The 72,089-nt window shown below is 39.5% G+C and overlaps 2 protein-coding genes across 3 annotated transcripts; both read left to right on the top strand.

Moving 5' to 3' along the window:
* Positions 1 to 36,596: 36,596 nt before the first annotated feature.
* LOC308681014 (H-2 class II histocompatibility antigen, A-D alpha chain-like) lies at positions 36,597 to 40,459 on the top strand (the record flags this gene model as incomplete). The annotated part of the gene is made up of 4 exons (XM_081349536.1): positions 36,597 to 36,654; positions 39,249 to 39,494; positions 39,905 to 40,189; positions 40,338 to 40,459. The coding sequence occupies 4 exons, from the start codon at positions 36,597 to 36,599 to the stop codon at positions 40,457 to 40,459; spliced, it is 711 nt and encodes a 236-aa protein (XP_081205662.1).
* Positions 40,460 to 46,204: 5,745 nt separating this feature from the next.
* On the top strand, positions 46,205 to 50,336 carry LOC308680199 (H-2 class II histocompatibility antigen, E-S beta chain-like). 2 transcript variants are annotated; one of them, XM_081348210.1, is made up of 5 exons: positions 46,205 to 46,329; positions 46,613 to 46,885; positions 47,648 to 47,929; positions 48,011 to 48,124; positions 48,225 to 50,336. In XM_081348210.1, the coding sequence occupies exons 1-5, from the start codon at positions 46,260 to 46,262 to the stop codon at positions 48,245 to 48,247; spliced, it is 762 nt and encodes a 253-aa protein (XP_081204336.1). In that variant the 5' UTR covers positions 46,205 to 46,259; the 3' UTR covers positions 48,248 to 50,336. The 2 variants fall into 2 exon arrangements, with proteins under 2 accessions (XP_081204336.1, XP_081204337.1); XM_081348211.1 differs by having other exon boundaries at positions 46,218 to 46,329; positions 47,750 to 47,929.
* Positions 50,337 to 72,089: the final 21,753 nt, after the last annotated feature.

Here is a 72,089-nt window from a genome sequence, read left to right as displayed (position 1 = left end):
CATAATTCTAGTTTCTCTTTATAAATGAATATATCGTTCTTTTTCAAATAGTCCTAATCTGTGCATTTTACACGCGCGCACACACACTTTTACTTTATTTTTTTCTTGTAACAATGAAGAGGCAAAGCCAAATTATTTCTAATTAATTATTATTATTATTATTTTTGTTTAAGTTTTGTCTCCCTGTTTCCTCTCCTGCCCCTCCTATTTGTCCATCATTGCAACATTCTCAGTTGTTACTGACTGCTCTTTTTTGACAACTGACTGCACTTCTGTCTTTTTCATGAATTTCTACCAACATATGACTGGTATGGTCGGTGTTGTTCCTCAAAACTACCACTCCCACCAGTTTTTCCAGTGTCCAATTATCTGGTCTGATTTCCCCTCCCTGTCCGATTTTAACAATTGTGTCATTTTCCCATTTTTCTGGCCTTGAGCTCACTACCATATACATGTTCCTCAAAATCATGGCTCCTCCAAAACCCCAAGGCCAAGTGTACCACGCATTTCTTTTCAGGTATGGGATGTACAATGGATTTAGCTTTATTTCTAATTTTGTCAGCAATGAATCCAAAAGGGTAGTTATGGGAAGGTCAAATCTGTTCAAGTGTGGTCTCTGAGCTTCAAGAGTTATCTGTTTTTATCACATCACGTCAATCCCCTAAGAGCCACTCTCGTTCAACCTGGTTCAAGTTTGTTATTCTTGTCAAATTTTTCAAAAGCTCATCCTTCCCTTGGTCTGTTAACTCCTATCTCTGAGTTTATCTATTCTAACCAGAAGTGATTCTTAATACCTTTGGTTAGTTTTAATGCCTCTTGAAAATCATTCTTCTTTCCGCAATCTAGCCTCGTAATTATCTCTCACTTTAGACCACATGTGTACTTTTCTTCAGGTGTCATAAGGTGAAAAAACTCTTGTCACTTTTCTCTCTCCTTATTTCTTTATCTCAATACAAATGCTTTCAGTCTGCTATAATGTAGGCCTACACATACAGTCGCGCACAGAGCCACTCACACACACGCAGTGCCACTCTGACACACATACACTCATACACCCGGGATTTCATACACACTGTCACACAGCCGTGCATAGAGTCACTCACACCCACGCAGAGTCGCTCTGAAGCACACACACTCAGTCACACACACACACAGAGCTGCTCTCACACGCAAAACCGCTCTCTCACTCACTCAAAGCCACACACACACACACAAAGTCTCTCTCTCTCACTCACGCAGCGCCGCTCTCACACACTTATTATTTCCCTATTTTTCTTGTAACAAATGAAAAGACGAAGTCAATCAATCAAACTTTTGACAATATGGGCTGTGATTCCCTATCCGGATCACATCGATTATAGTTCGGAGAATGGCCAAACAGCCGACAAAGCCAATTTCGGTGAATATTCTTTGTTCCTTGATACCTTGTTTTTGTTTAGTTTTTTTCCTCTCATCAATTTTTGTTTTATTACCCATTAAACTTTTAATAACACTGATTCAATAATTATTTCTTGTAAGAGTTTTATTTTATGTGCCTTTGTCTGTCTCAGCTTTCTCACTCCCTTTTCTCTCACTGAGCGGTGCCAAGGTTTTGTACTTTGTAACAATTTCGGGACAGTGGCTCAAATGTAATTCCATGCAGAGCACAGAGCTCAGTTAAAAACACTTTGTCTATGCGTCTCCGTCCTTTCTATGAATTCTGCTCAAACACGGCTATATCATTTCTAACTTTTAATTTCTATCACTTTGGGTTTTTAGAAAAAAACATTATAAGTAAAAGGTTTTATTATTATTGTCACTTTTGCTAATTTTCTCCGAAATGACCTTCCTCCTTATTTTTTAAGATGAAAAATCACTTAGACATACAAACACAAACACTTTTCTCCTCACATAAAACAGATCACGTGCGCACACAATAAAACAGATAAGACTAACAATGAAGTGCTTCTCTCATTACAACGCACCTCCTGCGTTGTGGACAATACAACATATAATTTTGCAAACGCACTTTTCGCATAAAATACTGTGACGCACACATGTACAATGCACCCTCATGCGAATGGAATACGCACCTGCGTATAGACAGACAAACAGATAAATTTGCAAACGCACTTTTCGCATAAAATACTGTGACGCACACATGTACAATGCACCTTCATGCGAATGGAATACGCATCTCCTGCGTATATAACGTGCTTCTCACGTTCTTCAACGCGTCTTCTGCGTTGGGGACGCGCTTCTCGCGTCGGTACGCACCTTCTCGCGTACTCAATTAACGTGCTTCTCACGTCAAAACGCACCTTCTGCGTTTAGGGACAATACAACATATAATTTTGCAAACGCACTTTTCGCATAAAATACTGTGACGCACACATGTACAATGCACCTTCATGCGAATGGAATACGCATCTCCTGCGTATGGACAGACAAACAGATAAATTTGCAAACGCACTTTTCGCATAAAATACTGTGACGCACACATGTACAATGCACCTTCATGCGAATGGAATACGCATCTCCTGCGTATGGACAGACAAACAGATACTGCATGCACTTTTTCTCAAAACCTGGAACCTACCCTCCTGTTTCCTCCCTTCTTTTATCACTTTTAGGTTCTTTTTGGTGGGGTCTTTTGTTTAAGGCCGTCACCAACCGGGCGCTAGCTTACCAGGGGCAGCACAAAACAAATATAAGCAAAATTTGCTTACCTTATTTTTATGGCGCCTTTGTTTTGTGAGGCCTCTGACAGCACGCCCACCGTGGTCACTCCTCGACCCCTTGTCCCTCCTGGCTCGGCTCGACAATTATGTTGTGGCGAATTCATAGTTCTTTTTGGTTCAGGTCTCAAAGTAGTTTCTCAGAGTCGAGGTTCCAGGTCAGAAGAATTAACTTTATTGACAAGCAACAAAGTGAGAAGCCGGCCGGCCGTCCGGACATCTGAAGTTACAATGGCCAGTGTTCATGTCTTATATTTTTTCTTATCGCTAGGTGCCCAATGGGCACCCTCAAATCTATCTCTTCCCCTCTGTCACGCCTGGTGACCTTGGCACAGCTAGACATGTCTTCTCTATTGGTCAAACCTCACACAATGGTGCTCTGTTTCATACTGTATTTTGACACTTTGCATTTGCTGATGCATACTGGTTATTTTCCATTCTCTCATCCTTTCTCAGACCCATTTTGTCATGCTTGTCATTTTCATTACATCATACTTAGACATGAATCAAGGAAAATTCTCCAACAGTATCTAGATATCATAATGGCACAGAAAAGAATTTTGGATTTCTTTGGTACACCAGCATCTAAAAAGAGCACGACGGAAGTCCACAGAATACAGGAAAAGCATCCCGACACTGACCAGCTCTTCGCCAGAGCCTAGTAGGCCTGCTAGTTTTGCCTCAGAGACCGCCAAGACCTGCGGTAACAACCCTCACGAGCCCACCGCTCCTCCATGCAATGCTGCTAGCACTGGTGGTGGATTTAGCATGCTAGCTGCATTTGAGGAGCCTTTCCAGCCATCTAACTTTGTTTTTCCTAGTAGACATTTTGGAACAGAAACTTTCAATCGTGCATTCACACCAGCTGTGAAGTGGAAGTGGCTGCATTACGTGACTGAGACCAATCGAGTTTTGTGTTTTGCTTGTCTGAAAATAGCAATAGAAAAAAAACTTGCAGACAGTTTTAGGGTAGACAACCCATTCGTGTCAGGCGGCTTTGGAAACTGGTGTAAAGCTGCAAAATTCAAGGAACATGAACGATCAAAGTTACACATGGATTCAGTTCAAGACACGCTGCTTTGGGTAATGTGCCTATCAATGCCATCCTGTCTGATGCTCTTGCTGAACAGCAGGGGACCGCTCGACATGTTTTGGAACTACTGTTTAGATCCATCAGATTCCTGGGCAGCAAGGGGATGCCGTTCAGGGGTGACACCACACGTGATGGAATCCTTTACGAACTGATGTTGGAACGCACCTATGATCTCCCTAAAAAACAAGAGTGGGTGATGAGAAGAGACAACTGGATGTCCAACACCATACAAAGTGAAATTATCCAACTGTTTGCCCATGCTATTCAGAGGGATATTGTCGCCCGTTCATCAGAATCCAGATTTTATGGATTAACAGCTGATGGGACTACTGACGTGAGCACAACAGAGCAGTTCTCGTGTAATTTGCAATTTGTTGACGGCAGCCTGGAGTCTCACTGTTTATTTTTGGGATTTTATAATGCACAGGACAACACTGGACAAACTCTTTTCTCCTGCATAAAGGATGTGTTTTTGAGACTGAACATTCCAATCGAACACCTTGTAGCATACTGCTTTGATGCCAGTAAAATGTCCGGGTGCTTTTCAGGAGTGCAGGCTCGCCTCAAAGAATTGTGCCCTCAAGTCAATGTATGTACATTGTAACAACCACGCGCTGGACTTGGTGCTCCATGAAGTTGCTTGTGAAGTTAGCCTTGTGGCCAACACTTTGAACTTTGTACGGGGTGTTGCTACTGTAATTGGAGAATCGCCAAAGCGCAAACAGCTTTTTGAGTCACTTTTCGGTTGCGATGAGGTTGCGGTTAACATCCTAGGCCTTTGCCCGACGAGATGGTGCGTCTGTGCCACAGCCATCAAACGCGTCAGTTTCTCTTACAGTACTCTTCTGGCTACACTCAATTTGCTGAAAGATGACAAGGAGATTCTCAGAGGGGACAGCAGATCAAAGATTGGGGAACTGTGGAACCAAGCCTGAAAAGGGTGAACATTTTTCAGTCTTCTCTGTTGCCAAGCACTGTTTGAACTCTGCGAGGCAGTGGCCCGGGGCCTGCAGAGCTCCAAAGCAAGTGCCCTTGGTGCAATTGAATGCGCACATGTGCTCAAAGATCGCATAGCAGCACTTTGTGATGATGACATTGTGGAGGAGATGGTCAACAAGGTTGAAGCATGTGCCTCAGAGATGGACCTGAAAATGCCAGACACCACCGCAAGAGTGGGCAGAACCCCGGGCCGCTTTCGCCAAACTATGGAACCAGAGGCAGTGGCGCACAACGCAGCAACAGTGATTTGGCGACATAAGTTTTACCAGGCCGTTGACTTGGTGTCAGCGGAGCTGAGGAAACGGTTTGATCAAGAGAGTATGACACTAGCAGCGAGCCGTGAGAGGGCCGTAATAGTGGCAGCAGGAGGAGGAACTGTTGATTTGGAGCCCCTTCAGCTTCCCAAGGAGCTGGACACAGACCGCCTTAATCTCCAGCTCAAAATGCTTTGCGATGTCACCAGAGAATCTCAATGTAGCACAGTGAGAGATGTAGCATCATGCCCATCTAAGCTCCATCCTCAAACGAGAGCTCTGTTTACTGAGGCTGAAAAACTCATACAGTTGTGTCTGTGTTTACCTATATCAGTGGCCTCATCCGAGCGATCATTCTCCAACTTGCGCCGATTAAAAACATGGTTACGGTCCACCATGACACAGAAGAGACTCACACACTTGTCCCTGATGAATGTCCACACAGATATTTTGAATGCTTTGGACATCCATTCCCTCATGAGAGACTTTATCTACTCAGCTCCTGAGCGCCAAGCCACATTTGGAGTAATTTAACAGGAGCACCCTGCTCAAGGTAAAACGTTTGGCTTTTTATGAGCTGCCGATGAGCAGTTTAACATAACATAACATACGCATTAATTTCACACTGATAATTTTGCTGCAAAAATGTATTTGGTTATATTATTGTGTGCTGTGCAAATTGGGCTTTTGAAACGGTGAAAATGTGCCTATATTTGGATATGTTCGTGTCCGCTGTGCGCTGTCAGCCTGTGGACCGTTTTAATTTTTCGTAGGCTATTTTTATGTTCTTATTAGCTGTGTCCTGTGAGTGTGTGTCTGCGCCCTGACAGAGCCAGAAGTTTAAATAACGTAGGCTAATGTATATGTGCTGTTAAAAATATTTGCTTTTGTGGATATGTTCTTGTCCGCTGTGCGCGACAACCTTTTGGACCTGTTTAACTATGTCTTGGCTATACGTGTCTGCTGTGTGCAATGGAGTCTGGTTACAAGATTGGTATAAATATGTTTGATTCTTATTAGTGTGTGTTTACTTTGTTATTAGACTTAGACATTATTAAGAGGTGTCCACCTGACACGCAAAAAATGCACCTCCCACTACAGCACCCCCAACTTAAAAACTCTTCCCACGGCCCTGCACCCAGAGCTGTGGGCAGCTGTTTTTGCTGCGGCGCCCAGAGAGCTATTGGGGACCATTTGTTCATGTTGTCTGAATGTTTTATAATGGCAAATGTTGGTACAATTTAAATGTGTTTTGTTTAATATTGTTTAAAGGAATTATAAAAATTAAATTTTTCGTTTTAAGGACTTATCAGCCCACTCCACCCCACCCCAGATTGACCAAGGATCCAGATGAGTACTGGCAATTTGGTGGAGAATTATTCTTTATCTACTACACTGCACTGTCACTTCTGGTATGATTCATTAACCTTTAGTTATGTGTGAAGTGTTTTGAATTTACTTAATTTAATACAATTTACAGAATTAGATTTTGCATAATTTACTTAGAGTAGTTCACTTTAAAATGAAAATTACCCCATGATTTACTCACCCTCAAGCCATCTTAAGTGTTTATGACTTTCTTCTTTCAGACGAATACAATCAGAGTTATATTAATAAACACCCTGACGCTTCCGAGCTTCGTAATGGCAGTGAATGGCAACCATCAGTTTGAAGCTCAAAAAAGTGCATCCATCCATCATAAACAAACTCCACATGGCTCTTGGGGGGTTAATAAAGGCCTTCTGAAGCAAAGCCATGAGTTTGTGTAAGAAAAATATCACTGGTTCATCAATTCAAATGTACCGCACAAACGGTTAAACTCTGACTGAATCTATCAAGGGCCTAAAGTCACTTTTTATAACTTTGTGATGATGCTGATTGTTGTAATGTCTTTATATTTAGGTCAGTGGTCTGTTTACACTTGAGATTTAATTTCCTTTTAAACAGTCTCTGTTCCCTTTTTTTTCATTTTTTTTTCATCCATTTAATTTATTGATGTTTGTTATGCTTTAATTTCAGCAGTCTGACAGACAAATCTGGCATAAATTATTTCATAGATTGTGTAATTGATATGGTAAAAATCTTCACTGTTTATATATATCATTGATGTTTTGACACTATTAGACACACTTACTATCTTTTTCCATGAATGCCCTTTCAAAGAGTCTTGTCTTTAAAAAAGGCTTCCTGTCTTCACCAAGTTAAATCTACCGAGACACTGATGACATCTAAATTCCATCCTCTCATTGGTAGATCATTGGCAGAGGAAACTTCTTAAAAATAGGCTGCGTTCAGCCCCAAGAAAAAGTTGCTCAACTTTTTTTAAACGGTAACGGTGGTGCGTTGAACACCCTGTTCTGATGATGCAAGAGTTGCAACTATGGCGGCTGAGAAGGCCATTCTTTGTGCTCTTTTTGAAGAATTTTCAAAGCCTGATGAAATCGGTATAAATACATGTTTAATACTGCAAAATACGCTCGATGTTACAGTCACTGCCCATGCTGTCCAGAATAAAATAGAAGTTATTAATAGTTATAAATAGGTTATTAATTGGAAAAAAATACGGGGCCCACTTTGATAAACCATATGTGTCAGACATGGGCAAACACAATCCGTATCATATAGGCTGCCTACATGGGCCCAAAGTAGTAACTACATAGGTAATCTTGTTCGTTTAAAACTCAAACACATGAAAACCTTAGTGAAAAAAATACTAAAATGTATTTGAAACATTTATTTTATGCTAAGTTTACTACAAATACATTTACATATGTATGTACTAAATACAAATACCCTGCAATTGTACTTTGGTATCCTAAATTATATACTTAAAGTAAATAAGAAGAACAAATTTTGTACTTAATGCACTTTAGTTTTCTGGAATTAGTGGTGAGGTTAAGTGTATTTGTGCTAAAATGAAACTATTGTAAGTATACTTTAGGTACACTTTATTAATAGTGATATTATAATTTTTTTATTATTATATATTTTTTTAAATATTAAAATATGTGCATTGTGATTGTATAATAAAGAAATGCTCCAAATGAAGTTTAATTATAAATTAAAAATAAGTCTTTGGTGATGTGACAGTAAATATGTTAATGGCTTTGAAGTATAATTAGTATGAAATAAATGTGTTCTCTTACGAGAGGTTCTCTCGTACTGCGTAAGAACTTAAGCTCGGGGGAAAGTCTCCGTGAGATATTGAAGCCAAAAATTATCCTTAATTTTTATATAATGCAAAACGCGTTGCAGCAGCATACAGACATAGGCGAGGCAGCTTGCGCGCCTATCGAGAGAGGCCCTCTTGACGCCTTGACCAATGGGGGTGCTTCGCGCCCATTGCATAGCGTCCCGCCGAAATAGGCGTGGCCTAGGGCTATAAATATAGCGTCGAGAGGCTGGTTCACTGATTTTCATCTCTTCAAGCGGAGCTCACTCATCGCTGGATCCTGAGAGAAGCCGCGCCGTCTGAAGAAGCCTTTCAGCGGGACGAGTCTGCATCGAAGCCGCTGGCCGCGCCGCCTTCTGCTGACATTCCTGCTGCGCTATCCGGTGCACTATATCCTTTACTGCTAGTGTGTTTTCGCCCCGCGAATCACACCCCTTTCTCTCTAAAAGAGCTGAGCGTCTTTTTCAAGATGTCTCGCACTCTAAGATCACGCAGCTCTCGCGCTCGCTGACGGCGGATGCCCTCATTACGAGCTGTTGCCTATGACGACTCTAAGGACTCGCATGGCACATTTTCAGAGGCTGCACCCCAGCCTGCTGCGCTGCCGCGCTGTAAAGCGCCGCGCTCAGCGAGGCTCTGAACCTCCTCCTACTGAGACGAGCTCGCCGGTTCGCCCGCCAGCTTCGCCGCCTGCTTCACGAGTCTATCACCCCCGGACAACGGCCGCTGTCTGCCGCCGTTTCCGTCGCGGATGAGTCTGATGATGTGGCATTTGCAGAGGAGGACAGCTGCTCTACCCTAGCGTCAGGCAGTGAGGATTGGTCGAGCTCTGTTGATCTCGCACCCCCTGCTCGTGAGTCGTCTGGGAAACGGGCTAATATTGAGTCAGAGCTGACGCGTCTGCTCTCTCAGGCCGTTGAGAGCCTCGGCCTCGAGTGCTCGGCGCCCGTAGAGCCAGCACACTGGATGGCTGTTTCCTTAAAGGGGCCGTGTTGCTAACACCGTCTAGACCCGCGCTGTTTCTTCCTGAAGCTTCACGAAGAACTCGCGAAATCCTGGTCTGCACCCTTTTCAGCCAGAGTGAAAACTTCTGTTTCTGCAGCATTCTCCGTTGTCGATGATGCTAAAAACAGAGGATACCACTCTCTTCCTGCAGTAAGAGGAAGCTGTAGCTGCTTATCTTTGCCCGCCCTCCACTGGACGGCGCGCTAAGACTGCGCTCCCCTCTAAAGCCTGCCGCACCACTTCAGTTTCTGCACAGCCGCGCTTACACCGCCGCTGGACAGGCTGCAGCTGCGTTGCACACAATGGCCACGCTACAGGTTTTCCAAGCCAACCTTCTCTGCAAACTCGATGAGGAAGGACTGGAAGCTGTAAGCATTTCAGATTTGAAAAGCGCTACAGACCTCGCTCTTCGCGCTACTAAATCTGCTGCACAGGCCATAGGGCGGATTATGGCCTCTCTCACCGTTGCTGAGAGACACCTGTGGTTAGCATTTCCTGCCAAAGCGCGCTAGCTCCGCGACAGGTCTCTCTAAACAGCCGTCTGCTCGAAGCTCACAGCCGCAGCCACCGCCCGCCGCCGCCTCACAGCGGCAACGGGCCTCAAAGTCGTCCTAGCCCTTCTAGGAAAACGACGGTGTTCAAGTCTCGCTGCGGCCAGACTTCCACAAAAACTACCAGCTCGCTCAGTTCCAGAAAATGTGACTGTTCCAGCTTATTTAGCAGTAAACAAGTCGGTAACACTGCCCGCTTGCCTGCTTACAAACGCTGTTTCCACGGCAACCCAGATGTATCCCTCAAAGAGTGTATTTCCTGGTATTCCGGCCACGGCCGATGGTGTTATGAGTGTAGGAAAAAATGCCCACTACCTCGTGCTCATTCCTACACACAAACACAGCTCATCACACAGAGCTTGCGCTCGTAAAATCGACTCAGGTCGATTGCGCATTAAAAGTAGTGAATGTGCCCACAACTCAGTGCTCATATACACTGCATGTCTTCCGGTTTCTGTAAAAACGAAACCAAAACACATACGGTCACAGACCAAAGGTGTGTTCAGTGCTTCTCATGTGCCCGCTGTGTCGCGCTCACATGCACTCACAGTCCGGCCACGGCCGATGGTGTTACGAGTGTAGAAAAAATGCCCACTATAACGTGCTCATTTCTACACACAAACACAGCTCTTCACACAGAGCTCGCGCTCATAAAATCGACTCAGGTCGATTGCGCATTAAATGTAGTGAATGTGCCCACAGCTCAGTGCCCACATACACTGCACACTGCATGTCTCCCGGTTTCTGTAAAACGAAACCAAAACACACACGGTCACAGACCCAGGTTGTGTTCAGTGCTTCCCATGTGCCCGCTATAGCGCGCCCACATGCACTCACAGACATGTCAAACCCCGAAGGGTCTCGCCCGCTCGCCTTCTCTCAGCCACTCGCTGTACCAGAGTTGAGCGCGGGCAGGCTGCCTGCTGTCATCAGCGCGCCCCCCGCCTCGTCTGCCGCAAACACGGCACCTATGTTTCAGCACATAGAAGCTCTTCAGCCGCCACACTGTCACGGCCAGAGCGCAAACTTCATTCAACCCCTAGCTATTCATGCGAATGCATGGGCACAGCTCCCGGGGTGTCAGAATGGGTGCTGAACATTATAAAAAGATGCTATTCGCTACAGTTTGCTCGACGCCCTCGCCGCTGCGAGGCGCGAGTCGAAACTACGGTAAAAACGGAAGTAGCTCATCTACTTCGAGCCGAAATAGCGAAACTACTGAGCAAAGGGGCCATAGAACCCCTATGAAAATTCGGGAATGCGAGTTTTGAACTACTTGGACGATTGGCTAGTTCTGGCTCAGTCTCGTACAGAGCTCATAGAACACACGACCATTTTGCTCGAGCACCTCGAGAAATTAGGTCTCACAGTCAATTGGGCGAAGAGCTCGCTGTCTCCCAGTCAGGAAATATCCTTTCTGGGCACAGACCGGAACTCGCTGTCAATGACAGCTCAGTTATCGCCACAACGCACACTGGCCGTTCAGCGCATGACGGAAAGCTTCCGCCGCGGCGCTATGGTCCCGCTCAAACAATTTCAAAGGATGCTGGGCCTCATGGCCGCAGCATCGCCAGTACTTCAGCTGGGCCTCCTTCGGATGTGCCCACTTCAGTTCTGGCTGCAAGCGCGTGTGCCGCGCCGAGTGTGGACTTCCGGTCTGTTTCGCCTCAAGGTCGATCAGAAATGCATTTCAGCTCTGAAACCTTGGACGGCGACCGACTGGTACCGGTCAGGAGTAAGCCTGGGGACTTCCTCGAGTGTGAAGGTGGCATCCACGGACGCCTCCACCTCGGGATGGGGAGCGCTGCTCGAGGGCAGACCGTTCTTTGGCCTATGGTCAGAACGAGAAAAGCTTCTACACATCAACTGCTTGGAAATGATGGCAGTCGACAAAGCGCTCAGGCGCTTCTATCCCCAGATAGCAGGACACCACGTTCTAGTCCATTCGGACAACATGGCGGTGGTGGCCTTTATAAATCACCAGGGAGGCCTCAGATCCCGAACCCTTCACAGGCTGACGGAACACCTCCTGGTTTGGGCCCAGCATGATTTGCGCTCACTGAGAGCAGCTCATGTGCCCGGCCACTTGAATTTGGGACCAGACAGACTGTCCAGGAACAACGTTCCGGCAGGAGAATGGTCCCTACACCCACAGACAGTCCAATTGCTGTGGAAGAAGTTCGGCAAAGCGGAAGTAGACCTGTTTGCGTCTCAAGAAAACGCTCACTGCCCGATATACTTCTCCAAGAGCAGGAACGCGCTGGCTCACGTATGGCCCCGCTGCCCGCTCTATGCCTTTCCCCCATTACGCTCATACCTCAGGTAATAGAGCGGATCAGGGAAAGTGGATGCTCGGTGCTACTAGTAGCTCCGTTCTGGAAAAACCAGGTCTGGTGCCCAGTTCTGATGCAACTAGTGAGCTCTGCCCCATGGCCGATACCTCTGAGGAGAGACCTCCTCACCCAGGCCAAGGGCTCGATTTGGCATCCTCGCCCGGAGCTTTGGGCCCTACACGTATGGGCCATCAATGGGTACCCGCTCACCTCCCCTCGGGAGTGCTAAACACGATCACGCAGGCTAGAGCTCCCTCTCCGAGACGGCTCTATTCCTCAAAATGGTCTGTGTTTTCTAGCCGGTGCACAGCCCGTGGCGTGTCGCCCCAGGACTGTGGGGTGACGGACGTTCTTTCCTTCCTACAAGAGCTTCTGGAAAAGGGCAGAACCCCTTCCACGCTCAAGGTTTATGTGGCGGCTATAGCGGCGTTTGTCAAACCAACGCTAAGCCAGTCACTTGGAAGGAACGATCTGGTCATTCGCTTCCTAAGAGGAGCAAAGAGGTTAAACCCTCCCAGACCCCCTTCAGTTCCCATATGGGACCTTTCCACGGTCTTGGAGGCCATGAAAGGTGCCCCATTTGAGCCAATCCAATCTGTGGATATCAAACACTTGTCCTTCAAGACAGCGTTTCTTTTGGCTCTCGCTTCAGTATAGCGTGTAGGGGACTTACAAGCGCTTTCAGTAAGCGCGACATGTATAGAGTTTGGGCCAAATGACTCCATCGTCAGGCTCAAACCGAGACGCGGGTATGTTCCTAAATCCCTCAACACACCGTTCAGGTCCCAGGTCATTTCCCTGTCGGCCTTACCGGTCCCTGAGGAGGAGAAGGATGCCGCTTTGCTCTGCCCGGTAACAGGGCATTAAGAGCTTATGTGTCTCGCTCGTCTGCCTTCAGACAGACCGAGCAGCTATTCGTTTCGTTCTACGGACGCTCTAAGGGGCTAGCTGTGACGAAACAGACCCTATCCAGGTGGATAGTAGATGCCATAGCGCTGGCATACATCTCTAAGGGCCTGCAGTGCCCATTAGGTGTCAGAGCGCACTCCACAAGAGGCATGGCCTCTTCGTGGGCTTGGTCCAGTGGGATTTCTTTACATGATATCTGTATGGCGGCAGGCTGGGCCTCCCCGTCTACATTTATCAGGTTTTATAACCTGGAAGTTCCCGCTTTGCAAGCTAAGCTGTTGTCGGTCTAATAAGCCAGTACTATCTGCCCCGAGGTCGGCTCAGATACTGGAAACCGTTCGAGCAATGCTCACGGATCGATCATACAGCCCTGAGGGCAACTGTAAGACCCATAATTTTCATCAGATCAGGCCAAAACTTTGCCCTGACTGTGTGGAACACTATTATTTTAATGCTCCCTGATGGGATGCTACCTATTCAGGAATGATGCTTTAGCCTCTCTTCCTGGGCTCTCTGTGAGTCCCTGATGATCATGTACCATATGGGCCCCGGGCACATGCCCTTGGGACTTTGGTATTGGATCTCAGCACGCACGGCGTTTTACATTGTGTTCCCCAAGCGTAAGTTCTTACGCAGTACGAGAGAACCTCTCGTAAGAGAACGTACTCGGTTACTAACGTAACCTCGGATCTCTCTAGAGAGGGAACGAGTACTGCGTATACTTGCCGTGCCTGCAGTTCGCTCTGGTTCGCTCCGGCGATGAAAACCAGTGAACCAGCCTCTCGACGCTATATTTATAGCCCTAGGCCACGCCTATTTCGGCGGGACGCTATGCAATGGGCGCGAAGCACCCCCATTGGTCAAGGCGTCAAGAGGGCCTCTCTCGATAGGCTGCTGCAGTTGCCGCAGAGCAGCCAATAGGCGCGCAAGCTGCCTCGCATATGTCTGTATGCTGCTGCAACGCGTTTTGCATTATATAAAAATTAAGGATAATTTTTGGCTTCAATATCTCACGGAAAGAGACTTTCTAGAGAGAACCGAGGTTACGTTAGTAACCGAGTTGCTTTGGTATAGGTTTTTTATTTATTTTATTTGTTTACTAGGGAAGGAGCATCCGAATGAGTAAAGTGACTGATAAAACAGTAATTTACACTCTGAAACACTGAAATCTACAGAAGAGTTGAGAAATATTATTGGTCTAAATCTCTTATGTTTTTGTAGATGCCCGTTTCTGAGTATTCTTACATCACCTCTTCAAAAACTGGTAACTGCTATTGATAAGAGATTTGTTTACTTTATATATATATATATATATATATATATATATATATATATATATATATATATATATATATACTTCATATATATATATATATATATAAGAGTTCATATGCAAAAGCCTCTAAGTGCCATCTGAAATTTTCTTCTAGAATGATCTTTTTTATCAAGCTTGTATATTTAAATTCAGTAATTTCACTTAAATGGCAATGAAAATTACCTATTAATTGTCATTTAAGTGAAATTACTGAACTTAAATATACAAGCTTGATAAAAATGATCATTCTATAAGAAGATTTCAGATGGCACTTAGAGGCTTTTGCATCTGAACTCTTCATATGTATATATATATATATATATATATATACATATATATCAAGCACTGGAAGAAGATTTTTTGGGGAGAACAGGCACCCAACAGAGAGACAAATCCACCACGATTATCAACTTCAGTAAGATGTTAGTCAATTTTAACCATTGCTTCTAAACCTTACAAAGGGATTCATATATTATGTAGTTAAAATTATTATACTCATCATCAAAACAGTAATTTCCTCTACCAGTAACAAATATGAGTAACTTTTTATCCTTTTTTCTTTCTTCCTATAAATTTACAAAGAAAGGAGAAATGTCACCATCATCAGTCCTTTATTTAGTTCACTGAAGAACATCAAGGGAAAGACCCTCAGACGTGTCATAACAGGATAAATGCGGCTACAGGTCAAACTATTAGATGGTTTGTTTGGTTTTGGTGTACCGATTTGCTTTTTTTTAAAGCTACAATTGTGTGATGTGATGTGATGTGATGTGATGTGACGTGACATACTCGGAATTTGTGCTCATCATTTCACCCATTCAAGTGTGCACACACACACACACACAGCAGTGAGTATTGAACACACACACACACACACACACACACACACACACACACACACACACTGTGAACACACACCCAGAGCAGTGGGCAGCCGTTTTTGGGTTGTTCTTTATCTACTACACTGCACTGTCACTTCTGGTATGGATTCATTAACCTTTAGTTATGTGTGAAGTGTTTTGAATTTACTTCATTTAATACAATTTACATAATTAGATTTTGCATAATTTACTTAGAGTAGTTCACTTTAAAATGAAAATTACCCCATGATTTACTCACCCTCAAGCCATCTTAAGTGTTTATGACTTTCTTCTTTCAGACGAATACTATCAGAGTTATATTAATAAACACCCTGACGCTTCCGAGCTTCGTAATGGCAGTGAATGGCAACCATCAGTTTGAAGCTCAAAAAAGTGCATCCATCCATCATAAACAAACTCCACATGGCTCTTGGGGGGTTAATAAAGGCCTTCTGAAGCAAAGCCATGAGTTTGTGTAAGAAAAATATCAATGAAAGCTTTAGCATAAAGTTCTGCCAGGAAGACTTAATTGGTGCGTCACTTGACCTTTTATCTATCCAATCACATTCCAACACTTGTGGTATAAAAGATCGGTACTTACTCATGTTTGAGTTCGCAGATGCTGACGCTCCAATTCGCCACCATCCTCCCCACCACCTCCAAGTCAAATCCTTCCCTCCATCCTCCCCACCACCACCAGGATGGTCCCTTCCATACCTCACAGGGGGTCGGCTGCGCCCCTGCCTTGGTCTTCAGGCAGGATATGCAGAGTCCGGACCCTCAGATTGCGAGCTACGGACGGGGCCTACGCCAAAGAATCTTATTGCTTGCTTGGTCGTTAATAAATGGATAATTGTCACAGTATTTATTCCCTGAGTCTTTCTGGTAGAACTGGTTCATCAGTTCAAATGTACCGCACAAACGGTTAAACTCTGACTGAATCTATCAAGGGCCTAAAGTCACTTTTTCCTAACTTTGTGATGATGCTGATTGTTGTAATGTCTTTATATTTAGGTCAGTGGTCTGTTTACACTTGAGATTTAATTTCCTTTTAAACAGTCTCTGTTCCCTTTTTTTTTTCATTTGTTTTTTTTTTCATCCATTTAATTTATTGATGTTTGTTATGCTTTAATTTCAGCAGTCTGACAGACAAATCTGGCATAAATTATTTCATAGATTGTGTAATTGATATGGTAAAAATCTTCGCTGTTTATATATATCATTGATGTTTTGACACTATTAGACACCCTTACTATCTTTTTCCATGAAGGCCCTTTCAAAGAGTCTTGTCTTTAAAAAAGGCTTCCTGTCTTCACCAAGTTAAATATAAAATAAACTTCCCGGTCACACTAGCAGTGACTTCTAGGCTGTCGCCGGTCAATGTGATTGCCGTGATTGGTTAAGCGTTTCAGACACTGGTTCACACGGTTCAAATGTGCCGCACAAACAGTTAAACTCTGACTGAATCTATCAAGGGCCTAACGCCACTTTTTCCACTTTGTGATGATGCTGATTGTTGTAATGTCTTTATATTTAGGTCAGTGGTCTGTTTACACTTGAGATTTAATTTCCTTTTAAACAGTGAACACACACCCAGAGCAGTGGGCAGCCGTTTTTGGATTGTTCTTTATCTACTACATTGGCAGTGGATTGCAACCAACAGATTGAAGCTCAAAAAAGTGTTTTCAATATTTGAAACTTTATTAAGTAAAATAACTAGCTTCCGGCCAAACGAACATACGGATTGCACTTAAGTGTAAAGCGCAACTTATGCGAGTAATGCGACATACTGCTGATATTTACGCTACGCCATGACGCACTACGCTACTTCCGATGTGCAAGTTGCTCTTTAGGCGTAAGTAGACTGCGAATGGCCATTTGGCCGGAAGCTAGTCATCCCCAATGTCATGTGGAGTTTGTTTATGATGGATGGATGCACTTTTTTGAGCTTCAAACTGATGGTTGCCATTCACTGCCATTACGAAGCTCGGAAGCGTCAGGGTGTTTATTAATATAACTCTGATAGTATTCGTCTGAAAGAAGAAAGTCATAAACACTTAAGATGGCTTGAGGGTGAGTAAATCATGGGGTAATTTTCATTTTAAAGTGAACTACTTTAAGTAAATTATGTAAAATCTAATTTTGTAAATTGTATTAAATGAAGTAAAATCAAACCACCTCACACATAACTAAAGGTTAATGAATCCATACCAGAAGTGACAATAATTTCACCATAAATTTGCCTCGAACAGTGCTCCTCGCAAGATTTCTGATAGAGGAGTGAAAAGAATAATCAGAAGAGTTGTCCAAGAGCCAAAACCAAGTTGTATGGTGTTTTTAGGGTAATGTGCATTGCCATTTCTCCTCCAAATATGGTGTGTATTATGGCATCCAAACAGTTAAATTTTGCTCTCATGTGACCACACTATATTCTCCCAGTGTTTCGCTGGCTTTTCCAAATGTTGTGCAGCAAACTTTAAATGAGCTTCAACATGCTTTTTTTCCAGTAATGGAGTCTTGCGTGGTGAGCGTGCATACAGGCCATGGCGGTGGAGTACATTACTTACTGTTTTCTTTGAGACAACAGTACCTGCTATCTGCAGGTCTTTTTGAAGCTCTCCACAAGTGATCCTTGGCTCTTGGACAACTCTTCTGATTATTATTTTCACTCCTCTATCAGAAATCTTGCAAGGAGCACCTGGTCGAGGCAAATTTATGGTGAAATTAATGTCTTTCCACTTCCGTATTATGGCCCCAAAAGTGCTCACTGGACCATTCAGAAGCTTAGAATGGCGCCTATAACAAATGCCATCATTATGTTTTGCAACAATTAGGTTGCGAAGGTCTTGAGACAGCTCTTCGCTTTTACCCACCATGAGATGTGTCTTGTGTGACACCTTGGCAATGAGACCTTTTTGTAGGCCATCATTTGGGACTGAACCAGCTGTTATTAATTTCCACTGACAGGGGGCTGGATTGCTTTTTAATTACTGTAAGTTTTCAGCAGTTGTCTTGGCTTTCCATTCCTTTTTGCGCCTCCCTTTCTTCATGTGTTCAATACTTTTTCCCTGTGTCATTTCACAATATTACACATAACTTAATTTCTGAACTTATTTTTGTTTGTTTCTTTGTATGTATTGCTTACTTGGGTTGTTATCAACATCTGGTGAAAATTTCATGTCAATAGCACCTTTGGAAATATATTTACTGAGAAAAATGATGACGTGTTCAATACTTATTTTCCCCGCTGTAAAGCTCGGAAGCGTCAGGGTATTTATTAATATAACTCAGATTGTATTCGTCTGAAAGAAGGAAGTCACATACAACTAGGATGGCTTGAGGGTGAGTAAATCATGAGATCATTTTTATTTTAAAGTAAACTACTCCTTTAACACTATGGGCCCTATTTTAACGATCTGAAACGCAAGTGTCAAGCGCGAAACGCAAGTAACTGTAACACTTCATAATAACTGCACGCTATTAATCATTAGTTAAGCATTAGTAAACAGTTAATTCATCATTTATAAAGCATTAATAGACATTAATAAACAGTTCATAAATACAGCTATAAATGCTTTATTCTTGATTTATAAGCATGTCTATAATGTGTTTAATTATTGTATTTTCATACTTTATTAATGATCAGTTTATCATTTCTAAATGAAGTATAGCATTATTTACAAAGGTGTTGTCATTGATTAATAAGATCACTTAGAAAGTGTAAGTAAATGTAATAGATTCAGGGAGTTATAAAGCATTTAGTAGTGGTCAGTTAACTATGTTTGTGAGCTCATCTAAAGTGAGGACTAGTTATGCCTTGTAAAGCATTTATAAATGAGATTTATAGACTCAGTTTTCTTCTAAACAGAAAAAGGAAACAAACACACATAGCGATAGAGAACATAGAAATATTAAACTGAGACTTTAAATCTCCTTTATAAACACTTTACAAGGCATAACTAGTCCTCACTTTAGATGAGCTCACAAAAATAGTTAATTGACCACTACTAAATGCTTTATAACTACCTGAATTAACCCTGAATTACAGTAGAAATACATGTTAATAAACCATTTATTAACACACTAAGTAACTATTACTATATGTCTGAATAATAATGTATTTAAACAGTTTATTAATCATTTACTTACACTTTCTAAGTGGTCTTAGAAATGACAACACCTTTGTAAATAATGCTATACTTCATTTAGAAATGATAAGTTGCTCATTAATAAAGTATGAAAATACAATTATTAAACACATTATAGATATGCTTATAAATCAAGAACAAAGCATTTATAGCTGTATTTATAAACTGCTTATTAATGTCTGTTAATGCTTTATAAATGACGAATGAACTGTTTACTAATGCTTAACTAATGATTAATAGCGTGCAGTTATTATAAAGTGTTACCCAAGTAACTTTGTGGGCGGGTCTTTGGGCGCTGTTGCTATTATACGGCGGGATAAATGACTCTTGCGCCCGACGCAAATCTAAAATGGGTTGGTCTGAAGTAGCTTCATTATTCATAGGTGTGGTTTGGGCGTAACGTGAAATAAACCAATCAGAGCGTCATCTCACATTCCCTTTAAGAGCAGGCGCGCTTGTTTTATAGCGGATTGCTATTATAACGGCGGATTTGCCAGGCGCACGACAGGAGCGGTTCACAGCCGAGGAGACCGACGTTCTCGTCAGGGCCGTAAAACACAGAGAAGTGACATTGGGAATGGAGAAACACACCCGAATTAACTTCGGTTAAACAAGCGTATGATAATTTGGGTAAATGTGTAAGCTAGATGTATGCTTTTATAATAAACTATCTATCTATCTATCTATCTATCTATCTATCGTAATAATGTATGATATGCAAAAATGAAAACTCCTGCTTCTGTGTAGACGAGAGAATCATAGTGTATGCGCGTTGTGCACACGCTACATTGATTATGGCCAAGCATGCGCCCTTAAAATAGCATATGAATAACATGCGCAACGCGCCACTTACTTTAAACTAGATTTTTTCGGTCAGTGGCGCAATTGTGTTCTAAACCTGTAAAATAGCATGAGGGAACGTTTGCGCCGGAATACGCCTCCTCTTTGCGCTGAACCACCCCGGGGAGCGCAAGTGTATTTCTTAGTTAACCGACGTGTGTCTGTGGAGGGAAAAGTCCGCCGTGTGCGGGTGCAAAATAGGAATGATACATGCGTCGCTGTACAAAGTCAATTGCGCTGGGTGCAAGATAGGGCCCTATGTGTAGTTAGGAGTCTGAATTAAGTGTAATGTTTCTCTTCATATCAGAAATATACAGAGCCACACATATATTATTAGAAATTAGAGCTGCAATTGTTGAAAGATTTTGATCTCGATTCAAATACCCACGCAATATTTTCCTAAATGACAATGATTTGTCTTAAACTTTTGTCAAGATCACAGTGAACATTTATATCTGTGTTGGCGCTGTCAGTAGCCACATTATTATTATTTTTTATCAGAATGAAATCATTCTGATTGATCAATCTGAACATAGTGTTTACATGAATGCTAAGTCACTGGGTTGATGTGCATTTATAAGTCACAAGCTTCAAATCTGATTTAATCTTTTGATGTGCACGAATATGCAGTTTCCTACTGTTGTCACAAACTAACCATCCTCCGTTGTTTTAAAAAGCAGACTTATATTTACCTATTTCAGGTCCTTATTAGGAGACAAAGAGCACAAAAAGCTTTGCCGTGCTGCTTATATTAATAAAGCAGTAAAAAAACGATGCCCAGATGCCAAAAACAAGATGAGATGAGAGTCCGAAACAAGCACCACTTCACAGAATGATGAGGAGATAATTTTAGATTGACACAACAGTAATTTATTATATTCTTATATAATATTACAACAACATCAGCTCGTAATCACAGAAGTACTGCGATAAAAGTTTATAGTTCAGATATAAACACAGTAGCAATCAAAATAGAGTAAATCAACTTTTGCAAGAAACTTGACACTTAAAGATAAAGATTTCACATTGTTACACAAACAGGTGGTGACATGAGACTGGTAAACAAATGTATTTGTAATTTTTTAAATCATTCATTCTATAGATTTTTTTCAAAAACGCTGATTCATCCAGTAATGAAACAAGGATTTTAGTCATAAAATCATTTATTCAAACTTTTTTTTTTTCATTCAGATTAAACATTTAAATTGACTGCAGAAATTAACATTTTTGTCAGAACCTCTAGTAAATACATGTTATGTTGTTAAGTTGTCTGTTCAGAATTGTGATCTCTGTCTGAAATACTAAAAGAATCGGGATTCTACACTTAATACTAACTTAAGTTATTAAAAATGTGACTCTAAAGTCAAGCCATCCAGGTAATGTAAGAATCATCCACACCTGTGATCACCTTGATTATTTTCCAAAGACACAAAGCATAATATTGTTTATATTTTTACTTTAAAAGCAATCATAAATCCTTAGCAATCATTTTTTTTATTAAAATACATTATTATGCATCATTCTGTCGGCCCATTCTATCATGGACTGAGAATCTGATTGTGAGAAACTACCTAATATTAAAATGACAAAGTCTTGGGACAAATAATGTATTATTTTTGTTTAATGGTTAATGGTTAACTTCTATCAATGATTGAATTGCTTTCAAACACATTGCATATTCATACTTTATAAACTGGTTTTATTACAGTTTTTCTCAATTGCTAAAACACTAAAACCCATTGGCTGAACAAAGTTCTCAGTTGCCTGAACTCATTTAGCTAATTGTGCAGTCTGTTGATTGAACACAACCACTCAAAATTGATTTAACCTGTTTCAAAAGATCTGACACTACCAATATAAGCCAGTTCAGAGAGCAAACAGGTTGTTGAAGGTGGGAAGGAGAAAGTCTGAGAATGGATAGAAGAAACAATGTGAGAGGACGAGGACGAGTGCGTATGCGAGGTGGGCGACGAGGAGGAAGAGGAGGGCAAGAAAGAGGAAGAGGGGGAGGAGAGGAAAAGGGGGAGGAGGGCAAGAAAGAGGAAGAGGGGAGGAGAGGAAAAGGGGGAGGAGGGCAATAAAGAGGAAGAGGGGGAGGAGGGCAATAAAGAGGAAGAGGGGGAGGAGGGCAAGAAAGAGGAAGAGGGGGAGGAGAGGAAGAGGGGGAGGAGGGACAATATTGCTTGTGATGTCGACGAAGTGCTCTGGCCTGGCCTGACCCAGCGCAAAGACAAGAAGAAGCACACTGATCAAGAATTACAGTATCACAGAGACAAAGGACAAGTTTGTGAGATGCAGGGTACAATACTGTAAAAATAGGGGTAGAAGGAGGAGGAAGAACAAAAAAATAAAAGTGCAAAGAACAAAGCAGAGTAGTAATTTCTCATCAATTTTGAGCTACTATGATAGAACATATTTTCGTTTATCAAAAGACAATGACGGAAAAATATGAAATTTGTTTTGAGATACAGTTTTTTTACAATCGCTATGACAGTTTTTTCAATACATTTAACAAGTTTCCTAAACTCTTAACGCACCAACACACCTAAAACACACAACTGGCAAAACGGTTCATTTCATTCTCAAAAATCACACATTGTAAACTAAACTCCAAAACTAATTTTCAAAATACAATAATACACTAACACAATAAACTATGTCTAACAAAACACTGCAAACATGTTTCAAAATCAAATAATTATTCAAAACACTAACACATGTTCTCTTCCAACAGGAACATTTAGTCAATCATAACACAATGACAAAAAAACACCATCATCAGCTGAAATTACAGAAACTGCATTATTTTATGACCTGGTAAGTAAACGCAGGTAAGTTTAGTAGTGAAACTTGCAGAGAGAAGCACTATGAGTCCGCTTCGGATAAACGAGCCCGGACAATGAGAGGTGTGTGAGGTGTGCTTATGAAGCGGTGGTGATTAATGGGGTGCAGGTGTGACTTGTTAAAACTCAGGTGACTGTGATCGCTGGGTGATTGTGGTGGATGAACCTGGCCAATCCGTGACATGCTGCAGTAACGGCTTTATTTGCAACAGGACATTTCTGCAAGATAACAAAAATATGCAATATAGCTGCCATTTACAGTATTACGTGAAAATACAAAATATACAAACAGAAAAAGCCATCCTCTAATCTGCGCGGTCTTCTGCATTTGTCCACGTTCTCATCCACATCACACCTGATATCTTCCCTAGCAAGGCATCTTGGGAAGGATCTTTTGGCTTGCCTTATCCTGGTAGTGTTCAGCTGTGATGTCTTGGTATACAGCATCTTTTGCATACAGGAGGGACATTTGGTCCTGTGGACGATGGTCAAAAACCTTTCATCTCCAGGCTGAGAAAACTCCTCAATGGGGTTGAGGAAAGGGAAGTAAGGGGCAAGGAAAATAGACATCATCCTCTGATGGGCGTCAAACCAGGCTGTGACTAGACGGGAATGGTGGAATGCCACATTGTCCCATATTTGCATAACTTCAATCAGCTGTTTCTCAGTAGCAATGGAATAAAATACAGGGGATATATTTGTGTTTCAATTCACAATATAAACATCTGTTTACCTTGACTTTAGTCTGTAAGGTTAGGTTTAGAACATGGTGTTATCTGTTCTGACATACAGTGTTAAAGCATTGGTAAATTTGGCAGTAAAAATCCATTGTTTTGGTCTTGTTTGAGCTTGTGTGTAAAAGAAGTTCAAGCATTTTAAATTTGTGTTAATTGTATGCATTTTCTGTTAAAGCAACAAGAAAGGTGTTAATAGTATTGTCACGATTCATGGATTCATTGACTTGCCCTCGTTATGTGAGCCCACTGAGTCCTGCGTTGCCGAGCCTGTTAATCTGCTAATCTGTCTATCTTCTGAACCTGCACTACCACTATACTTTTCAAGCCATGACAGAACCATCTGACCAGACCATGGATTCAGCGAGGGCAGTCAGTCTTGAGCAGATGTTTGTCGGTAACCACGCCCGCATGGATCGTCAGGATGAACAGATCGGTGCCTTGGGTCGGGCGATACAGGCTCTGGTAACGCAGGTGTCTGAGCTCACCTCTCAATTACAACATCTGAGAGGTCCCACTGCGCCAGCAACGCCCCCGCCTGTTCCCCCATGAAATCCCAACATCAACCGACCGGAGCCGCGCATCCCCACCCCCGAGAGGTATTCAGGAGAACCTAATATGTGTCAAACCTTTTTAACTAAATGTTCGATTTACTTCTCTCTTCAGCCTGTGACGTTTTCCTCCGAGGAGAGTAAAGTGGCACTTGTCATGACGCTGTTGTCTGGACGCGCGGCTCTGTGGGGAACAGCGGTGTGGCAAAATCAACACAGCTGCTGCTCCTCGTTCCAAGCACTCGAGCAGGAGATGAGGCGTGTGTTCGACCGCGGGGTCGTCGGACGCGAGGCGGCCCGCCAACTTGCAGATCTCCGTCAGAACAACAACTCTGCACCTGTCTCCACCTGCCCTTTAAAAGGCCAAGCCCGGCGGTAGGACGGAGCCTACTGTCGGGCGGGATATCCATGACCAGACCCTCGAATGCCACCTTCCTCCCGGTGAGACTCCAGTGGGCAGACCGCTCCTTCAACGGCCAGGCGCTGGTGGATTCGGGTGCGGAGGGCAATCTTATGGACTTTTCTTTGGCGCACAAGCTTCACATCCCCGTCACGGCCCTGCACCATCACGATCCACGCACTAAATGGACAGGAACTCCCAGGGATTACTCACGTCACTGGTCTCATCACACTCATCACCTCGGGTAACCACTCTGAGAGGATCTCACTCTACCTCACCCAGTCACCTCACGCTCTCATTGTCCTGGGTCATCCGTGGTTGGCTAAACACGGACCCAGGATAGAGTGGGGTCAGAACTCTGTATCCGGTTGGAGTGATCTATGTTATGCCTCATGTCTTTCATCTGCTGTTCCGTCTGTTTCTTGTTCTGTGTTGCAGGAGGAGCCAGTGAATCTGTCTAACGTGCTACCGGAGTACCTCGACCTGAAGGAAGTGTTCAGTAAGTCCCGGGCTGCTTCTCTTCCTCCGCATCGTCCCTATGACTGTGCTATAGATTTACTTCCAGGTACGTCTCCGCCTAAGGGCAAGTTATATTCGCTCTCTGCTCCAGAAAGGGAGGCTATGGAGAAATATATTTCTGATTCTCTAGCAACGGGGTTCATCCGCCCTTCCTCTTCTTCAAGGGGGTCGGGATTCTTTTTTTGTGGGGAAGAAGGATGGTTCTCTGCGACCTTGTATTGATTACCGGGGGTTGAACAGCATCACGGTAAAGAATACTTATCCTTTGCCGTTGATGTCTTCAGCTTTCGAGAGGTTGCAGGGAGCATCAGTCTTCACAAAATTGGATTTACGTAATGCATATCATTTGGTTCGCATCAGGAAGGGGGATGAGTGGAAGACTGCATTTAACACCCCCAGGGGGCACTTTGAATATTTGGTTATGCTGTTCGGCCTTTCCAACTCCCCAGCGGTCTTCCAGGCACTTGTCAATGACGTGTTGAGAGACATGATAGATCAGTTCATATATGTTTACCTGGATGACATATTGATTTTTTCTTCGTCTCTCCAGGAGCACGTTCAACACGTCAGACGAGTGCTCCAAAGGTTACTAGAGAATGGGCTTTTTGTCAAGGCGGAGAAATGCGATTTTCATGCACAGTCTGTTCCTTTCCTAGGGTACATCGTTTCGTCTGAGGGAATACGGATGGACCCTGAGAAGGTTAAGGCTGTGGTGGAGTGGCCAAGTCCAGATTCCCGTAAGGCCCTACAGAGGTTTCTGGGGTTCGCCAACTTCTACCGGCGTTTTATTCGCAACTTCAGCCAACTAGCCGCGCCTCTGACTGCCTTGACCTCCCCCAGAACGGCGTTCAGGTGGTCAGACACAGCTGAGGCTGTGTTTGCTAAACTGAAAGGCCGCTTCGTTTCAGCCCCCATCCTTATTGCCCCTGATCCATCACGCCAGTTCGTGGTGGAGGTCGATGCTTCAGAGGTGGGGGTAGGAGCAGTGCTGTCCCAGCGTTCTCCCACAGACGACAAGATGCATCCCTGCACGTTTTTGTCCCGTCGTTTATCGTCTGCTGAACGTAACTACGACATTGGTAACAGAGAGCTGTTGGCAGTAAAGTTAGCGTTGGAAGAATGGCGTCATTGGTTAGAAGGGTCGGGGGCACCTTTTATCGTCTGGACCGATCACAAGAACCTGGAATATATCAGAACCGCCAAAAGATTGAACTCCAGGCAGGCTCGGTGGGCACTTTTTTTCGGTCGTTTAGATTTTTCTCTCTCGTACCGCCCGGGTTCCAAAAACATCAAACCCGACTCTTTATCGTATATTTTTGACCGTTCCGAACGCCCGTCTGCTCCCGAGTGCATTTTACCTGAGACCCTATTTATCTCCACACTCACATGGGAGGTCGAGTCGCAAGTCAAGTCGGCCTTAGAAGGGGTAACACCTCCGCCCGGTTGCCCACCGAATCGTTTGTTTGTGCCGGAGGGATTACGGTCCGACGTTATTCAGTGGGGTCATTGTTCCAACGTGGCTTGCCATCCAGGAGTTAATCGCACTAGTTTTTTAGTCAAGCAACGATTCTGGTGGCCACTGATGCTCGTTATCGCTGATGAGCTGATCAGCGCCAGCTGTTCTGAATGAGAATGTCCTATATATTGTTTGTCACCTCGTCTTGTCTTTGTCAGATGGTTGTGGAGGTTCACGGGCTCAGCTCACGGTCTTTTCTCCTCGCTCCAGTTCCTGTGTTCCTGTTCTGTGATTCATCCGCCTGTTCTGAGGATCGGACGCGAATTCCTGTGTTTCTGGTCTGTGATTCATCCGCCTGTTCTGAGGATCGGACGTGAGTTCCTGTGTTTCTGTTCTGTGATTCATCTGCCTGTTCTGAGGATCGTTTGCGGATCGTCCGTTTGCTGTCTGCCCACTGAGTCCTGCGTTGCCGAGCCTGTTAATCTGCTAATCTGTCTATCTTCTGAACCCGCACTACCACTATACTTTTGTGTAGAGGGCTGCATTGGGATTGAGTCCCGCCGGGTCCCGCGGGACCCAACGCAAATCTCGCGGGAGCGGGCGGTTTGAACTTTGCTGCGGGCGGGAATGGGCGGCTAAAAAAAACACTGCGGGATCGGGAGGTAGCCTTGCAACATGATGGAGATGTCAATAATGGCGCTTTTCCACTACACAGTACCAGCTCGGCTCGGCTCGGCTCGACTCGACTCGCCTTTGTTTGGTTTTCCACTGTGTAAAAGTTGTAACTGTATCTGCTTCCAGGTACTTTTTTTCGTGCCCCCTCCGGCGAGGTTCTGAGCGAGCTTAGGCGATACTAAAATGTGACGTGAAAACACGGCAGACTGCTCAGAGAGAAGCATCACTATTCACTGCGTCATCATTGCACGCGCAAGACAGAGTATCCTGAATAAAAAACAGCAAAAACGAAAACAAAACCATCCAAAAACAGCACACTCGATTTCCTCCATTGTCCTGTGTGTATGTGTCCAGGAGGCTATGCCGGCCAGGGAAACGAAACAAACAACCCCATGAATCTCTTTAATAATAGCAATACAAATATGTGTTTTTTCCTGCGGGACGGGAGAAGACACAAAATCAATGCATCTCTATTATTGTGCGGGAATAAATTCTCAGAGTTTTGCGGGTGCGGGCGGGAGTGGACATACATATTGCGGGAGCGGGCGGGAGTGAAACACATACGTTGCGGGAGCGGGCGGTAATGGTCAGAAATTCGGCGGGCGCGGGCGGGAGCGGGATGAAGAAAACAGTCCCACGCAGGGCTCTACTTTTGTGTTACAGTTTTTCTCGATTGTTTACACACATTTTCTGAAAGCATGCCTCATATTCTCAGAACTCTACACACAAATCAAAAAACACACACACAATGGGCAAAACCCCTCAATTCTCCTGCAAAATGAAACTTTACATTCAAAACAATGTTATTTCTTCTCAAAATGGTATTTTGTTTTCAAATGACACACACAAACCATCATATGAATAGACATTTATAAGAACCAGTTGAACACTGATGTGCTCAATGTAAAACACTGATGAATGGAAAACACTTCTTCTCCATTCATCATAATGACTTAGGCCTTTTTTTGTTCAGTGTTACACTTACTACAGACAGTACATACATAAGTGTGTTGTAAAATATTTGAGAATATTGTTTTTATACTCAGAACACACAAATACATGGTAACAAATATATTTTATTTTTCCCACATAAACAATGTACACAGTGTACATCCCAACTAACACAAAGTTGTACATACAGTGGTCTACATACAAAACAACAGAAGAATTGACTGTATACAGTTACAGTAAAAAAAAAAATCCAGTGTTGGCATCCATTGCACCATTGAAGAGCTCACCTGTGGCCCTTTAATGCTAAAGCTCTGATTGCTACAGTAATTGTAAAACTGTGTGACGGGTGTTTGCCCATGTGATGAGTCAGTGTGCATATTTGAATGGCAGTGTGTTCCTTGTGAAAACAAGAGATTTTCTGCATGAAAATTGTGCCAAAAGCAGAGAATTGTGTGTAGTGTTTTGAAAAAAGTGTGTTTTAGAACTGCTATTTGAGTGTAAAGCAGGAATTGTGCTTGTAGTTTAGCAGAATTGGTTCAGGGGGTTGGTGAATGAGTTACATGTTGTGGTCATTGTGTCTCAAGTACCCGTATTTGTGTGTAAACAATTGAGAAAAACTGTAATAAACACCAGTATTCACTTGCTATTGAATCCTTGACTGTTCCTTTCGAGCCATGACAAGTATAGCTTACACAGACTGATGTAGTGCAAACTGTGTTAAGAGTTTTGGAAAATTGTTAAAAGTATTGAAAAATCTGTCATAGCAATTGTAAAAAACTGTAAAAAATGTACTTCTCCCTGAGAACTATGCTTTTTATTTCCTTTTATCAAGTGCAATCATACAGTATGTCACAAATGAACTTTTTGATGGTACAGTAAGGTGTCACGGGTAAGTCTACAAACAGAAAAGCAGTCCATAGATATCTTTCTAGAACTATATGTTTCGAACAATGTGTTTTCTATTTTTTGGTGTATAGTTTACTGACTGCTTGATAGTGTATATCATTTTGATCACTTTGTCTATAATTTGAGAGCAGTGTTTGATTTTGAACACAGGTAAAACTGTTTTGAGGCGAAAGCTTCATTTTGCAAGAGGAGTCAGAGGTTTTGTAAATAGTGCTTGAAGATGAGGTTTTGTGTTTAATGTTTTCAGAAAATGGAGCAAGGTTTCAGAAATTGTGTTTTAGCAATTGAGAAAAACTGTAATACAAAATGAAATCGGAATAGTCTGAATAAATAATAATTCTCAATTCATTTCCCATATGCCCTTCCATTGACATTCCAATACCATGACCATTCCAATTGAAGTTTTTTGCTATTTTTAGTTTTTTTTTATCCAGTGTAAAAGTTGTTATTATTTCATAAGGTATTGTGACGTGTAAGTAACATGATTTCTCTAAAATCATAATCTCTAAAAAAAAACAAATTTGTTTTGAAGAGGCTCTTAAGAAGACTGCACAGATCAATTGGCAAGAAACTGAGAGGGAACTCTCAAAATAGTCTGGGACAAGAGATGGAGGAGGACAGTGTCTGGAATGCACAAATGACTGTCTGCAGTGTAAGCTGCACTGATACATGTATAGTTGCTACTTCTTCTAACTGTCCCCAATTTTTTTCCTGTTCAAATGTTCAAAGCTTTCAGTAAAGACTGGGTCAAATAGGTTCAAAATATGTATTTTAACTATTTTAACAATTAGGTATATAACTTTAAAGAGATTCTCTTTAATCTGACATAAATCTGCTTCTTTAATATTATATTTCAGAATATAGCATAATATGATTGGTAATTTCAATAAAATTGAAATTTGAAAAGATTTCAATCTCACTGTGTGCTCTAATGCTTTAAAACTTGTTTGTGTGGTGTTGCTACTCATTTAGATGGAACCCAGATGATCCCTAGATGGGCCAAATGATTCCTAATTGGGCCCCACCTATAAAGCCCTGTGAAATTCTGCATAAAACCTAAATGAGTAAGTTGATGGGGCCAACATGGAACCCGTGGACGAACCCACTTATAGCCCGTATTTCAGTCCATAGTTCCCTTGTAGTACCCACAAAAAAAACTAAAGCTGGGACCAAGATGGGTATTGTGCATGTTGCCCAGTTGGGGCCCACCTGTTTATAAGTGCCATCCTATATGCAATCCATGTGGGCAGTTGGCATGGGGCCATTATGTAACCCGTGGACAATCCCATACAGAGCCAATTTTTCAGCCCATTTCAAACCCACATGGGCCCCACACAGCGGCAATCCTAGCTCAGTCCCAGGGTTTTTCCTGGCTCAAAACAAGGCAGAGGTGGTAAAATCCTGATCATGTACGTATTTTAATAATAAGATAATTTAATTAGTATTTTTCGTACCATCATACTGTGTTTCCCACAGTATGTTTGTGAATTTTTTTTACATTTTAAAGGTAAATTCATTAATCTGGTGCATTTTGAGTCCCCCGAATCTGCTGTTGAAAATAAATAATCCACCCGCCAACCGCCCGAACCTATGATATTCTTTGATTTAGATATCTGCATCTGATCATCACATTACAATTATTCAAATTATCAGTGTTAAGCATGATAATATGGTAACATACTGTATCACACTGAAGTAGGCTGCTTTAAAATGAAAATTTATTTAAAATAAAAGTTCTTCTTTTGGCAAAATTACATTTCCTTAATAGTCTAAACAGAGGTTTTACTCCCTTCAAACTTTAATTGTCAATGTTTCATTACACCACTGTTGGAAAACATTCGTTTACCTTTATAAAGGACATTTTTTCCCCTAATTTTATTAAATGTATGCTCCATCTTTTATTTCAAATTCTTAAATTTGATCAATACATTCAATTAGAATAATTAGACACAATATGGCTTTTACCAATCAAATTAAATCATTTACATTGAAAAATTACAACTGTATTAAATGAGATTATGAGATTGTTTTAAATATTTTTTGAATATACAAATAAGAAATGTTGAAAAGAATGATACTTTGAAACTAAACCACCAGTAGTTGGCGGGAGGTGACCTTAATTCTTAATGAATGAGTCATTCATTCAAACGATTCGTTCAAACGGCTGATTTATTCAGAATGAGGCAGTTCATGAATGGGTAATTAAATCTTTGACCCAACCGATTCGTTCAAAACGCTGAATCATTCAGTAATGAAACACGGCTGAGTGTTCCTGTGAGATACGTTATGGTTCTGCTGCAATCTTTGTTTGGAACTATTTTCGCTGCTGAAAAAGAACAAAAACAGTCATTGGGTCTAAAAAGTAAGTGACTTAATTTTAACTATTTGTTTATTGAACTGTTGTGAAATTAGTGTCTGGTTTACAATCATGATGGTATTCAGGAAAACAGCACTCTGGTCATGTGATGTTTCTTAACTGTATAGGCTAATATGGTATAATAAATGTGCAAGCCTCAACAGCGCAACTGTTACGGTAAGTAGACTACATTAGGTAGGCCTATATATTATTTATATTATTGATATACAGTTTTTCACGATTGCTATGACAGATTTTTCAATACATTTAACAATTTTTCAAAACTCTTAACACAGTTATCACTACATCCGTCTGTGTAAGCTATACTATTAACACATTTCTTGTTGCTTTAACACAAAATGCATACAATTAACACAAATTTAAAATGCTTGAACTTCTTTTACACACAAGATCAAACAAGACCAAAACAATGGATTTTTACTGCCAAATTTACCAATGCTTTAACACTGTATGTCAGAACAGATAACACCATAAACCTAAACTTACAGACTAAAGTCAAGGTAAACAGCTGTTTATATTGTGAACTGAAACACAAATATATCCCCTGTATTTTATTATATTCTTACTGAGAAACAGCTGATTGAATTATACAAATAATTAGAAGATGACTCTTTTTTTTTATTTTTTTTTATTCTTCTGGTGCTTTTTCTGTTTGTATATTTTGTATTTTCACATTATTCCATTGCTAGTGAGAAACAGCTGATTGAAGTTATGCAAATATGGGACAATGTGGCATTCCACCATTTCCGTCACAGCCAGGTTTGACGCCCATCAGAGGATGATGTCCATTTTCCTTGCCCCTTACTTCCCTTTCCTCAACCCCATTGAGGAGTTTTCTCAGCCTGGAGATGAAAGGTTTTTGACCATAGTCCACAGGACCAAATGTCCCTCCTATGCAAAAGATGCTGTATACCAAGACATCACAGCTGAACACTACCAGGATAAGGCAAGCCAAAATATTCTTCCCAAGATGCCTTGCCAGGGAAGATATCAGGTGTGATGTGGATGAGAACGAGGACAAATGCAGAAGACCGGGCAGATTAGAGGATGGCTTTTTCTGTTTGTATATCTTGTATTTTCACATACAGTAATACTGTAAATGGCAGCTATATTGCATATTTTTGTTATCTTGCAGAAATGTCCTGTTGCAAATATAGCCGTAACTGCAGCAATTCTGTCTCTGTCTTCTTTTTTTCATAAACCATACATTCTATAAAGCTACTCTAAGAAGGGTCATTTATTTTGTTGTATTGAAATTCTGCTGCAAAAAAAAAAACAACAACAACAACAAAATGCATGCATTTACATTACAAACAAAACAAAAATGTAGAGAGAGACTTCAAAAAATCAATACAATACAGTATACTGTCTGTTGTATAAGGGCAGACCTGACACATATAAAATAATGCAGTTTCTGTAATTTCAGCTGATGATAATGTTTTTTTGTCATTGTGTTATGATTGACTAAATGTTCCTGTTGGAAGAGAACATGTGTTAGTGTTTTGAATAATTATTTGATTTTGAAACATGTTTGCAGTGTTTTGTTAAACATAGTGTATGTGTTAGTGTATTATTGTATTTTGAAAATTAGTTTTGGAGTTTAGTTTACAATGTGTGATTTTGAGCATGAAATGAACCGTTTTGCCAATTGTGTGTTTTAGGTGTGTTGGTGCGTTAAGAGTTTAGGAAACTTGTTAAATGTATTGAAAAAACTGTCATAGCGATTGTAAAAAACTGTAATATAAATATATATTATTGATAACTGCTGTGAAAGTCATCTTGTGTCTGTGTCTTCTTATTTTTCACTTTAAGTATATAAAATACATAAAAGTTTGCCTGATTATTTCTGTCACTGTCAGTCTAACATTTATGACCTAAAACAGCTGTCAAATATGAAATGTTTAGTTTAGCTACTTACATCTTATCTCGCACTTGAGCATAAACTACTGAAGCGTCGAGTCACGCTGCTAAAATTTGCGCTCTGCAAGCGTCTGTGAACATAAAGCTAAAGCCCCCCTAAAAAGGGCCTAGTGACGCCCATGGCCCCACATACAAATGTCGGCGGGGTTAAGCTGGGACCGAGATGGGTCTTGTGCATGTTGCCCTCTTGGGTCTGGGCAATTAACATGGGGCCATTATGGAACCTGCGGACAATCCCATACAGAGCCCATTTCAAACCCACATGGGCCCAACATACAAATATTGGCAGCTGGGACCGAAATGGGTCTTGTGCATGTGCAATCCTACATGAAATTCATCTGGGCAATTAACATGGGGCCATAATGTAACCCGTGGAAAATCATACAAGGGGTCCATTTTCCAGCCCATTTCATACCCATATGGGCCCCACATACAAATGTTGGCTGATGTCATTAGTCCAAGTAAAGACCTTATTCTGAACATAAAACATTTTCTTATTTGTGGTGAGAAACTTAACTGTTTACAATACATGAAAAAGTGCTTTGTTTTTTAAATGACATATTGTTTAGATATGTCTCTCATGGATGGTTTTGGAAAGTGGTTTGGGAAGAACATGCTATAACCAGTTCATGCTTGTGGTTTTGTTTGTCAAACGCAACGCTTCTGAAACGAAACCATAGGGAGTTTATTTTCAGCACTCTATGGGAAATGTCAGCGTTTTCTTTCTGATGAGTGGGCAAAACCAGATACACAAGACCACAGACAGAGTATCAATATTAAAGTTTAAGTACATCAAGTAAACAATGATGATTTGCCAATCTAACCAAAAATAATTCATAATACATTTAAACAATAATTGTATTGTTTAGATGAACAATTGTGTCACAAAACAGGACGTTTTAATCTGAGATTCTACAATGTTATGTAAATCGTTCACATAGCAAACCTAATTCATATACCATCTATCTATAAAAACAGAATTACTTCAATAGTTGCTAGACTGCAATCTTCCATCTATCCATTCTCTAGACAGCTTGTCCTCTGTAGGGTTGCAGGGATGTTGGAGAATATCTCAGTATCTCAGGTTAAAGCCTGTGAAATCTCCTGAATGGATGTCAGTACATCACAGAATTTAGACTGCCATCTTGTGGTTGTTAATATTTCACAAAGCCAAGATCAAACCCCTTAGGCTTTTATGATATTTACTGTTGGGATAATACTGTCACCTAGAGGTTATAAATAAAAATTATACAGGCTCTTGTCTCAAACACCATAAAAATCTGGACTGCACAACCTGTCACTCATATGAGATCACATCAAAAGCAAGCCACAATGATCCAATCAATTCCCAATGGACAAAATCAAGTCAATGTACGTCACAATAGGGAAGAAAAGAATATCGTTATCAGTTTAAAAATGCTGTAAAAGTATTATGGTGAATGGGACACTTTTTGCCATTGAGATGACTGGAAATATGGAAAAAGTGTCCCAATCAACCTCTCTCTCTCTCTCTCTCTCTCTCTCTCTCTCTCTCTCTCTCTCTCTCTCTCTCTCTCTCTCTCTCTCTCTCTCTCTCTATATATATATATATATATATATATATATATATATATATATATATATATATATATATATATATATATATATATATATATATATTTTACTTACGTGACAAACTAGTAAAGTTCCAACTCATATGAAAAAGGTAAAAAGGGTTATTTTGCAGTTTGGTTTATTTATTTCCTTTGCCTTTTCATCAAGTTGTTTGTGGTTTTAAAATCAAATGCTCTCCCCTGCACACCTCTTGTCTATTATAGGGTCTGTGCCAAACTGATATCTGTAAAAATTTATTCTGGGACCTGGAATGGATTTAATCCAGTGATCAAAGTTTTTTTTTTATTGTTCATGTGTTTTTCTGTCATAGACCTTAGTCAGGACAGCACTATATTTAATTTGAAAATGAGGCTGTGATGGATAGAAGTACAGTGTGTTCAATGGATCGAACTGTTGTTTAACAACATATATTATTCAGCTGACAAAACAAAAACAAAACAAAAAGTTAGTTAAATATACAAAAACTCCATTAAAACAGTTCTTTAAGTTCTGATTTTTGAAAATTACACATGATCTAGGAACTTTATAGTGTGGGCCATTGTAAAGACTAAGTCTATAACCCTGTTACTGAATATCTCCTCGTTTGTTTCCAATGTTACGTATAATTATTACCTGCAGTCATTATGTTCGTCTTGTATTTAAACTCCCTGTTATGTCCAGTCCCTTGTCGGTTCTCATATGTGCTCAGGGGTTTGTGATTTTCTTCTCTGAGTGTTAGGTTTAAATAAGGATTATTCTGAGTAAGTATTTCGCCTCATAGTGCGTGCAGACTAGACCGTTACAATTTGATGAACAGGCATTATAAAACTATTTACAGTTGACGTTGTGGGAAACAATAAATGTTTTTCTTAGTGTGCTTAAGGTGTGCTTCTTGAGGAAACAAGTAATTTAATGGTTTTATTTAAGTTAGAACTGTCATTAATCTGACTATATTAACCTGACAAATTAGTTTACATAAATAGAAGTAATTGTAATGGGTTAAGCCAAGTAACAACAGATCCTTGAAATAACAACTAATGCTGGTTAGACTCTGTCCAAACGACTGTGTATTAACTTGATATGCTTTAAAATGTAAGGTTCAAAGTTCATATTAACAATCTGACATGCAAAAATAACCCACAATTTTAACACAGAACTGAGTGAGTTACTCACCAATACTAAAGCTCATTACTTTTTTTAGCAGTAAAAAAAAAAAAAAAAAAAAAAAAAAAACTGCAGTTTGTCACTTCAGTTTTGTATTTACACTTGCAGACTGAAGGAATCATGTTAGAAAAAGTTGAGCAAGCTGCCTGACAGGTGAAAGAGGAAAACCTTTTATTCCTCCTAGATACAGTCATGTCACTCTGTGGGTCAAACTCTGAGTGGATGATGCAAAAGCCTTTACAGAGGAAATACCTGATTTTTCACCTTTGTTAAATATTTATCTGACGTTTGTTCGACACTCGTCTATCAAGATGGAGCTGTACATAACCATTCTCACCCTTGCTGTTGTTCTTTCAGCTGATGCTGAATGTAAGTTAAAGTTTTATAATCAGGAAGTTGTAAAATGACAAAACTGATCATGTGTAACACCATTAGTCGTTCATTCAAAACCTGCTTGTGTTTTTGTTAAGGGTTTTACGTGTTTCCTTTCACACAATTTGGTTTGTAAAATTTGTATTCTTGGTACTATTTTCCACAAGTAACAAGTAATGTTCAAAACTCTTGGTACAAAAACTATTTCATGTACATGTTTTAAATCACCTTTAGTGGTGCTAAGAAATGTTATAGTACTCCATCATGATGTCATCATAAAACACAATGGACACTTACAAATCAGCAATGATTAGAATGTCTGTGCAATGTGTTATCAGAAGTTGTAGTCAATGAAGACATGGCAAGACAAGTTTCTGTCAGATTTGAGAGTTGAATAGACTTCACAGTTGCAGGTAATGCTCTCTAAACAATTAATAGCCTACAGTTATCTGAACACATCATTGTTGAATGTTCTTGTATTTTTTAAATGTTCTTGTATTCAATAAATTCCATACATATTTTTCTATATTATTTATTTAGGGTCACACTTTTTTTCTGATCCAAGGTTCTTGCTTTTAAAATATTAACAGACAACTAATGTAAAGACATATTCTGAAATGTACATGTAAGGATGTGTACATGATTCCAGTCAGGATCGGCTAAAGATTTACTGAACTTATACACTGAATAGTTGAAGTTACTGATTACAATCAAACACTACATCTGCATAGGTTTTGCTCCCAACACTTTAAATCTATGACCCTCCAATGGTTTTGGAAAATGGATGGATAGACCTTAGAAGTTATAATTATGAAAACATAGCATTGGAAGAACATTCTGATAGGTAGCATATATTATTAGGTAACTCTACATGAAAACACAAGCAGTTGATTTCAAACCCCAGTGACATAAAAAAAAAAATAGCATGTATAATGCCAACAGTACCGGCCAGCATCACACAGCCTGTACTGGGGTTTTTAAGTGGATAATTTGAAAAAAGACCTTGCAGTACTGAACTCAATAAAAAAGTTCATTGATACAAAGTTGGCTTGAGTAAGCCTGATCAGAAAGTGTGAAAAGTTTGAAGGTTTTCAGTTTGAAGTTTATAGTATCTTTAAAGCTTAAAGTTATAATGTGTTGAAGGCAACATTTAGATAGATAGATAGATAGATAGATAGATAGATAGATAGATAGATAGATAGATAGATAGATAGATAGATAGATAGATAGATAGATAGATAGATAGATAGATAGATAGATAGATAGATAGATAGATAGATAGATAGATAGATAGATAGATAGATAGATAGATAGGGTGGTTGCTAGGGTATTATGGGTGGTTACTAGGGTGTTGCTATGCATTTGCTAAGGTATTCTGGGTGGTTGCTAGGGTGTTGCTATTCGGTTGCTAAGGTACTCTGTGTGGTTGTCTTGTGCTTGCTAGGGTACACGGTATTCTGTGTGGTTTTAGGGTACTCAGGGTGGTTGTATTAAAATATTCCTAGTTCATGCATGTTGCTTACTACACATGCCAGAATCACTGTAACAGCCCTTTCCTGAACTATTATTCCTGTATACCCCTTTTAGCCTTTGTTAAGTTGTTAGCTGTGGAAGTCATTATCAACACGTGATAAATAAAAAGAATTAATCAAAGTGAATGATTGTTTATTTATATGTTTGTTTGTCATTATTCCATTACTCACATTGACTTCAAGTCCTCGCATTACCTATTGATTTGTATACAGCTAGATTCTTCATTTGCCAGTTATGCAGCTAAAATAGTTTTACAATGATTGTAGATGATTGAGATTTATTTCATTTCATGTATACTCAGATTATAACAGACACACAATGAGTTGATGAATAGCCTACATAAAGCAGTTGGATAGTTAATGCCTAATTTCACAGATATGAAAGGGACCCATGTCCTTAAATTCACAAAAGCACAATTCAGGTTTGTAACAGTTTATAACAAGGAATAGTTATTGATGGCTTCACACAAAAGTACATCACAGGTACAGAATGAGCATTTAAACCATAAAAATACATAATACATTACACTCAGATTGCCCAATTCTGCTTAAAACATCATGGGATGGCATCCCCATGTACTGTACCTCAAGGTGTAGAATGTGAGGGAACAAACAATGTACAATCATAACAAAGGAAAGAAAAAACTCAGTCTTTTGACCCAATTACCAGCTCAAGCACCAGGACGGACAAGGGGAAAAAAGAGCTCTGTAGAACTGATATAAAAACATACTGTAAAGAACACCTTTGGTTTATTATAGCATATACTGTATGTTAAATCAAACCTTTCGCAAAGATGCAAAAAAGAATGCAAATGTGAACCCCTCGAACACAAACAAAGTGATGTTTTGGAATTAGGAGGCTTGGGATGAGATGTGTAAAAAAATAATCATACACAAAATATTGTTTTAAAGACAAAAACCTTACAAATGTCTTGAAATAAAACATCAACAATCATGTCTTGAGGGTGTGGTAACAGTAGAAGCGAAATAATTGACTCAGAGTCATGGCTATTTCATGTGTATAACTATATTGACTTTATTATGCTCATTCTATTTCAGTATTCCATGAATATTTTGGAATTCATGGATGCTCTGAGACCGATGGAGAGGATATGCATGGAATCGATGGAGAGGAAATGTGGCATGCTGACTTTAATCAGAAGAGAGGAGTAGTAACAATACCTGATTTTGGAAATCCTCTTGTATTTCCTGGATATTATGAAACAAGTGTTGTTGAAATGAAAGGATGCAAAAGTGATGTAGCCTTTTTGACTAACATTTTCAAGAGCCCACCACCAGAAATGGGTAAGGCATGAAAATGTGCTATTAAATCTTACATTTTTGAACATCAATACTGCATATACATACAGGGATATGTTAACTCTTTATAAAGGGGAGCATTACTAATATCCCATCTACAAATGCATTAAAAGTCAGTAGTAGGCAGTTATAACAACATAACAATTTAACTCTCGTTATGAATTCTTAATAATAATGCTACTTTTAACCTTATTTTATTCAAAACCAAATTCACGAGTTACGCTTTGATGCATGAACTGAGCTTTTAATCTATCTGGAAACAGAAATGAAATTAAAGTTAGATACATCCAGTGTAATCAAGTTTTGCCTCGATATCAGTGACAAGTTCACAGCGATATCTATATTTGTTTGAATTAATTAAATATATATATATATATGTATATATTTTTTTTTAGATGCACCACAAACTTCCATCTATCCAAGGGATGATGTACAACTAGGTGTTCAGAACACCCTCATCTGTCATGTGACTGACTTCTATCCTCCATCTATCAGCATATCATGGACTAAGAATAATGTTAATGTGGCAGAGGGCATGAGTTTAAGCCAGTACCGTCCAAGGGCAGAGGGTACCTTCAGCATCTTCTCTACTTTAAGGATTACACCTATTGAAGGAGACATTTACAGCTGCACTGTGATCCACATAGCCCTCAAGGGTCAACCTCAGAGCAAAACATGGGGTGAGTGTCATCTTCAAATCGAAGAAATTGATGTTAGATTTCAGTGCAGCTTAATAAAAAATAAAAAATAAATCTTCTTTCTGTTAATATTTTTACGCAGCCTCCAATATCCTATTCATGTTTTTTTTTTTTTTTTTTTTTTCTTCAGATGTTGATGTTGCCCTCCCAAGCGTTGGTCCAGCTGTGTTCTGTGGAGTGGGTCTGACTCTTGGATTGTTGGGAGTCGCAGCTGGAACTTTCTTCCTCATTAAAGGAAACAACTGCAACTGACTTGGAAGCAAAGTTCTTCTCAAAGTGCTTCTGAGTAACAGCCCATATCTGTAATCAGAATCATTCAACCTAAAATAATGGTGTATAGTGACCCATGTTAAAGTATAATTGCTGCTAAATATATTAAATATATATATAAATGTAAATATATAAATGTATTAAATATAATACATAAATAAGAGCGGCCTACAAACTTCTTGCTTACGAAAAAATTTCTTCTTCTTAAGCTTACTTGAGCTGACTATAACGGCAAAACATTCTTCAGTAAAAATCTTCTACAATTGATTGCATCTCTGACTCCTGGTTTTTATTGATGATATTTTGTCCTCGGTTCTATAGTGATATAATGAGCCAAGGCCATCAAAACCTTATTTATCTGAAGTATTTATCTTAAGGTCCTTTTTATTTGTAGAATTTATTTCACTATATGTTGCCTCCTAACCATATTTCTTGAAGTTTAACACACATATTTGTTTTATTATTCATAATGTACCACAACAATAAATGTCTTTATGGAACTTTTAGAATATATTATCATTATCATTATCATTAAAAAAGCATTGTATTTGATTGTGTCTGGCAACTTGAAAAAATGTGTTTATTGGGTACAACAAACATTTAATGATAATATAAGCATTTCAAAGTTTCTAATTTCTATGTACACTAATTATGTAAAACTATACTGTCAGTACACCATATACAAAGGAACTACTCAGATCAACTCAATGCATTTATTTCCATTTAAAGGAGTGGAATCTGATAGAAAAATATTAGGCTTAAAAGATTCCTTATCCTAATATCCTAAGCATTTGTGGTGTAGTCTTTAGAATTTTCTGTTTGCCTCTCGGGCATTATAAATTCCATGTGTACAAAGTTTTGAGAAGTTTGGACTGTGCTCACAATATATAGACATAATAGTCATAATGTGTCATACCAGACACATAAAAAAATTATTCTTTTGATAACTTTTTTGTCACCACTGGTCTAGAGCTGACGTGCAACATTTGGTGAAGGTCTGACAAACAGCCTAGGAGAAGTTCAATAAAGTAGTTTTTTTAATAAAAATTTCAGTTCACATGGTTTCAGAGTTATTATCTAAAATGTTAAACTGCTTATCATAGTGTCATCTTGTGGCAGATTTTCATAAAAATCTATACACATATTAATTTCACAAGATGTACAGGTACAGTTTAATGACATTTGTAAGCATAGAAATTTACATTAAATAATGATCTGTTAATCATTATGTAATGTTTAACCCTTAAATGCATGAATGTTTCACCAATACCCGATACAATCAAACTCTCCTGATATTAGAGTAACAATTACAGAATAATTATGACCGCCGCTAGCGTAGCTAGTGAAAGCGGTCATATAGGGATTGTCAAAGTTTTTTTTTTTTTTTTTTTCGTCACCTTACTGAATTTTTCGTCAACGATACCAGGGACACCGAAGCACCGGGAAACATGAAATTTGGTGGGCATGTAGCCCCACTAGTCTTCTAAGGAAAAATTTCGTTTGGTCCCCGGGGGCCACTCCCCCCCCGCGCTGGGCCCCCCCAATCCCCAAAAAATGCAGTTTTTCCTAAATAACTACCTGAACCGTGGCACCGAGGATGAAGAAATTTTTATGGTATGTTGGTCTACTAGACTTTTACGGAAAAATTTCGTTTGGTCCCCGGGGGCCACTTCCCCCCCCGCGCTGGGGCCCCCGTAAATTTTTCGTCAACGATACCAGGGACACCGAAGCACCGGGGAACATGAAATTTGGTGGGCATGTAGCCCCTCTAGACTTCTAAGGAAAAATTTCGTTTGGTCCCCGGGGGCCACTCCCCCCCCGCGCTGGGCCCCCCCAAACCCCAAAAAATGGAGTTTTTCCTAAATAACTACCTGAACCGTGGCACCGAGGATGAAGACATTTTTATGGTATGTTGGTCTACTAGACTTTTACGGAAAAATTTCGTTTGGTCCCCGGGGGCCACTCCCCCCCCCCCCGCGCTGGGGCCCCCGTAAATTTTTCGTCAACGATACCAGGGACACCGAAGCACCGGGGAACATGAAATTTGGTGGGCATGTAGCCCCACTACACTTCTACGGAAAAATTTCGTTTGGTCCCCGGGGGCCACTCCCCCCCCGCGCTGGGCCCCCCCAAACCCCAAAAAATGCAGTTTTTCCTAAATAACTACCTGAACCGTGGCACCGAGGATGAAGAAATTTTTATGGTATGTTGGTCTACTAGACTTTTACGGAAAAATTTCGTTTGGTCCCCGGGGGCCACTCCCCCTCCCCCCCCCCCCCCCCCGCGCTGGGGCCCCCTTAAATTTTTCGGCAACGATACCAGGGACACCGAAACACCGGGAAACATGAAATTTGGTGGGCATGTAGCCCCACTAGACTTCTACGGAAAAATTTCGTTTGGTCCCCAGGGGCCACTCCCCCCCCCCCCCTGCGCTGGGCCCCCCCAAACCCAAAAAAATGCAGTTTTTCCTAAATAACTACCTGAACCGTGGCACCGAGGATGAAGAAATTTTTATGTTGCTCTTAAGGGCCCACATCAACCTAGCCCATAATCACTCATTTGTGATTTGCGCCCCTCCCATAAAAAATGAAAATGCAATATTATTCTGCTTTAATCGCCCCTATCTTCAGTGGAGATGTTCAGAACTGCACCATATTTCATGTGTATGATTAACTTGACATCCTCTGGGGGTATCCTCTGCTAAGTTTTGTAGAATTTCATCCATGGGGGGGTATAAAATAAATTCATTTATGTGCACATTTAGTGACTGTACACTCATCGGCCTGTAGATGGTGCTGTTGAGCGAAGGGTTGCTGGTTTAGGATGATACTGTCACACACACACATGCAGGAATACAAACAAACGCAAGCATGCACACACACTGACATCCACACGCACAGACACACACCCATACACACACATACAAATCCACATGCACAGACACACACACACAAACACACACGCGCACACATGTACGCACACATACATACACGCACAGACACACACACACACACACACACAGACACACACATACACAAACACACACACACACACACACACACACACACACACACACACACACACACACACACACACACAGACAGACATGCACATACTATTACTTTTTTTAGGTATATACATAAACACGCAATACAGCCAAATTACTCCACGTCATTTATTTTTGTGGAAAGCCAGTGCAGCCCTGAGCGGCGGTCATATTTTGTACCGCGATGCGGTACATCTAGTCAAATAAAGCATATTTTGTTACCTTTTGGAGCCTGAAAGACATCAGTTTGAGAAGATGTTTTAATACCATCATCACTGTCCTCGTCAGAGCTCATTTCCCAGTGCATTCAGCATCTGGCTCATATTCACAATCTCAAACATTTTCTCAAAACTATCATTTTCAACATCTTCAAAATCAATATTTTGATCGCTGACAGCTTCTTTACCAGATCCACCATCAAGTGACAGTGACACTAATATTTGATTGTGTTTAGTACTTGCTCTGATGTAAATCGCTGAGCCATCTCAAGTTTTGCTGATGATTCTTCCTATTCTTTTGCTTTCTGCCTGTGTGAAACGTCACTTCATCATTGTGTATCAGACATTGACAACTTGTGGAATAAAGGTGAATCACATTTATCCAGTCATCAAAGATTAAATTATTGTTAAGCAGAAAAAATATACTTACACTGTTACACACTTCAGGTCTTTAGCGACCCTATACAATATTTTTACAAAAAAATAATGGGAAAACTGGCATTCCTTTATAATTTGATGTTAAAATTTGATGTTATTAGCTGCTGAAATTTGATTGGTTGCTGGCGGCCATGTTTTTTAAGTATCCAAACTCAAAGTAAATAGTGAAGCTACTATTCAAAGTTATGATCCAAAATGCAAATTGACATATTAGTGCCACTTAGTGTCAGATGGGTGTGTAGTGGTGAGTAAGGTGCATGATTGGGACCATCCTGCCAATTTTGGGAATTATGGTATCTGACACCCTTTGGTGCTTGGACGTCTGACACCCTTACACTTCGGTGCTTGGACACCTGATATTTAAATTGGTCACTGAATAATACAATAATTCATCGGATTACAGTTTTTTACAATTGCTATGACAGATTTTTCAATACTTTTAACAATTTTCCAAAATTCTTAACACAGTTAGCACTACATCCGTCTGTGTAAGCTATACTATTAACACATTTCTTGTTGCTTTAACACAAAATGCATACAATTAACACAAATTTAAAAAATTTTGAACAACTTTTACACACAAGCTCAAACAAGACCAAAACAATGGATTTTTACTTGCAAATTTACCAATGCTTTAACACTGTATGTCAGAACAGATAACACCATGTTCTAAAGCTAACCTTACAGGCTGAAGTCAAGGTAAACAGCTGTTTATATTGTGAATTGAAACACAAATATATCCCCTGTATTTTATTCCATTGCTACTGAGAAACAGCTGATTGAAGGTATGCAAATATGGGACAATGTGGCAAATATAGCCGTTACTGCAGCAATTCTGTCTGTCTTCTTTTTTCATAAACCATACATTCTATAAAGCTACTCTAAGAAGGGTAATTTATTTTGTTGTATTGAATTTCTGCTGAAAAAAAAAATGCATGCATTTACATTACAAACAAAACAAAAATGTAGAATGTAGAGAGACTTAAAAAAAAAAAAAAACTGCAGTGCAAAACACAATCTATGATCAATACAATATACTGTATATTGTATAAGGGCATACCTGACACATATAATAAATAATGCAGTTTCTGTAATTTCAGCTGATGATAGTGTTTTTTTTTTGTCATTGTGTTATGATTGACTAAATGTTCCTGTTGGAAGAGAACATGTGTTAGTGTTTTGAATAATTATTTGATTTTGAAACATGTTTGCAGTGTTTTGGTAGACATAGTGTATGTGTTAGTGTATTATTGTATTTTGAAAATTAGTTTTGGAGTTTAATTTACAATGTGTGATTTTGAGCATGAAATTAACCGTTTTGCCAATTGTGTGTTTTAGGTGTGTTGGTGCATTAAGAGTTTAGGAAACTTGTTAAATGTATTGAAAAAACTGTCATAGCGATTGTAAAAAAACTGTATTTTGTTGTATTGAATTTCTGCTACAAAAAAACAACAACAAAATGCATGCATTTACATTACAAACAAAACAAAACAGTAGAGAGGCTTCAAAAGAAACTGCAGTGCAAAACACAATCTATGATCAATACAATATACTGTCTGTTGTATAAGGGCAGACCTGACACATAAAATAATGCAGTTTCTGTAATTCCATCTTAGTGTTTTTATGACATTGTGCTATGATTGACAAAATGTTCCTGTTGGACGAGAACATATGTTAGTGTTTTGAAAAATTATTTGATTTTGAGACATGTTTGCAGTGTTTTGGTAGACGTGTGGTAGTGTATTGTTGCTAGTGTATTATTGTATTTTGAAAATTAGTGTTAGAGTTTAGTTTACAATGTGTGATTTTGAGCATGAAATTAACCGTTTTGCCAATTGTGTGTTGTAGGTGTGTTGGTGCGTTAAGAGTTTAGGAAATTTGTTAAAAGTATTGAAAAAATTGTCATAGCATTTGTAAAAAACTGTAATAACTTGACATGGTTTTTGTTGTAAAATGAAAGCAGTATGCTGCCTAGCAACACTTGACACTTATCTTAACACAAACATTTATCTTAGACATCCATCTCACGAACATGAACAAAGCACTGGCAGCATTCAGCTGGGAATTAGTGTGAGTGAAAATGTCACTGCAAAAGCTCTTGTGTTATCATCTTATATGGATACTGTCTCTATTCCTTGTAACAGAAAGTGGTAAGTAACATGAGCGGTATTGAAGTAATATAATTATAACAATAATTGCACTATTATTGTTGTAAGTGTTATTAGTAGTTGTAGTAGTGGTAGTGGTGCAACATTATCTTAAGAAGGGTGACTCATTCTAATGGTGATGGACCTTCTAAGGGAAAAATTACTTGACAAGTACTTTTTATAAAGACAAGCCTCTACTGCAACTGACTGATGCATCCAAGTTCTTCTGTTTCTTTCTTCTTGACATTTATCTGACAGTTTGTTCTCTGTGTTCATTCTTTTTCAGCTAATGTATATTACCGATACCGTTTGTCAAGATGCATCTACAGCTCCTCTAATATCAGTGACATGGTGTATTTTGACAGCTATTATTTCAATAAATATCTATTCATTCAGTTTGACAGCACTCTGGGGAGATTTGTGGGGTTTAATGAGTATGGAATGAAACTTGCGGATTTCTGGAACAGTGGCCCTTTAGTGCAGGAAGAAAGAGCTATTGTGAACTGGTATTGCAAAGGTAATGGTCAAGTGTATGACTCAGCTATCTGTGAGAAATCAGGTAAGTGGCACAAGACTCTTCTCTCATTTTTACTGTCAGTATGTAGAGCATATGCTAGTAACTACAAAATAATTACTAAAAGAATGTTTTAATATCAGAAAATGTCAGAAAAACTTATTGTGAATAAAAATTATTCAAATTTATAGGGATTTTTAAATTGACCTTTCTTTTGTCAAATAAACCATCCCCCCCCCCCCACACACACACACACACACACACACACACACACACACACACACACACACACACACACACACACACACACACACACACACACACACACACACACACACACACACACACACGTTTATTTACTATCTAAATGGGGACATTCCAGAGATGTAATGGTTTTTATACTGTACAAACTGTATATTCCATCCCCTTACACTGACCGCAAACCTACCCATCATACGAAGAGTTCAGATGCAAAAACCTCTAAGTGCCATCTGAACATTTCTTCTAGAATGATAATTTTTATCAAGCTTGTTTATTTAAGTTCAGTAATTTCACTTAAATGGCAATTCATAGGTAATTCTCATTGCCATTTAAGTGAAATTACAGAACTTATATATACGAGCTTCATAAAAATGATTATTCTAGAAGAAAATTTCAGATGGCACTTAGAGGTTTTTGCATCTGAACTCTTCAAAACTTGAACACACACATGTTGGTTGGGTTTCCATGTTTTATGGGGACATATACATAATGATTTTTATACTGTATACACGCTGTGTATTTAGGATGCTGCTCTTCTTAATACAGTGAAACCAAATGTTAAGCTCAGTTCAGTGACGCGGGCTGGTGGCAGACATCCAGCTTTACTGATGTGCAGCGCATATGACTTTTATCCTCCACACATCAAAGTGTCCTGGCTGAGAGATGGTAAACTGATGACCTCTGAAGTGACCTCAACAATGGAGATGGCTGATGGAGACTGGTACTACCAGATTCACTCTGAACTGGAATACACTCCTAAATCTGGAGAGAAGATCTCCTGTATGGTGGAGCACGCCAGCTTCAATAAACCCATGATTTATGACTGGGGTAAGAGGAGATACTTCCCTACTGTCATTTTAGTAATATGTTTGTGGGCAGCATAATTTAACACACCAGTGTACCCGACAGATCCGTCTCTCCCAAAGTCTGAGAGGAACAAAATTGCTATTGGATCCTCTGGTCTGGTGCTGGGAATCATCATAGCAGCTGCTGGATTCATTTACTACAAGAAGAAATCAACAGGTTAGTTAAAATGATTTTGAATAATTCAGTTTGATATTAGTATTTTTAAATCTCTCCTGTATACATGCATTGTAAGGTTTTTTTTTTTTTTTTTTGACAGGAAGGATCCTAGTACCTCATTGATGATGGTTGATTTCTCTATAAATGCTAATAACTTGTACAACATGATAAATAAGTATACATATTTCAGGTCCTCATTCTGACTGCAAGGGGGACTGATAATGAAGCTTTTATCCTTTATGACACAATTATAATGAACAGTCTTATTTCCACAATCCTTTAGTTGATGATCCTTTAGTTTCTAAAATTTAAAACAAGGAAATCAATAATGATATAAATATAGCATCAAATCTATAGAGAAATATAAAATATAGAGATAATAGAGATAATTGTTCTTGCTAAGTTTGTCTCTATTTGTACACAATAATGTACTTAAAGCAAAGAGTTTGTGAATGTTGAAACTAAGATATAAGTCTTTGTTGCTGTGCTGAATGCATGAAACAACTAAAGCATTCCTGATGAGCCTTTTTTAACTCTTCTTTCTTTGCTTTAAGAAAACTGATCAAGAATGTGTAAATTGGTCTTAGGAAACTGTTTATTAGCAAACTGTCCCCTATAATGAGTCTGACTTTAAAATGTTGAGATTAACATTTTCTTGATTTTCATGTTTTATATTTCTGACATTTTTTTTCTTTACGAATGGTTTTAAGCTAACAAGTTTTTCTTTACAAATAGTTTTAAGCAAACTAATATTGATTTAGACTTGTAATAATTATTAAAAACTTAGCTGTCATCCATTAACATTCTGATATTTTCTCTGTTCTGAACAGAAAAGTACATAATGAAAAATAGCTATAATTAACAGAAGTTAAAGGATAGATGACAAGAGTTGTTGGCCGGTTAGAGGTTAACTGCAAAAATAAATAAAAAATTATTTCAAGCATTGCTAAGTGGTTTATTTTACCACAGTTGTTGCAGCGTTTGCTGTATGCATAGCACATACCTTTCTCTGAAGTGTGGCCGATACAGGTATTAATTTTTTTTTTTTTTTTTTTTACGCTTTCATACTCCCCTCTGACTGTTCTTGCAGCAAGCATTTGTTAACATCCAAGTCAAGGTTGAGTTTTTGAGTTTTGAGTATGTGGTTGTTGATTATCAAACGTTAAAATGCTGAGGTGTTATTAAATATAGGTATATCCTCATCAAGATGACAGTAACTTTCACATGATTAAAGGAACTTCCATGAGCTTGAGCCTCCATGACCGCATGAGGTTTTGTGAGGAAGTATCACAAACCTAAATATCCAGTTTGGTTGTGTTTGTGACAGTCACGCATATCTGGCATTTCAAAACTGGTTTACCATGATTGTTGTAAACATACAAACGGGTTCTTTTACAGGAGCACTGGTGCTTGTCATGGGGAAGTTTTGGGGGAACTATGAGGAAGTTTTGATCAGATTTGAACAATCTTCTTGTTTCATAATATAGTAATACATTAACAAATATGAACCCCTTTCACAGACTGGACATCGCTTTCTTTTCATACAGATTACATAAACAGAGAATATTTGTTTTGAATGAGATCACTTAAAAGTAGAATGTTATATGTCTATAACTTAAATGTTATAGATATATTGCTCAAGTATTCGCTGAGGTTTGTTTCATTTTTGTGATGCACTCCAGATAAAAGTTCACATACTGAGATGGCTGACAGCACACCCCGTTTGTTTTCTTTATTTTACAAAAGCACAATGTTTGTGTTTGACTGCAAGTTGACACAAATTCACGTTATTTTAAATCGATTTTGCTGCTATATGTGAAAAAACCCACACAATCCACTGATGTTTTTGTCGACCCCAGAGGGTTAAACAAAATTTAACATGCTTGTTCAATGAACCTTAAACAATTATTGCACATGCACCTGTGGAATAACAGATTACAGGTGGTAGACAATTAAAGTCACGGCTACAGTAACTTTACCTTGCAGGGGCAAAACATATGTCACCACTGACAAGTGCCTTGGTGGAAAAGTGGAGTAACATCTCACAGATCTAGTGCAGTCCATGGATGAGATACACTGGTGGTTACACCAACTTTTTTTTCCAGGGAATCATTATTCCATTTCTGTTGACCAGATGTCTGTGAAACTTGTTCAGTTTATGTCTCAGTTGTTGAAATGTTTATACTAATATAAATAAAAGTAGTTGAATCTGAGAGAACATTTCTTTTTTTGCTGAGTTTATCTTACTGAATATAATATTTCATGTATCTGTTGGGCCTTATCATGCCAAAAGACTGCTGGTATCACATTGTCCTGTACATCGGTGACCACACCTGATTTCACCAAAAAAGCTTTTTCAAAGCATTGAATACAAAACCAGAAGTCACTATTGGTGTTAGTTGTTAAAAAAAAAACATATTTTTACAAACAAATTCTATGCTCTATACTAATGTCTTGACCATTTTAAGAGGGGACAGTCGGGTAAGATGAGCCATAGTAAAGACAATCTTATCACAACACATCAGTGACAGCAGTGCTTGAGTGACATTACTTAAAACTTATGCTATCAAGAATGAATATCTAATTTTGTCAACACATAATGTCACTGCAACCACATGGTCTGAGATATTCTGCTAAAGAGAAAGTACATCATGATCTGTTTCTAGAATTGTGAAAATACAGTAAAAAAGTTATATTGTGAAATGTTATTACAATTTCAATATACTGTTTTTCTATTTTAATATTTTAAAATGTAATTTTTATTAAAGCTGAATTTAAAGCATCATTTGTCTTTAGTGACACTGAAATCATTCTAAAATGCTGATTTGCTTTTCAATTATTACAGTTTTTCTCGATTGCTTAAACACATTTCTTGAAACTATGCCTCGTATTCTCAAAACTGTAAACACAAATCCCCAAACATCCTATTTCCAGGTCAAAATGAAGCTCTACACTCAAAACCATTCACTCTTGCTGAAAAACCAAACTTTGCCCTCAGACAGGACACACAAGCCCTCACAATCACATACACTACAACATAGTCTTACACACTGGTGCTAGGGATGCGCGGTATACCGGTACTGCAAAAATACCGGTATATATTATATTTCAAACGGTACAATATCATAATTTTGCTCAATTCGGTATTTAATGCGCTGCTGTTTCGAAGTTCACCGCTAGGCGGCAGTGCGCTACCCAAACTGACGCGGGTCACGCACAACCGGCAAACGGTGACAACGGAGGAACACGATGGATCAAACAGATGAAGCTCATTCTACACGCCCGAAATTAATAAATAAAGAGAGCAGTAGGAGTGAAATATAGCATTACTTTGCCTACAAAAGTAAGGAGAAAGGTGAAGCAACAGACCTCAATGCACCACTCTACAAACACTGCTTTAAATTTGCGACGGGAGGCAACACATCAAATCTGGCTAACGTTGAGCACTTGTCACTTGATCATCCTGACTTGTTCAAAGAGTTCAGAGATCGACAGGTGAGTCCATCATTCAACTGTTTTAATTTAGACTTTTATTCATAGCGCACATACATAAAAGCTTATCAATTAAATATGACACGGTAAACACGAAAGCTCAAATGTGCTTGCATGACACGCTAGAACCAATGAAGTTTAGGTCTCATAATTTTTGCACTTTCAAACAATCATATATTAATTGAATTTGAATGAATAAAGAGATTAGTGATATTAATTTTAGTATTAGTGATAGTAAAATGAATGGCATATCACTGCTGCTGTGGCGAGTGCGACCCCTAGAGGAATCTAAGGAATCTAGAGTAATAGTAGTAATATGGATATTACTAATATGAATGTTAGAGTAACACTTTACATTTAAGCTACATTTGTCAACATTCATTAGGTAACCTGACCTAACCGTATTATAGCATTTATTAATCTAGATCGATCAATCAGTAATTATTATTTAAATATACTAATACATGTTTAGCATGTTAACATTACTTTATATGCAATGCATTAAACTAATATGAACCCAAACACAAACCAAACAGTAATCAAACCAAGATGAATAAATGCTATAAATGTTGATAATTCTCTGTTAATGCATGACAGCTAAAAATTAGTCATTTCATTTTTCTATTATTATTCTGTATTAATCAATTATTATAGATATTAACCTATTTTAATTGTATCATTTCAGGTTTCTTTCTTTCTTTTTTTTTCAAAATCGAAATTTAATCTACTGTAAGTTCCCTGACTGTTTTTTATTTATTTTAACATTTTGATACTTTTTGTTTGCACTGCAGAGTTTCAAGCAGTGTTTTTTAATAAAATTGTTTCAATTCACTTAAATTTTGAAGCTGGTTACTTGTCACCTGTGGTATCGATTTAGTATCGATACCGAGGTATTAGGTTCTGGTACCGTACCGAAACCAAAATTATGGTATCGAGCCATCCCTACCTCAAACAGAAAGCACAAAGCCTTTCTTTAAAGTGAATTTCGTTTTTTTATTAATGTTATCTTAATTTTAATCAATGTTTCATCTGGATTTAATAAATAAGAAGTAGTCTAAATATAGTAGAAAATAGATAATCATGACACAGATGCGCGGGCGAGTGAACTGGACTCTTGTCTCATAAATGAACCGAAACTCAGCGTAAGGTATGCTACTTGCCTCATAGACCTGAGAAATATATAGAAAGCTTGAAATGTCTACTTTTAAACATGCAGAACAATTCAAAACGAAGGAAAACAGACTGCTTTCTCCTTATGAAATGTGCATTTCTCTCTGGCGCGTTCTGAGACGATCGCGACGCATCGTCAACTTCATTTTGCAGTCGACACAGAAAACACTTGTTTATTAAAAACAATTAAAATGTCTAGCTATATTTGACATATTAATAATCATTACTTTTGCCGGTTCTTTGTGACAGCTTAGATGCTTTATTCGCAACGCCACCCACATGTTGAACGCGTCACACCGCATCAGCACCGAAAACATGTTTTTTTTTTTTTCAAATCTAAAATAAAAAATCGTGATACGAACCGAATCATAGGTTTGGTCTATCGTTACAGCCAGATGAGAAAGCAAGAGTTTATGGTTTAAAAAACAAAAACAATGGCTATCTGAACATCTTTGCCAAGCCAAACAAGTACAGAATTAGGCTAATCAATAAATTATCGGGGAGGGTCCTGCCTTTTTTCACAATCATTTTGGAGGGTCATAGAAAAAAATATTGCTGGCGAAGGGAGGGTCATGTCTTTTTTGACAACAGATCTCAAAACTCCTCCGGTGGCCCCTTAAATAAATAACGAACAGTCCCTAACATACCTTTTTGCAATCTAGCGATTGGGTGAGTAGACAGTGTTCCGAGCTTCACGCGTTCACCAGGGCCACTAAACGCTGGCGAACATCACAACGGAGCCTCATTACCATTAACGCAATAAACCAACAGAGATACGCTAAAACAGACAGAATAAAAGTGTACCTTCTCTACGCTTGTCACTCTAGGCATTCCCAGCGTGTTTTGGAAACGCGTGCACACACACAAAACAGTAGCGCCGTTGGCAATCGCTCGATAACACCTTAGCCCATCAAGAAAACATTAAAACCTCTCTTAGTGCACTGAACCCAAATAACCAACAACATGCAACAACAGATAGTTTGGACATACCTTGCACTACAAACAGCACCCAGGAACACTGCTGCACTCCAACGCGTCAGCAACTAGCTACCGTGAATGGCTACCGGCATAAGGACCCCAGGTGCCTATACACCTGCCTGCACTTAATTGCCAACCTCTCCCACCCACATTAGATGACGTAACAATACAGGAAAAAGTGAAAGTGCGCGAGAGGCGGAGAAAGAGGGAGAAAAGAGAACACCTCAAATCCACAGGCTACATGTATGTAGGGTAGGCTATATAGGGTTAACACACATAGCACACATGAACAGAAACTGCACTTCAACGTGTCTGATAGCAGACACTTGGACATGGAAGCGCATGAAAGTATCCACTATTAATAACAATGTAAATGCGGTGGATAGGGCTGATAAGAGCTTGCGTTTATTGTCGATGAGATTCGCACACCAGCGCATTATGCAGAGAGAAACCAGCGCACATTTCACTGACTCCTACCCAAGCATATTGATCAATGAGTTTGAAACGTGACTCAATACACAGTTTACGTTCGCGTTTCCTAATTTCGTATGCATAACCGGGGGGCAGGGTTTTATAATATTTTGAAGTTTCCCCAGGCGCCGCCATTGGCTAGCGGACCCCCACCTGCTGTTAGCATCCCATTGACTCCCATTCATTTTGGCGTCACTTTGACAGTGAATAACTTTACAACTGAGGCTTTTTAAGACTCCATTTGCCCATCATTTATTTCTAAAGAAACACGAAAATGTATAAAAGGCTCCATTACCTTGTACACTGTTAAAAATTGCTGTAAAAATACAGCCAATTTCCAACAGTAAAATACTGTTATTTCAATAAACAGCTAAATTATGTAAATTTACAGCTAATGGTCGTTAAATTAAGCACTTGCAGTAAATTTACAGCATTTAACAGTAAACCAGTTTGTTTCTGTAAAAAACGGTCATGCGCTGTAAAAAAGCAGCAATGGGGGCGGGGCTACTTCAACACGACACGAGGCACGAGCTCTCTCGTATGGAAAGCCAAACTGTTCACAATTCGCGTGCTTTTGACCGCCGTATCAATATTACAACGCCGTCTTCATAACGCCGCCAGGCGTTAAATAAACGCCGTCAGGCGATAAGTTAACGTCACACGCCGCCACGCGTTAAAATAACGCCACTCGCCGATGGATGTTAAATTGACGCCACACGCCACTCAAAATGCAGATGTATGAGCTCATCTATATGGCCCCTCCTCTACTGAGTTTGAGGACTCTACGGCAAGTCGGAGAGGACAATCTAGTTTGGAAGAGCGCGAAAATGGCTAGGAGAGGATTTGTTTATAAATGACTGTGAAGTGTAAATGTAAATTCATTCATGTAAAATAAATATCTAGTTTAAAATCCAGCGCAGCACCGGATAGTCTGGCTCGTAGTACGACCTGAGACCAGAAAAATGTCGGTAGAGACAAATAACGTTAATTTCAGAAGACGTCTAAATGCGATTAGGGATCGCATAAATGCCCAGCTTGATGGCTTGCTCGAAACATCGCCACAAGGGCATGGGGAGCAAAGTCGAGATAGTCTCGTAGACAGGTAGGTAAGGAACAGATCGGGTCCTGCAGATTTTATCTCCAAGTTACCCCGCTGGAACACACCTGAACCAGCTAAAGTTAACGTTAGTTACGTTAACGTTAGACACTTCCAGACAGGTGTGTTGAGACAAGTTGGAGCTAAACTCTGCAGGACAGTGTCCCTGCAGGATCGTTTTATGAAGGTAGCAAAAAGCGACAGCATGTAGAGGTGAATTTGAGAACTTGTACGCTACAATTTACTCGTACAGCTCAGGGTGAAAACCTGTCAAATTAAGCAATAAGCCCCGCCATGAAGCCGTGTTTTACAGTGGATTTAGAATAGTTATGGGGCATTATGGCGCGGAGCGGAGGGGCTTATATAGCCTACGGCTTCAATGAGCTTATTACCTTTATAAAACGGTTAATCCATAACAATATTAGTTTTAATATTTATTTATAAAATAAACACCAGCAACAAAAAATATAACGTTAACACATGTATTCCTCCGCCAAGCAATGTAGTTCCAAAGAGGTTGCTAAGCAACACATGCAGCAACAAAGCATCACAAACGGCAGTTGCGCAGTAATACCAGAGACAATTTATATTGGCCTAAAAGGACTTTGGTAATACTAATGTATTTTTTTATTTATTTTTTTATTTATTTTTTTATTAAACATCAAAATACAAGTACATCAAGTACAATTTTTGTGTACAAACAGTAACAATCACGCCAGGGGAGAAGACAACTAAAATACCATACAATAAAAGAAGAAAATAAAAATACATAAATCATACAAATGCATTGTAAAGCAAAAATATTGTATGTGACCTAACAGCTTTCTTATTCGTAGAGCAGGAAATGGATGAGATGTATTGTTTTACATTAACAGAAAGTTCAATAAAGGTAGGTTTCTTATTCTGGAATTTCGATTTATGAATGTAAAACTTGGTCAAAATAATAATTAGATTAATTAGATAAAACTCAGAGGTAAAGTTCAAGTCATGGGTAACAAAACCAAACAGTACATTTTCCCATTTCAGCATAAAGTCAAGATAAATATGGTCGGCAATATATTTACTTAGTTTACTCCAAAGCAGCCTAGTATGAGGACACATCCAAAATAAGTGCACAAGTGTTTCTCTTTGATCTCCACAAAAGGAGCAAATAACATCAATATCTTTTTTAAGCTTCTGTAGGTAATGATTAGTTGGGTAAAACCTATGAAGCATCTTAAATGAAATTTCTTTAACTTTATTAGTTAAAAAAAACTTATGCGGCAGCAGCCATACTTTATTCCAACACATATCACCAACAAAATTAGACCAATATGGCACTGATGATGGTACAGTGATAATTTCTTGCTGGAAAGATCGGCGAATGTTTTTATTTACACTTTTACTCTGAACTGAAAGACAGCTTTTACCAATATGTGTTTCCAAAACATTCCCTAATACAGGGGGGTTGTCATTTCCCATAACACCTCTAAATAACGATATTACACCTGTAGGGATGGCATCAAAGACAACAGAAAAATCCTTTGGGGTGACAGGGATGCCAAATGTAGTGAGAAATTCAGAGTAAGAATAAAGCCGACCATCCTGATTAAACAACTGGCTAACCAAAAAAATATTGTTTTCAAACCATTGTTTTAAAAAAAGTGATTTGTTTTTAAACAAAATATGCTTATTGTTCCATATGTAGAATCTATGAGGGCTAAAATTGTGTTTGTAAATCATTGACCATGCCATAAGCATTTGTTTGTGGAAAGAGGCAAGTTTGATTGGAATCTTGTCAATATTATAGTTGCACAATAAAACAAAATTGAGACCACCGAGTGAAGTGAAAATATGGTGTGGGATAAAGTTCCACAGAGATGTTGGACACCGAAGAAAACGCCTAATCCAATTTATTTTAAAGGTGTGGTTCAGTATGGAGAAATCTAAAAAATTAAGGCCACCCTTGCAGTACTCATTCATTAAGACTGACTTTCTCACATAATGGGTGCGGTTTTTCCATACAAAGTCATACAGAATCTTGTCTATAGCTTTGCATGTCTGCGTATCTACACTTAACGAGAGAGCTGCATACGTTAATCTAGAGATTCCCTCTGCCTTAGAGAGTAAGATTCTGCCCCTTAAAGATAAGTCACAAAGAAGCCATTGGTTTAATTTTTTTTTGTTTTTTCAATAATTGGGGAAAAGTTAACTGAGCACCTGAGAATATCATGTTTGTTTATAGTAACTCCAAGATAAAATACAGAATTTTTCACAGGAATATTCATAATTGAGTCAACATTACAATCTTTAATAGCTAATAGTTCACATTTCTTCAAATTCAAATGGAGCCCAGATGCCATTGAAAAGGATTCCATGAGGCTAGTGACAATAGGAATTTGTAATTTGTTCTTTAGAAACAATGTGGTGTCATCTGCCAGCTGACTAATAGTAATAGTTTTATTAGCTATGGTGATACCTTGTAAGTTGCTTGATTTAATGTAGGTGCATAGAAGTTGGGCTGCAAGTAGGAACAAATAAGGCGAGATAGGGCATCCTTGGCGGATACCCCTCTGTACCTCAAATCTAGCTGAAGAGCCATGTTTAAGCTTTATAGAGCAGTTCGCATTAGTGTAGAGGGTTTTTATAGCATTACAGAAAAAGTCACCGAAACCAAATTTTTTTAGAGAAAGATAAAGAAAATTGTGCTCCACGGTGTCAAAGGCTTTGCGGAAATCAAGAAAAAAAATAAAACTCTCTTCCGAAATTAAGTCTGAGTAATCAATAAGGTCTAAAACCAGCCTAATATTGTCAGAAATATGTCTGTTGGGCATAAACCCTGATTGAGCCTCATCGATAATGGATGCTAACACGACTTTAATTCTTTTGGCAAAGATGATGGCCAATATTTTGTAATCATTGTTTAGTAAGCAGATCGGGCGCCAATTATCTATTAGAAGTAAATTTTTATTTGGTTTTGGAATTAAGGTTATTAAACCCTGAGTCATACTCCATGGCAATACATTGGCTGATAAACTCTCATTGAACACTTGCAATAAAAAAGGTGCTAATTCTAAAGAAAATAACTTATAGAATTCAGAACTTAACCCATCTGTTCCCGGTGATTTATTATCCTTCAACCCATTTATACAGTTCTTAACCTCCGTTAGAGAAAGAGGGAAATCACAAGCATCTTTTTCTGACACAGAGAGTTTAGGAATATTCTGTAGAGAATCCACAAAATTTAGTGCATCACATTCTGAGTAATTCGTTTTATATAGTGCCTTATAAAAGGTGGCGCAAAACTCTGAGATAAGCTTCGGATCATCAGTTATAGTGTCATTGATTTCAAGTTCATTAATAGTGTTCAATTTGGCCCTATACTTTTCCAAATTAAAGAAATAAGTAGAGTTCTGCTCTCCTTCCTCTAGCCATTGTCTTCGTGACCTGATGAAAGCACCTGCAGCCCTCCTTCTATACACCCCATCCAGGTTCTCCTGCAAGTTAGATAATTCAATTTTGTTCTCTTCTGTTAGCAAGTCTGGAGACATCTGAGTAAGCAACGAAATTTTGGAAATTATATTCTGTTCCTCAGAAGCCCTAATCTTAGCAAGGTTACTTCCAAACTTTCTAAGATATTTAGAGGACTCATATTTAAAAAGTTCCCAGTTTAGACAAAATGACTGCTCCTGTTTGGCTTTTGTGAAAAAATACGTAATTAACCGAGTTATATTGTCTTTTACTTCTTGATGACTAAGTAAAGAGTTGTTTAGTTTCCAATAATTGGCTTTAATATGACTATTTGAGGGGAATAAATTAATTGAAATCGATATAGCTTTATGGTCACTAAATGGACATGGTAAAATATTCACTGTGATATCTTGTTCTTTAAGGCTCTTTGAGACTAACCAAAAGTCAATACGGGAACGCCTTGTAAGATCTTTGTTATTCCAGGTGAACATAACTGTATCAGGAAATTTAACTCTCCATATATCTACCAATTGAAATTTATCCATGAAAGGTTTTAGAAAACTGATTTTATTACCGCACACATGTGGCCATTTATCTATTTGAGGATTTAAAACCTCATTGAAGTCACCCCCTAATACTATTAGAGCGTTAGGGAATTTAAGTAACCAGTGTTGAAGTTTGCTTTCTATTTCCACAAACATTTGAATGTTCTCTGCACTTGAGTTGTACCCATAAACATTTAAAACAATAATAATAACCTTATTGTAATCTATAATTTGACAGATGAAATGACCCTTTGAGTCTGTGTCTGTATGTATAATATTGCCGTTAAACCTATGTTTTAAATTTAACACACCTGCTGATCTTTCGCTACAATGAGAGAACCATAAATCAAAACCCCACTGACTTCTCCAAAAATTAACATCCTTTGAAACGGAATGAGATTCTTGATAAAAACATAAATCTGTGTTCTGCTGTTTTGCAAATAAAAATAGAGCTTTACGTTTAATGATATTTCTTAAACCCCTGGCGTTTAACGAAAATATTGAAAATGAAATGCTTAGAGAATTAACTCGAGATATACAACAAGAATCAGAAATCGAAACACTGAGCAGCACTGCATGATCGCAATGTAATAATCAAAAACGTAGCCAAATATGAACCCAGGCTGGAGACAGACAGACCAACTGTACAAACATACCTGTAGGCCTTGAACCTGAAAATGTCCAAACATTGTACTTATAAGAAACTCGCAGTTTCAAGAAACATTAAAGTCTTAATGGCAAGGGGCAAGGGGTAGCCACCTCATTGCAAATTACAGTCAGGTCAGCTCTCGTTCATCGATAAACGCACGCGCACCGACGTAGAAGGCAGGCTTTCCTTCACTCCGCGCCTTCTTTATCTCGGGCCAGAACTTCACTCTTGCCTCTTTGGTCGTCTTTGATAAATCTTCGGCGAAACGGAGCTTGTTGTCACGCAGGAATGGGTGGTTTTTTGCAGCCTTCCAAAGTGCATCTCTGTAGGATCGGAGAGAGAACCGGATGATGATGGCTCTTGGCTTTATTTGCCCCGATTTCCCAAGGCGATGTGCGATGTCGACGGCCTCGGCAGCTTTGGGCTTTTCTTCTGGGAGGATAGTTTCGCATAGCTCCATCACCTTCTTCTTGACGTTTTCATTCTGGCTTTCTTGAAGTCCGTAGAGCTTTAGATTCCACCTTCTGCCATATGATTCCATATCAGAGATTTGCGTTTGGAGCTTAGACAACTTTTGTTCTTCTTTTTTTAGTCGAGCGTCGACATTTTCTACTCTCCTCTGTGTGTCTTTAATCTCATTGCACGCAAAATCCAACGTTTTCTTCAGGCCCTCTATTTTTAGAGTATTACCGTCTATTTTCTTTTCCAACGAATCTGATCGCTCATTGATGAGTTTGGACAGGGTGTGGATGACAATATTATTCTCTGCAGATACATCTCCCGGTCCGTAAAGAACCTTTTTCGCCGCCGGGGACTTGCATGGGGTTACAGGTAGTGCAGGAAACTCTTCGGGTGTTAGTGTCGACATGCCGCTGTAGTCGTGACACTGTGCTATCAGACTAGCATTACCTTGGACCTCAGGGATGTCGTTTTGGACGTTATGTAGGCCTAGTCTTTTCCTTCCACGATTCGACATTAGGTTGCAGTAGATTGTTATGCGGGCCTACGGTTTCCAGTTCGTCTGTACTTCGTATGTATGCTGGTTGGCCAGTTTTTCCAGATATATTTTAACTTTTATGCAGGCGCTCATTAAAAGATACCTTACACGGTCGCCATCTTGGCCCCTCCCCGCGGTAATACTAATGTAATGCGGTCACATGTGTGTGTTTGGTGAGTAATTTACAATGGCTTCGAACCAACCAATCACAATCAAGGACTGGAACTATTTTATAATCAAAATCTGAAATTGAATGTTGATTGAATTTACACTAGCAGACAATAGTCACAAACATTTATTTCTGAATTTGAAATTATTATAAGACGTACAGTAAAAACGGCTAATTCCAAAAACAGGTCATTGTGCTATAAAATAAAGCAATAAGCCCTACGAAGGCGTGATTTACAGTGAATTTTGAACAGCTAAGGGGCGTTGTTCTAAATTCAGAATGGTTTAGATTTATGGTACCCAACCCCTATAAATAGAAGGACCCTATGCATGGTTCATAACGTCACATAACCGTTATACACTTTATTTTTAAAAGCCAAATACCACATTTCCTCTTCTAAAGTATTAATTGAATTACATGTTGTTTGTATTTTAATTATAATGTATTTGTAAATATCTCAGGGCATTACTTAGTCAATAGCACACTCTAATGTGTAATGTAGCCTAATGTGTAAATGTTCTCTGAAAGGTTTGAGATGTTTTGCAACGAACACTCGTTGCACGGTCCTGCTCGTCCCAGGAGGGCAAGGAGGAGAAATGTGACATGTACATTTAGAGTTACACTGCTCAGGACAGGAGTTGAACGCTTAACATCAGTGAGAGGTAAGTCATATGCTAACGTACTGTTTACAATCAACATGAAAATTCCATGAGCAACATAATAAGCGGAGTTTGGTTATATTAAATTGATGACGGCATTGCACATTATTGCCCAATAGATGCCATTGCCAGTCAGAGGCTTGTAGTGCAGAGAGAGCAAAGTGAGAGTCAGTTTGCAGAAACTCTACGAAGTGCATTCCCACAGCTTCAAGGAAGGGAGTTTGAATTGTGCAGGGTTGATGCTCAGAGGCAGGTTTCTTGTTTGAGTCTGGAGTCAAAAACCCCAGCAGCAATAAGTGCAAGTGGGCAACTTGGAAGATCAGCACTTTATATACAGGAAAAGGTAATCTAACATAACAACAACAACAATGTTCAAAGTGTTGTAAATTCAAATTGTGTCTGCAATTCTCCTTTGTATAGAAATTGTGTTTCCAGTATTCGATCTGTTTCATTACAGTCTTCATTTTCATTTGATATGTAGGCAGCATCTCATTCTTTTGTTGCTTATATTGTTTTATGTTTAAATTATAGTTAATTTAAATGAAAGCAGTTACAGTTGTTCAATTTTACAGAGTACTTCTGCACCAGTGGCCTCCTCTCCAGTAGCACCAGTGGCCTCCTCTCCAGCAGCACTAGTGGCCTCCTCTCCAGCAGGTTCAGTGGCCTCCTCTCCAGCAGCACCAGTGGCCTTCTCTCCAGCAGCACCAGTGGCCTCCTCTCCTGCAGCACCAGTGGCCTTCTCTCCAGCAGCACCAGTGGCCTTCTCTCCAGCAGCACCAGTGGCCTCCTCTCCAGCAGCACCAGTGGCCTCCTCTCCAGCAGCACCAGTGGCCTCCTCTCCAGCAGCACCAGTGGCCTCCTCTCCAGCAGCACCAGTGGCCTTCTCTCCAGCAGCACCAGTGGCCTTCTCTCCAGCAGCACCAGTGGCCTTCTCTCCAGCAGCACCAGTGGCCTCCTCTCCAGCAGCACCAGTGGCCTCCTCTCCAGCAGCACCAGTGGCCTCCTCTCCAGCAGCACCAGTGGCCTCCTCTCCAGCAGCACCAGTGGCCTCCTCTCCTGCAGCACCAGTGGCCTTCTCTCCAGCAGCACCAGTGGCCTTCTCTCCAGCAGCACCAGTGGCCTTCTCTCCAGCAGCACCAGTGGCCTTCTCTCCAGCAGCACCAGTGGCCTCCTCTCCAGCAGCACCAGTGGCCTTCTCTCCAGCAGCACCAGTGGCCTTCTCTCCAGCAGCACCAGTGGCCTTCTCTCCAGCAGCACCAGTGGCCTCCTCTCCAGCAGCACCAGTGGCCTCCTCTCCAGCAGCACCAGTGGCCTCCTCTCCAGCAGCACCAGTGGCCTTCTCTCCAGCAGCACCAGTGGCCTTCTCTCCAGCAGCACCAGTGGCCTCCTCTCCAGCAGCACCAGTGGCCTCCTCTCCAGCAGCACCAGTGGCCTCCTCTCCAGCAGCACCAGTGGCCTTCTCTCCAGCAGCACCAGTGGCCTCCTCTCCAGCAGCACCAGTGGCCTCCTCTCCAGCAGCACCAGTGGCCTCCTCTCCAGCAGCACCAGTGGCCTTCTCTCCAGCAGCACCAGTGGCCTCCTCTCCAGCAGCACCAGTGGCCTTCTCTTCACTCAATCCAGTGTTAGATATATATATCTCGGACGAAGATGAGGATGAGTAAGTGATTTGATATTGTTGTTAAATGTTATTATAGTTACAACAAAAGATGAAGTAACATTTTGTTTTATTTCTTGTTTTCAGTGTTGACCTCAAAGCGTTATTAACTACAATGCTAAGCAAAGTGGATTTTACATTTACACCTGCTTCCAACCAAATCAATACTACAAGATGCAACATCCTAGAAAGTGGTATTAGAGCTTTTCGACGTCAACGATTTAACCCTGAGGCAAAATTGGACGTTGTATTTAGAGACGCTGATGGAATTGGCGAGGGGGCGGCTGACGAGGGTGGTCCTACTCGAGAATTTTTAACTTTGCTGATGAGGGAAATTCACTCATGCGAAGTATTTGATGGAGAAGACTGGAATAAAACGCTTGCCTGCAATTCCAAAGGTAACCTAATGTTTATTTTTTGTGTTTAAAACATTGTGGAAAAAGTGTTAACCTCATTGATCATTTTCCTGTAATTGTGCACATTTTTACACTGAAAGTCATTAGGTCTTTAAACAAAACCTGTTTAAGTTAACACCTAGTGCCCATGTGAGTCAATACCAGTTTACACCCTATTAGCAGCACACACTCTCTAAGCACCATTTGTAGACATAATAATGCTTTTCACATTTACATTACAGCATTGTACAATGGAATGTACAAACTAGTTGGACAGATGATAGCCGTGTGCCTGGTACATGGTGGTGTGGAGCCACATTTCTTTTCACAAAGACTGCTCTGTCAGGTGTGCAACCTTCAGCCCCCAGTACCAGACCTTCAACAGATTGTAGACTATGACTTCAGAGAAAAGATGATCAAGGTATGTATTAAACATTTTAATTTAGGCTAACTGTTGCGTTGTTAGTACTGGTAATTAGGCGACAGTTGTAATATCTTTGAATGCAGGAATTGCTAACCTTAAGTTTGAAGGGAGTTCACCCAAAAATTAAAATTATCCTATGATTAACTCACCCTCAAACCATCCTAGGTGTACATGACTATCTTGGCTCTTCCAAGTTTTGTAATGTTAGGGAAACTGTATTTTAAAGGCAAAAAAGCATATCCATCCACCATAAAAGTAATCCATAATACTCCAGGGGATTAATAAAGGCTTTCTAAAGTGATATTTCTGTAAGAAAAATATCCATATTTAAAACTCGCTGCACGTCAACTGAACACCTGTGGGCGTGACAACGATGTGATGATGCGAAATGAGGGGTAGTTGTCTTGCACTGGAGGCGGTCATATGCAAACGACTGGTACGTCACTTCATACCGTGACGTCACTTCTTACCATGGATCCCCAACGAGCTGTAATTAGAGCTTGATTAAATAAATGCTTTGTTTATAATCGGGAGGACGTCTTAAGCTATGAAACTTGCTGGAAGTTTTAATTGTACAAAGACCACTTATATACCAAAAGATCAAGGCAAATTTGATTTCTCATGTCATGACCCCTTTAACCTTTAATCACTGTTTGGGGTCATTTTGACCCCAATGGACTTTTCCTTCATTTTTTGAAGAAAAAAATGACTTTTTTTAATTTTATTTGTCAAAAAAATAAAAGTAAATCCATTATAAATCTGAAAATTTCTACAAATAAACCAAGGTCTGGTCCTAGAGCATAAATAAAAAGTAGAACGAACTTTCTATCTCATACACACACACACACACACACACACACACACACACACACACACACACACACACACACACAAACAAACACATAAACAAACACACAAATGTATGTGTTTGCAACAGAGAGCATTTTTACAGAAATTGGCAAATAAAATAAACAAAACTGGCATAAATCTAAAAAAAAATACATTTAAATCAAGGTCTGGTCCTAGAGCATAAACTCAAAGTGGAATGAACTTTCTATCTCATACACACACACACACACACACACACACACACACACACACACACACACACACACACACACACACAATATTGATAAACAAGATTTTTTTTGTTGCTTTTTTAATACAATAAAAATTTCATTTAATTTGTTGTTTAATAAAATTATAAGCCTATTATTTTTAGTTTATTAACAGCAACAACAGCTGTAAAGATGAAGTTGACGATCGCCATCTCCGTAGTAGGCTAGTGAACACGCCTATAGAGAGAAATGCACATCATTACATAACCAGAGAGTAGCCTATTTCTTTTCGTTTTAAATTGTTAAAAAGACATTTCAAGCTTTCTTAAGATATATTTCATGTATGTGAGGCATATGTTGAGTTTCGTTAAGTTAGGATGAGATGCGCTCCTGTTTACGAGCAGTGCAAGTGACCACGCGGGCGCCTCTATGATTGCGTTGTCTGCTATATTTGGTATTTGGCAATTTGTTGATAAAAAAAAAAATGAAAATTAAGATACAATTTATACAAAACGAAATTCACTTAAAAAAATAGTTTTCTGCAAAACAAAACTTAATTAAGTGGTCAAAATCATGTCTGACCCGCTCCATGTCTCTCGATATTGCGTATACTCGAGTGTGCGGTTCACTTTTCATAATCAACATAGATGAAAAAATAACATTATTATATTTTAACAAAAATGAAACTAAATGAGCTTATTTAATGGTAACAACACAGTAGGCCTACAGACTCTGTATTTGTGCAAATTGCTGCACATTCATTTTATTCTGAATTTTGCACACACAAGTTGAAAGGCATTTGTTTGTGCATGCATGTAAAACATATCTGCAACATTTATCAAGTTCACTGATAATTATGCGTGCATTTATTAATTATTATCTTAATGAATAATGAATCGGACGAAGCATGTAAACATTTTGTTTAGAATTTGGATCGATCATCGCAAATAGATCCGAATGAAGAAACGTACAAAACCATAGGCTATAGAAAATGGGTAGGCCCGGACCTAAATGCCCACCCGGGCCCAATGGTAGCGCCGCGGCTGGTGGTAGCCCTACATCTTACACATCGTGGAAACAAAATAAGAATGGAAACTAAAATATGCATTATCGCCCTACAGCGCACATTCTATCAGCAGTTCTGGCGCCTCAGTCCCAATACTGTAAAACTCGACTTACGTTCACATCACATGTTAATGCAGCGGTAGAGTTACACTCACAGGACACTGTGCACTTAAAAAAAGTTCATTATTTGCTCGTGCTTTAAAGCTTTGCCGGGTAAACATTTCTTTGGCATTCTGTTCTGACATGATGCACTTTTTCTAAGCGCGAACTGAAGCGCACACTGCCAAACAGCGCCAAACTGGATTTTTGTTGGGTCAGACCCATCTGATATCGAAGGGGGGCTGATAACGCGAGATCAACATGGAGCTAAATGGAAAAAAATAGCACCAAACAAGCCACTTTGAAATGTTGCTGTTTTAATGAATATAAAAGTTGGGTGACCCTCCCCCTAGACTAAAAAAAGTTGGATGACCCTCCCCTCAACAAAGAATAAAAAGACATGACCCTCCCCTATTTTCCTCCGGTGGCCCCTTCCATAAATACCGAACGGTCCCTTACCCCTGGTGATTAATGATGCTGTCTTCAGCGCGTGGCTCTGTTGCGCCTTTCCTTGGACTTCGCGTGCCGTTTGACTGTGTCCCGTGGTGAACTAAAAAGTTTTGGCGTGCAGTGTTACTTTCTGTGATGGACTGTTGCGAGCTTTAGTGTGCAAATCTGCTACATCGTCAATGGAGGATCTCGCACAACCTTGTGTCAGCTGTACATCAGCAGGTTAGAGGTACAATATTGAATAATATGTTTTTGTAAACGATGGGAAGTTTTACAAGTTAATGTACACTTGTTATAAGATAAAGATGCCCAGGACCAGAGAGAAGAAAAATGTCCTGGAGGTAACTAGTTTTTAACTTCTGTGACCCTTTAGAGGAAACTGTCAGTGCAGGGCGAGCTGAGCAAAATGATTCTCCATCACAAGAGAAAGTTTTATTTGCAGAGAATGAGAATATGGATGGTGTTGTGTTAGGGATCGACATGTATCATGTGCATCATGCACAGAGAAATCTGAGGCGAATACGGTAAAAATATTGTATTTATTATATTTGTATATTATGTTTGGTTTTGTGTCCGTAGTGGTGTGGTGTGTAAAATTCTGGTTTGTTTTTTCCTTTTGTGTCTAGTTTTTACGGTGTCTCTTCAATAAACACAAAAATGGACATCTGTACTTCGGAAGCGTGGACAGTTTAATAACCAGCGAGTAGTTACAATCTTCCTTTGTGTTGTGAGAAGAAAGAAATTCATACATTTTGAACTTGAGGGTGAGTAAATGACAGAATTTACCATTTGAAGTGAAATATTCCTTTAAATGTCATTTTAAGGTCTTAGGTTTTCCACAAAAGAAAGAACATCTTTAAGAACATCTACTCCAAGATTTTCCCGGGGGCCACCAAGTGGATCAATTTGTTCAGTGAGTTGTTGCATCTCAGCATCAGTCACAGTGAACTGGTTTGGAGGTAAAGTAACCCGTTCAGGCCAAAGCACATGAGGTACATCTGGTACAGAGCTACCCTCACCACCAACTTGCTCTGCTGGATTACCCTCTCCTCCACTGGAGCCTGTGGGTCTTGCTGCAAACATCTCCCGCACTGCAGTACTCGGCTGACTCTGTTGTGCCAGGCAACCCCGGACAAAGATTTGAAGGGGCGACTGGTGTCTCTCGGTTCGCAATCCATGATTGTTCCACTGGCGTGAGAAATTTGTCAAGTCTTTAGTAATTCTTGGGATGTAGACATGATGCAGAGCCCACATGTGCATTTCATTGTCTACATCCACAATGCCCTCACTCTCAAGAAAATTGAAAAGGTCATAGTACACATTTGACACCCCACGCCACAGATCGACCCAAAGTCTTTCAATTCTTTGATTGTGTGTACTCCTTCCTCTAAGAGCACTACCTCGGTCCGTGCCTCTGAACAAGTTCATGAACAGGCACACGGCGTTGTTCTCTCCACCATGGTCAGTCCTTACTCTGGAAGGGACTCCATATTTGGAAATGGCATCCAAGAAACCATCCATGACAGTTCTGCTGCGATTGTTGTTGGCAGCACGGAGAAAGGTGATGAGACGACTATAGCCATCAATGGCACCATGAATTACTATCCTCCATCTAATCAACACAAATACATAACTTAGTTGAACATAACAGCTGTAGACAACAAAATATACTACCAGGTTGTGCATTTGATGTGCTACATCAGCATATAGTTTTACATCCATTAATATACATTTAAAAGTGCCATTGCATGGATCATTTTATTATTTTAGAATGTTTCCTGGGGTGCCCTTATAATGTTAATGTATAATAAAAAAAGTGTTATAATTTAGAAATAAAATGATTTTAGCCTCTGATTTGAACACTGTTGTGAGACTTCAGTGTAAACGCCCACTGCCGTGATTGGCTGCTGTGAGACTACAGTGTAAGCCTGTTGATTGTGTGAATGAAGATCTTATCATTGCAACCATAGATTGCAACTGTTTCTGCACTCTCACTAATGATTTCACCAATGCAAACATGTACGTATAGTCAGTAAGAGCTTAGTTGTGCAGTGTAACAGCGTCATTGATTTCATAACGAGTTTTGGGAAGTGTCCAGATAAACTTGCGCTGTGTGATTGACAGCTTGGGCGACTGTAAAGGGATTGTTCTTTGATCGCCATCTGTATATTAATCACAGTTTAAGTAAGATTATTTTCATCCTACCAAGAGAAGCGATGTGAAGTTGATCGTTTAGTCACTGGCTTGATTTACTGATGCATACAGCATTGAACGACTTTGAGAGTGCAAAAGCAATTTTCAGAGGTTAATGAAAACGGCATTAAAAGGTGTAAGAAACTTTCAGAGGCAAACTGTAATAAAGAGAAAAGGTTTATTCTTTGAGGATTCTTTTCATACTAGTCGCAGCTCCAACTTGAAAACAGAACTCCTGTAGACTCAACAAAACAGACATCTTATACAGTTTCTTGGTATCATAGCCCCACCTTCCCAGCTCCTGTAATTTTTCCTTAAAGATACCCCATATCTTTAGCTGGTCTGTTTTTTTTGTTTTTTTTTTTTTTGTTTTGTTTTTTAACTTTCAATCGGGCAATGGTTTTGCTTAGTAATCTCAATTTAATACCCTATTTAATCAAATCTAACCAGAAGAGTCTTATGATTATATCCATTCTATCCAATGTGGTTGTTAAAAATTAATTCTGACTTTTCCATTACAGACCGACCGCCTTTTTTGCTTATGACTGTACTTCACATCATTGAATAGATTTTCTACGTTTCCTGAAAACATTTGCACCAATCAAATCATTAGATCTATATCAATACTAAGCCCTAGTTTGATTTAATGAAATAAAAACATCAAAATCGTCACAAAACAAATTATTCTGCTAAACTTAAACTATTAGTTGGTCCACATCCTCCTCCAGGTGTGTTGATCATCTCGTTCGCCCCATCCACATTCCGTCTTCACCAGGGTGACTTTCATTCTTAAACGAAATTTTGCGTGAGTAATGAAATCTCCAGTATGCTTTGTTGCAATGGTGGGGCATATTCTGGGTACCATATTTAAATAACACATCAGAAAATGGTGTATTGCAAGATTTCGTTTAAGAATGAAATTATCTATACCTCTACGTTCCTGTTTTTTTGAGAACTTGTGAAATACTAAAGTAATGACACCTCCAGTATGCTTTGTCGGCACATAAAGTTGCAATGGTGGGGCATATTCTGGGTCCCATATTTCAATAATAACACATCAGAAAATGTTGTAATGCAAGATTTCGTTTAAGAATGAAAGTATAACTCTACGTGCTTGTTTCATTGAGAACTTGAGAAATACTAAAGTAATGACACCTATAGTTTGCTTTGTCGAGTATGCTTTGTCCAGTATACTAAAAAAAAAAAAAAAAAAAAAAAAAAATATATATATATATATATATATATATAAATATATATAAATATATATATATAAATATAAATATATAAATATATATATAAATATATATATAAATATATATATATAAATGTATATATATAAATATATATATATATATATAAATATATATATATATAAATATATATATATAAATATATATATATATATATATATATATATAAATATATATATAAATATATATTAGGGTGCATCAAATTTGAATGGGAAATTTTAATTTCAAAATATCAATTTGGCTGGCATTGCATTTTGTTCCAATTAACATAAAAATGACTTTTGCAAAGTTTTGAGGGATTCCATTGAGATTTAGGGGTGCCACCTAACACATGAACTTTGGCGAAATTTCGAAAAATGTGCAATTTTTAGTCTAATTGCCAAAAGGTTGACCTGGAAATGTTGAGTACAGTGAACTTTTATACAGAAACATGTTCTATAGGGTTATCAAAGTAAAAGTTGTTTGTTTGAACCCTTTGGGCAACTTGGGCATTTCTCAGAATTCAACTTTCAAGATTGTCCATTCATTTGTCCTATAGACAAAATGAATGGAGGTCAATGGGACATGTTCATGTGGCCTTACCCTGTTAATTTACTGTAACAACTACAATGCTACTCTCAATACACATGAGACATCTACAGTAGGGAGAACAAGTATTTGATACACTGCAGATTTTTCAGGTTTTCCCACTTACAAAGCATGTAGAAGTCTGTAATTTTGATCTCTAAAGTTGACTCTACAAACTGTGAGTGACAGAATCTAAAACAGAAATCCAGAAAATCACATTGTATGATTTTTAAGTAATTTGCATTTTATTGCATGACATAAGTATTTGATACATCAGAAAAGCAGAACTTTGGTACAGAAACCTTTGTTTGCAATTACAGAGATCATACGTTTTCCTGTAGTTTTTGACCAGGTTTGCACACACTGCAGGAATTCTGGCCCTCTCCTCCAAACAGACCTTCTCCAGATCCTTCAGGTTTCGGGGCTGTCGCTGGGCAATACGGACTTTCAGCTCCCTCAGAAGATTTTCTATTGGGTTTACATTTACATTTACATTTAGTCATTTAGCAGACGCTTTTATCCAAAGCGACTTACAAAGTAGGACTAGATTAAGCGAGTCATCATGAAGAGGCAAAAACAAAAAGCAGCGCAAGAAGTGCACCAGATACAAAGTTCAGGCATTATTCAGAGTAGCATAAGCCCGATAAGCGAGGTTTAGAGGGAGAGGGGAGGTTTTTTTTTTTTTTTTTTTTTTTTATGAGGTTAAGTGCTCCCGGAAGAGATGGGTTTTCAGCTGTCTTCTGAATGTTGTCAGGGATTCTGCATTCCGGATGAGGGTGGGGAGAGCGTTCCACCAGCATGGAACTGTGAATGAGAATGTTCTGGAAAGTGATTTTGTGGCTTTCTGGGATGGAACCACGAGACGTCGCTCGTTGGCCGATCGTAGGTTTCTGGTAGGGATGTAGACTCGTAGGAGTGAGTGAAAGTAGGAGGGAGCTGAGCCTGTGATAGATCTGTAAGCAAGCGTCAATGCCTTGAACTTGATGCGAGCAGCGAGAGGTAGCCAGTGCAGTGAGCTGAACAGAGGAGTGACGTGGGTTCTCTTTGGCTCGTTGAAGACAAGACGGGCTGCGGCGTTCTGGATCATCTGTAGGGGTTTAGTTGCACATGCTGGAAGTCCGGCCAGAAGAGCAT

Source organism: Scardinius erythrophthalmus (genome assembly GCF_964197995.2).
Source record: "Scardinius erythrophthalmus genome assembly, chromosome: 20".
NCBI lineage: Eukaryota > Metazoa > Chordata > Actinopteri > Cypriniformes > Leuciscidae > Scardinius > Scardinius erythrophthalmus.
Note: the sequence above shows the minus strand (reverse complement) of the source record. Positions and strands in the feature narration are given on the sequence as shown.

Bases quoted from the DNA above. Each gene is read 5' to 3' on its own strand.
- LOC308680199 (XM_081348210.1), top strand. From the start codon at position 46,260: ATGTCACTGCAAAAGCTCTTGTGTTATCATCTTATATGGATACTGTCT. The intron at 46,330-46,612 runs GTAAGTAACATG...ATTCTTTTTCAG, and splicing joins ATTCCTTGTAACAGAAAGTG to CTAATGTATATTACCGATAC. The intron at 46,886-47,647 runs GTAAGTGGCACA...TTCTTAATACAG, and splicing joins AGCTATCTGTGAGAAATCAG to TGAAACCAAATGTTAAGCTC.